The sequence below is a fragment of the Jaculus jaculus genome, chromosome 6 (assembly GCF_020740685.1).
Source record: "Jaculus jaculus isolate mJacJac1 chromosome 6, mJacJac1.mat.Y.cur, whole genome shotgun sequence".
In the NCBI taxonomy this organism is placed as follows: Eukaryota; Metazoa; Chordata; class Mammalia; order Rodentia; family Dipodidae; genus Jaculus; species Jaculus jaculus.
This window is the reverse complement of record NC_059107.1, coordinates 166,207,236-166,277,554: the sequence shown is the minus strand read 5'-3', so window position 1 is coordinate 166,277,554 and position 70,319 is coordinate 166,207,236. Positions and strand designations below refer to the sequence as shown.

General features: G+C 48.0%; 3 protein-coding genes and 1 non-coding gene across 5 annotated transcripts in view; 1 reads left to right on the top strand and 3 right to left on the bottom strand.

Annotated features, from left to right (window-relative positions):
- Positions 1-20,146: 20,146 nt before the first annotated feature.
- Positions 20,147-28,469, bottom strand: Creld2 (cysteine rich with EGF like domains 2). The gene is made up of 10 exons (XM_004650397.2): positions 28,298-28,469; positions 28,136-28,218; positions 27,640-27,750; positions 26,894-26,985; positions 25,643-25,819; positions 23,900-23,995; positions 22,863-22,946; positions 22,516-22,611; positions 21,885-22,025; positions 20,147-20,439 (listed from the first exon to the last, which is right to left on the bottom strand). The coding sequence occupies exons 1-10, from the start codon at positions 28,430-28,432 to the stop codon at positions 20,390-20,392; spliced, it is 1,065 nt and encodes a 354-aa protein (XP_004650454.1). The 5' UTR covers positions 28,433-28,469; the 3' UTR covers positions 20,147-20,389.
- A 252-nt stretch (positions 28,470-28,721) lies between these two features.
- Positions 28,722-58,389, top strand: Alg12 (ALG12 alpha-1,6-mannosyltransferase). 2 transcript variants are annotated; one of them, XM_004650644.2, is made up of 10 exons: positions 28,722-28,891; positions 31,596-31,783; positions 31,859-31,991; positions 39,445-39,618; positions 41,174-41,368; positions 42,720-42,823; positions 47,290-47,513; positions 56,776-56,945; positions 57,028-57,103; positions 57,244-58,389. In XM_004650644.2, the coding sequence occupies exons 2-10, from the start codon at positions 31,619-31,621 to the stop codon at positions 57,473-57,475; spliced, it is 1,473 nt and encodes a 490-aa protein (XP_004650701.2). In that variant the 5' UTR covers positions 28,722-28,891; positions 31,596-31,618; the 3' UTR covers positions 57,476-58,389. The 2 variants fall into 2 exon arrangements, with proteins under 2 accessions (XP_004650701.2, XP_045009289.1); XM_045153354.1 differs by lacking the exon at positions 57,028-57,103 and having other exon boundaries at positions 56,776-56,990; positions 57,244-57,384.
- LOC123461927 lies at positions 43,798-43,928 on the bottom strand. The gene has a single exon (XR_006637972.1). It is a non-coding gene; the product is annotated as a small nucleolar RNA SNORA65 (small nucleolar RNA).
- Positions 58,390-69,796: 11,407 nt separating the features above from the next.
- The window catches only part of Zbed4 (zinc finger BED-type containing 4), an 11,532-nt gene continuing 11,009 nt past the window's right edge, over positions 69,797-70,319 (bottom strand). Inside the window, exon 2 of the mRNA XM_045153069.1 lies at positions 69,797-70,319. This exon is cut by the window's right edge and continues 4,548 nt beyond it. The gene's annotated coding sequence lies outside the window, so the exon portion shown is untranslated.

Here is a 70,319-nt window from a genome sequence, read left to right as displayed (position 1 = left end):
TGGCCCCACCAGCGTCTTCACCTGTCAGAAACCTGTGCCTCACATAGGAATGGCCCTAGGCCCTCAGCCTTGGTGTCCTACACCCCCAACTGAAGATGACCACTGTGGCCCAGCTAGGCATATAGCCAGGGCCAAGCTTCACTGGTCCCTCAAGTCTCTCCTCTTCTGAAGATCTGTTAGGAGGACCTAGTACTGGTTCAGTTCAGGAAGAATTGGCATTCCAGCCCCAGTGACTTCACTGCCCAGCGCCTCAGTGTCACTGGTAGAGGGTTCTGCAGGACAGCAAGTGTCTGCTGACCAGGGCCAGCACTCTTGGCAGCAGTCCACCTGTTCTGTCCATGACACCCAGCAGCAGTCAGGGCCCAGCTCCATCTTAGGTATCCACAAGGCTGTGAGCAGAGACATGGGCTCTGAGCAAGCTCTTAGCTTCCACCCTCTGGGAGGTTAAGGAAGGGAAGGTGGGAGGGAGGGACAGGATGAACTGGGACCTGAGAAGATGCTGAGAATGAGTCATGTTCAGACTCAGGGGTTGGGGAGAATCTGCTTGCATGGGGGAAACTGGTGGGTGCCAATGCAGGTCAAGGTGAACCTGAGAAGTGTGGTAGCTGAGGCCTCAGAGGAGATGTTGACCCATGGCTACAACAGGAAAGATGACCAAGGACAATTCTGGAGTGTAGCTCAGTGGTAGAACTTGCTAACATGCTCAAGGACCTGAGTTCTAGCTCCAGCACCAAGAATCAAAAGCTATGTTTGTTTGGTTTTGGTTTTTCAAGGTAGGGTTTTACTCCAGCCCAGGCTGACTTGGAATTCACTTTGTAGTCTTAGGGTGGCCTTGAACTCACAGCAATCCTCCTACCTCTGCCACGCTGGGATTAAAGGTGTACGCCACCATGCCTGACCATTTTTTTTTTTAATTTATGTGTGAGAGGGAGAGAATGGGCACATCAGGGCTGCCAGCTGTTGCAAATGAACTCCAGATACGTGTGCCACCTTGTGCCTCTGGTTTACATGGGTCCTGGGGAATCAAACCTGGGTCCTTTGGCTTTGCAGGCAAGTGTCTTAACCATTAAGCCATCTCTCCAGCCCTCTTTTGCTGTTTTCACAAGCCCAGATGATTACCTGATCTCATGCCCTCCTGTGGGCCTGGGGTTGTCAGCCCAGCTGTTTAAATGGGATCTAGAGATTCAAACTTGGGCAATTTCAGGTCATCATGCTTGTACAGGAAGCACACTTAACTGCTGGGCCATCACTCGAGCCCCATATTTATTTACTTTTTTTGTTACATATGTATGCCAGTTAACTTCTGTTGTCAACTTGATCAAATTAGGAATTAAGTTGTAGACATACCTCCTGGGTGGGTCTGTGAAAGTGTTTCCAGGAAGGAGTGATAGAGGGGAAGACCTTTTTCCAGAGTGGGTAGCCCTTCCCGGTGGTGGCCTATACATAAAGACGCTGGGAGAACGCCTTGCCTTCTGCCTGGCTGGCTGTGTACCCACCCTGTTGTTTGCAGACTTTGTGGCCCAGCTGCATTGTTGGGAGCTGCAGGGGAGCTGCAGTTGCCCTTTGACTTCGGAGCTACAGGTGGTCTTTAATCCCTTATCTTACAGCCTGGGTGAGAAGGCAGCCCAGGTGAAGTAATGCCAGGCATCATTTAACATGAGGCATAGGCACCTGATAGAGGGGCGTTACCACATGGCCCTGGGCACGAGCGCATTGTCTTCTGTATATAAGCTTGTGTCTGCCTGAATAAACCTGAGCCTTGATCAGAACTTGTCTTGGCTCCATTCCTTGTGTTCTTGTCTCAGATTCATTCCCACTCCCTCCTTCGGGGGTCTGCTTCGATCTTCGTGCTGCAGGCCGGCACACTGCATCACTCTTGCAATGTGGACTGAGAGCAGTGGCTCTCCAGGAAGCCTGGCCTTCTATGTCGGATTGGCACTGCTGAGGCATCTAGCCTCGAGGATGGAGCAGCTGGCAGGTTCTCCAACTCTCCAGCCTGCAGACTGCAATTGTTGGACTGCCCAGTGGATATGCTACAAGCTAGTCTAACAAATCCCCTTTATAATATACATTTATTCATTTATTCTACTCGTTTTATTTTTCTTGAGAATCCTGAATAATACAGCATGCATGTATGCATGTTCACATGTATATGATCACACATATATGTGTGTATGGAGGCCAAAGGTAGGCATCAAGTGTCTTCCTCAATCACTCGCCATTTCTATTCTTTGAGAGTCTCTCATTGAATCCAGAATATATGGATTAAATTATAGACTGGCTGCCTAGAGAATTTCAGGGATTCTTTGTCTGTGTGCCAGCTACAGAGTTACAGGCACATGCTGCCATGCTCTGAATTGTTTTTTCTTTTTTTCTGAGGTAGGTTCTCACTCTGGCGAGTGCTGGGATTAAAGGCATGCACCACCACACCCGGCTCCATGCTCTGAATTTTATGTAGGTTTTGAGAATCCAAATTCAGGTAGTACTCATGTGTACATACCAAGCAGTTTACTAATTGAGCCATCTCTCTAGCCCTAGCAAGGTGAATTTTAAATGTCAGTGTCAGAGAACACAGATGGCTGAACATCATTCTGTTCTTTTTTTTTTTCTTTTTTAATTTGAGAAAGAGAAGAGAGGAGAGGGAGAATGGGCACACCAGGGCACCCTGCTGCTGCAAACAAACTCCGGATGCATGTGTTACTTTGTGCATCTACCTTTATATGGGTACTGGGGAATCGAACCCTGCCTGTTAGGCTTTGCAAGCAAGTGTCTTTAACTTCTGAGCCATCTCTCCAGCCTATGCATTCTGTTCTTGCCAGACTACTGGAGATAATTGTACCAAACTAACTCGGTTGTTTTGTTTTGACTGTGGTAAATATGAATGGCATAAAAGTTGTAATCTTACTGTTAGTTACTAAGTCTACAGTTCAGTGACATGAGGCACATTCTTTTTTTTTTTTTTTTTTTCTGAGGTAGGGTCTCACTCTAGCCCAGGCTGTCCTGGAATTCACTGTGGAGTCTCAGGATGGCCTTGAACTCACGGCAATCCTCCTACCTCTGCTTCCCGAGTGCTGGGATTAAAGGCATGCGCTCCCACACCCAGCATGAGGCACATTCATACTACAGACATTTGGTGACCTCAGATATGAACTCTGTTCCCATTAAACAACTCCTGGCCCCAATCCAAGTCTCTGCAATATCATTATATTTTATGTTTCTATGAATCAGGAACCTCACATGAGTAGAACCCCCATATTTCCCTCTTGTATTTGGCTTCTCTTACTGAGCACAATGCCTTTAGGGTCCCTTGTGGTATCTCCTATCCCAGTTCCCTTCCACTTTCAGTGGAATTGAATCATATTCTATTGTGTGTATGTACCATGCTTTGCTCACTCATCCATCTACCCTAGCCCATGGGGTTACTTCCATGTTGTGGTAATGTTAGATGACATGGTGTGAACATAGAGGGCAGGTAAGTTTGTGAGGGGATAGATCCAGGAGTGGCATTGCTGAGCCAAACGACATGTGAGAAACTTGGTCCTCGGTTGAATGTTGTTACTAGGTGGGACCTAAAGTGGGGCCTCAAGGATAAATTCAGTCCCTGTACTTGCTGGTTTCTGGCTGATCACTATATCTCTCATTTCCTCCCTACTCCTCTGTCTTCATTCCTGGTTCTGTCTCCCTTTCTCCTTCTTCTGTTAAAAATATTTATGCATTTATCTGAGAGAGAAGGAGAGAGAGAGAGAATGGGTGCAGGTCTACTACCACTGCAAACAAACACCGGATACATGTGGCACTCTGTGTATTTGACTTTATGTGGATACTGGGGAATTTAATTTGGGCCCTCAGGTTTTGCAAACAAGTGCTTTTAACTGCTGGGCAGTTAAAGGAGAGATGTCTCCAGCCTTCTTCCTTTCATTTGTCCTTCTTCCCTCATCAGATTTCAGCCTTCAAACTCCCCAGCCTTCAAAATTATGACCCAGCCGGGCGTGGTGGCGCACGCCTTTAATCCCAGCACTTGGGAGGCAGAGGTAAGGAGGATCGCCGTGAGTTCGAGGCCACCCTGAGACTCCATAGTGAATTCCAGGTCAGCCTGGGCTAGAGTGAGACCCTACCTCAAAAAAATTCAAAAAAAATCAAAAAAAAATTATGACCCAATAATTCTCTGCTTGTGAATTATCCAATCTAGAGTATTCTGTTACAGCCACACAAGCAGTCCCATGGGAGCTCATGGCTATCCCTCTGAGCAATTGTGGTGACCCTGCATCCCATGCCCACTAACAAAGGGCAAGGGTTCCAATGTAGGTCTGAGGCCTCTGGTGGGAAGCCATGGACCCTTGCATAGCCTACTCTGTTTTGGGTGCCTTGACACAGTGTTCATGTCCTCAGGATCCCAGGCAGCATGGCCTCGCTTACCTTTTGGGTAGCAGAATTCTGGGGTGCTTCCACGCACCTCAGCCTGTGCCAGCTGCCCTCATATCTGTACGGGGCCTTGTAGCAGAGAACAGCTGCAGCGTTGTGTCCTCAGAAGCAGGAGGCAGTGGCCTCCCAGACACCGAGCATGGCCTGTAGTGCTGAGTTACACGCTAGGCATGTTGGACCTTTTTGTGTCTCCCACATGGTCTCCGCTGCCTGGGAGGCTGCCTGTGGTCTCCACGTATGTGCTCTAGGGTCTGCGGTGAACAGCTGCGCATGGACACACGCACACTCACACCCACAGACTCGCACACTCACACACACCCACAGACTCGCACACTCACACACACCCATAGATTCGCACACTCACACCCCCCCCACAGACTCGCACACTCACACACACCCATAGATTCGCACACTCACATGCACACACAGACTCGCACACTCACACACACACACAGACTCGCACACACACACAGACTCGCTCATGTAGGTATCACTCACTCACACTGAACGTTCACTTTCTCATTCACTTGTTCTCATTCATACGCGTCACTCCCTTCTCCATGGATTCAGTTATTTGCTATTCATTCACCCCCTCAATCAAGGGATACTGTTCTCCTAGGTACTGATGCTGGCCAGCCCCCTTTCTTGCTGTCCTACCCCCAGTGACATGTCCAGTAAGAGCTCCAGGGTCTCTTTCTTCTGCTGTAAGTTTCTGACTCTCATGCCCTTTCCAGCAGGCAGGTCTTTGGGCTTCAGTAAGATCTGGAGGGGCTCACAGGGGTCATAGCACATAATACTTGTATACCTACTATATGCCTGACTTAGTGTGGCTAGTGGGTCCCCTTGGTGAGAAAAGGACACTGTCCTTAAGGGATGTGGGAGCAGGCTGAAAGACCTCTGAGAGCCAATGGACCGGACACAGGAACTTCAACACAAGGCTGGAACCACAAACGCTGCACCTGGGCCACGAATACTGGGTGACTTCTGACCGGAGGAGCAGCAGTTTGCTGCAGCATTCAGCTCTCCCAGCCCAGACAGGCCTGAAACCCAGGGCTCTCTGTCCAAGCTGGGCCCAGGCGCTCCATTGGCCTTCTGCCCCTCCTTGGATTATGGCTTCTCTCATAGCTCACCTGTCTCAGAAAATCCCACCAGCTCCCCCGTTTCATCTTGCATACAGTGCCAGCCCCAGTCCAGAGTCCACACTATTCATTTCTGCAGCTGCAGTAGGTGCTCAGCTTCAGTTCCAGCCCGAAGGCTGACCTACCATCTGCCTGAGGAGCTTGCAGAATTGGGGTGTGTGGGAGGGGCTCGGACATCCAGGCCTGGATATAGAACTCACCATGGAGCAACGTCTCACCACTCCACCAGAAGTTCAGCCCTCCAGGATAAGGTACACAGTGGGTGCTCAGCACTGACTGGGCTGGTATGCAGATGGAAAGGAGAGCCAGAGGAAAAGAGCAGCACCTGGGACCCCAGAAGCCACTTACGCTCCCATGGCAAGTTGGGGAGCTGTTCCCTTGGCAGTTGCCCCACACAGCACTACTAGCCTAGCCCCTTCAGTACCAGGCACCACATGGCACTTCATAGCTGTGTGGGTAGGATGACCCAGCTCTGGCCAGTGCTCCTGTTGGAGGCAGAGAGAGCCACCAGCCTCCTGCCTCTCTGGAGATATTGCTGGGGGAGGGGCAACTGCTTGTGAAACAAGTGGGGAGGGGTTACTGAGTGATGACAGGTGACTGCACTCGTGTATGTGTGCACAAACGAGTGTTGTGTGTGTGCCGAAGTGAGATGGTGAGCATGACTGGGTTCATGTGTGGTGTTGATACATACATGCATAACTTGCTCTTGCTGTGATAGTGTGATACTCAGTGAATGAGTAGCATGTGGACTGTGGGTTGCTGGTGGCCTGGGTGTTAAGGACATTGAGATCACTGACCCAGGATCAAGGAGGGCGGGCAGTGCATGGCCTCCCTAGGCCTTCGGCTGCTTCAGCCTCCTGGTTCCTATCTAGCTTGTACACCATCCCCCAACTCTTCTGTGTGATGCCCCATTCTGTGCTGGGGTCGGTCTTACTCCTTGGCTTAGCTGCCAGGCTGCACGCAGGGCCAACCACAGCTATGGAACCTAGCAGACCCCATCCACACTTATTTCCCAGGCTGTGGCTGGTCTCTCAGTGGGCTGGTATTCTGCGATGAAGTACTCAGAGGATGCTGTGCCTGCCAGGCTCACTACTGTGCCTGAAGCAGGAGCCATGAGCATGCTGTGCAGTGCCTGCCCTCCGATGATAGGGGAGCCTTTCCAATGGTCCCTGTCCCCACACAGGAGTTTTAACAGCTTGGCCTGAAAGCTGGAGTCCTGGCCCAGTCAGAGGATGAACAAGAGGACGGAAGCCAGGCGTGGTGGTAGATGCTTTGAATCCCAGCACCTGGGAGGCTGAAGTAGGAGGATCACTGTGAGTTCAAGGCCAGCCTAAGACTATTTGTAGGTCAGCCTGGGCTAAAATGAGATTCTACCTTGAAAAACCATAAACAAAGAAAGAAGAAAAAGAAAGAAGGAAGAAAGGAGAACGAACAAAAGAAAGAAAGAAACAAAGACGGACAGATAGGCAGCTGATAGCTGGCAGAGGCTACAAGAATCAGCGGAAGCTGGGGCAGGCGGCCTGCGGGTGGCCTGGCAAGTCCTGGAAATCCTTGCTTCCTGTTTTCCCAACAAAGGACCTCTGTCCCTCCAGGAAGGCCACTGGCCGGTGGTAGTGGACGCGCCTTTTCCGTAAACAGGGTTGTTTTCCTACTTTCCTCTATATACAATACCAATAGCAACAACCCCCAAGCCCTATCCTGATGATGCCTGCTACCACCAGTTACCAGGGCCCAGCAGGCAGGCTCTCCCGGGCCAGGTGGCCACCCTTCACCTGGTCATTGGAGCTCACAGCTTGCTTGTTGTGCTGTGGTCTGAAGGGAAACAAGGGACAGGAATTCAGAGGTATCCATTCTACGGGGTAGATGGTAGGCTAGGTCAGCTTTGGAGTTCCTCAGTTGGACAGCTGAGCCTGTTCCCTTTGGGACTTGGAGGGACTCTGTGACCTTCAAAGCCTGACCCAGCAGTACCAGAGCAGAAGGCTAGGGTTGGGTCTATGCAGTGGCTGGATCTGACAGGGGACAACAGGTCTTCATTCCAAGTGGTTTTCCTTTCCTTCAGGCTAACTGTGCTTCACGAATGTGGAGCTGGAGATGTATAGCAGCAGGATGAGGAGTGAAGGCAGGCCAGCTTTGGCATCAAAGAGGGCCAGCTACCAGACATAGGGTGTTATAGTGACTGACACAGAGATGGTGCATGTCCCCTGGTTATGGGTAGACTGTGAGGGATGTAGGGGAAGATAGAGACTGCTCTTTCTGCAGGCAGATAGAGTGGGTGTGCCCCCTCCATGTGCCTGGCCCTGGAGGGGGCAGGAGTGGGCAAGGCACCCAGGGGAAGACTCTGAGAAGCAGTGTGCAGTGTGTATGGGTAATTGTGTGCACCCGGGAGGCAGGCGCCTGAATGGGCCTGTGTGAGGGGCTGGGGGCTATTTATAGCAGCTCTTACAGGGAGAGTGTACTATTAATAACTAGGGCCAAGGGTGAGTGGACAATGTGCTTGCCCTGGCAGTGGGGGTGGGGCCGCTCTATGCTGGAGACACCAGCGGCTGGTACCAGCCCCCACTTAGGCAGCGACAAGGGCCACTGTTATCTAGTCAACAGCTGAGCCAGGGGTACAGGGCCCACCTGGGGCTTCGGGCTAAATCACCCAGCTCATTCTCCAGCCACACTTCACTGGGGTGAGGAACACTACGTGGGTTCAGGCAGCTGTGTTGATGACAGGACCACATACCTGGATCTCATGCATGGTTGGGACATGAGGGGGGTCCCTGACGCTTCATACTCTGATCCTCCAAATTCCTGGGCTCTTTGGGCAACAACTGCTTCTGTAATCGATTGATTTGATGGAGGATCATAGTTGATACAGGTTGCATCCTAGCCCTAAACAGGTGACCCTAGGAGGAAAGTCACCGGGATTCTGACCCCCAGGGTGATGAGCCAGAAATGGCAGCTGTCACTCCCTGACTGCTTTTTGAAAACTTGAAAGTGATACAGCTGGTAGAAAGATCAGACCATACCCTAAAGATAGTGCTGCCTGCATGGGGATGTGACCCCAATTTTGTTGCTTCACACGTTTGGGCCTCAAAAGTGGGAAAGTGTGCGCCCCTTTGTCCCTTGAGCCCAGTGAGGCTGCAGACACCCGGCAGACCTGAGCCCAGGAACCCACAGAAAGGCGCAGTGTCCAGGGCCGGGGTCAGAGTTGATGCGGCCTGGAGGAGGCCACGGGGCCATGCCAGTGTCCAGGCTGACCAGGCTGACAGCGCCCGCCCACGGTATTTGTCGCCAAGTGCTTTCCAAGAAGGTCGTGGCCTTCGCCCGAAAGCTAGGGCGTTGCCACCACCGTCACCGCCATCCTCCTGTTATTCGCGCCCGCGTCGCGAACCCCGCCTAGGTGGGGCGGGTCCCCACGGAGCGGAACGCGGCCGGCCCGGCTCGTCCCCGCCCGGGGAAACCCGCGACACTTCCTTCCCGGGAGCGCCGCTCCCCGCGCCGCCGATCCAACACGCCCGCTCGGCGGCGGGGGGAGCCGCCGGGGTCGCGGGGACGCGGAGGGGAGCGCCGAGGGGTCTGGGGCGCCCCGGGCGGGACCGGGTGGTCCGGCCCACGCGACACCTCTGGCGGGGCGCAGTAAGGACGGGCGGAGGGACAGGCCCGGCCTGGTCTTGTGGCCTGGGCACCTTTTCTCCACAGGAGCCGACCTGGCGGCAGAAGGATCCGCAACAATGACCGCTGTGAGAGGGAAACCCACCGTGCCCCGAGCAGAGGGCCCGGCTGACCCGCAGAGCAGGGCCCCAGCCTAGCTACCCCCAACCACCACCACCGAAAGGGACTGTACTTCTCTGGACCCTAGAACGATGTCCCGTCCTCCAGCCCTGAGGGTCAGTCCTGCCCCTGGGCCCCAGGAGGGGCATGGTCATGCCTGTGGATTTGACAACGGCAGTTGACTTAGCCTCGCAGTCACTCCACATTGACCACCCTGTCCCAGGTGGTGGGCTGGCTCTAAGGATCAAAGTCCCTCCTCCTCCCAGGAGCAAGGAGGAGGTCAGAGGGACGTCACTCTGGGGCAAGGGGAGCTGGGCCCTAGGTATCCCCAAGAGCTTCGGTCGAGTGTGGTGGCACGCACCTTTAGTCCCAGCACTTGAGAGGCCCAGGTAGCAGGACTACAATGAGTTTGAGGTCACCGTCAGCCTGGGCTGGAGTGAAACCCTACCTTGAAACAAACAAACAAACAAACAAACAAACAAACAAACAAACAAACAAGCCCGGAGATGTCTTAGTGGATAAGCACTTGCCTGTGAAGCCTAAAGACCCCAGTTCGAGGCTCGATTCCCCAGGACCCACGTTAGCCAGATGCACACATCTGGAGTTCGTTTGTAGTGGCTAGAGGCCCTGGTGCACCCATTCTCTTGTCTCTCTATCTGCCTCTTTCTCTCTCTGTCGCTCTCAAATAAATAGATAACAATAAACAAAAAAAAAATTTTTTTAAAGAGCAAACCTTGGCCTGGAGGCAGGTGAAATGTGAGATGTGAGGAGTGAGGGGTGGGTAGCCCTGCTGGGGTCTGAGGAGGCAGTGTGTGTGCAGGGGGCAGGGGGATGCTTGTCCGCCCTGCCCTGCTCAGTCTCTGAGGGCGGGGACTGTGTCCGAGGACTTCTGGGAACAGGCAGATTGGGTGGTGAGGTCCAATAGTGCAGGTTAAAGGGCTGTGCACTGGCACTGGTTGTAGGGCAGGATTGAGCTGGATTTGGTGAGAATAGGAGGGAGGAACAGCTAAATCCTTTGGTATAGAGATGGACAGGCAGAACTTTGTCAGCTGGCAGGACCAGTTGTGAGCCCCTGCAAAGATGGCCTCTGCTGAAGAGAGCCTCCTGCACCTTGTCCAACCTCTTCTCTTGAGCTGTCCATAGGGGTCAAAACTTTGCCACAGCTCAGGACACCTCTGAAGGACCACCTTGGTACCTTCTCCACCCACAGCCTTCTCAGAGCTGGCTGTCAAGGAGCAGATGGGTTAAAGGACTGTCCACGTGGCAGGACTAACCCTGGGTTGAGAGTTAACAGGAAGGGAACTGTTTTGCTGGACAAGTTAAGAAAGCATACAATGGGCTGGAGAAAAGACATTTTCCTGCAAAGCTAAAGCACCCAAGTTTGATTCCCCAGGACCCACGTAAGCCAGATGCACAGGTGGTGCATGCATCTGGAATTGTTTGCAGTGGCTGGAGGCCCTGGCACATCCATTCTATGTGTCTCTTGATTCTTGTTCAAATAAAGTGTTTACACACACACACACACACACACACATATACACACACACACACATACATATTTATAAATATATTTATATAGAAAAAGAAAGCAGCTGGATGTGGTGGCACATGCCTTTAATCCCAGCACTTGGGAGGCAGAGGTAGGAGGATCACCATGTGTTCAAGGCCACCCTGAGACTACATAGTGAATTCCAGGTCAGCCTGAGCTAGAGACCCTACCTCAGAAAACCAAAAAAAAAAAAAAAAAAAAAAAAAGCATATATCAGCCTTCTATCATGTCATTGCTTTGGAGGTTTTAGTCTGTGTTACTTTTTCATTTTTTTATTTTTCAAGGTAGGGTCTTGCTCTAGCCCAGGCTGACCTGGAATTCACTATGTAGTCTCAGGGTGGCCTCAAACTCAGGGCAATCCTCCCAAGGGCTGGAATTAAAGGTGTGTGCCACCATGCCTGGCTTCATCTGTGTTTCTTTTGGGCCTTTGAAGATAGAACATCCTAGTGGAAATGGGAGAAGGAAAGTGGTGCACCACTAGGTCAAGAAGCAAAACAGGAGGGGACAAGGTCCCACCGTCCCCCTTAAGGGCATATCTCCAGTAACCTGAAACTTCTCCCAAGGCCCCAGTTTATTTTGATTATTTTTTATTTTTATTTTTTTTTTTAATTTTTTTGTTTGTTTGAGAGCAACAAACACAGAGAGAAAGACGGTTGGGGGGGGGTATTGGCGGGCCTCCAGCTACTGCAAACGAACTCCAGACGTGTGCGCCCCCTTGTGCCTCTGGGTAACGTGGGTCCTGGGGAATTGAGCTTGGAATGGGGTCCTTAGGCTTCACAGGCAAGTGCCTAACTGCTAAGCCATCTCTCCAGCCGTATTTTTTTTTTTTTTAGTCTGTAGCCCAGGCTGACCAGGAATTCATTCTGTAGTCTCAGGTTGTCCTCAAACTCACAGCGAGATCCTCCTACCTCAGCCTCCTGAGTGCTTGCTGGGATTAAAGGTAGGCCCCATTTCTTAAAGGCTCCTACACTTCCCAGTAGTACTAAGCTAGGGACCAAGCTCTCAGCACATGCACTTTTGGGGTGTGGGGAGCACTTCAGATGCAAAATATAGCAAAGAATTAAGTGTGGAGGTATAATCTTGGGAACAAGGTCATTGTCCCTGTGGCTCCACAAAAGATAATAAAAACAGTGGGCAGAGAATAAGGTCTTAGTGGCTTCTAAAAGATAATAATTTAAAAATAAATAAATAAAAGATAAAAACTCAGTGTATGTTATGCTCAGGTGAGGGGGTGCACAGTGGGGTTTCCAAGTCTTGGGTGCTTTGAATCCACATAGAAGGCCACCCTCATGTGACTTCTGCCTCAGCTGAGAGGCTGCTAAGGACCTGTCCACCACCCCCTGGATACTAGACCTACAACTAGCATTAAATGACCGTATAACCTGGGAGGGACAAAAGAATTGTACCTCACAGGAGCCTGAGAACCCACCATGTGCTTCTGGAAAAAGCTGCATTGTGGGCTAGAGAGATGGTTCAGTGGTTAAAGGCACTTCCTTGCAAAACCTGACAACCACAGGTTCGGTTCCCTTGTACCCATGTAAAGACAGATGCACAAAGCAGTGCATGCTTCTGAAGTTCATTTGCAGTGACAAGAGGCCCTGGTGCACCCGTTCTCTCTTTCAAATAAATTATTTTTGGGGGGGATTTTCAAGGTAGAGTCTTGCTCTAGCCCAGGTTGACCTGGAATTCACTATGTAGTCTCAGAGTGGCCACAAAGTCATGGTGATTCTCCTACTTCTGCCTCCAAAGTGCTGGAATTAAAGGTGTACTTTAATTTAAAGTACTTTAATTTAAAGGTGGCTTTAAATTAATTTTTTTAAAAAGCTAGGGCTGGAGAGATGACAGCATTTAAAGCTACGTGCTTGCAAAGCCTGAGAGCCTGGTTTTGATTCTCCAGTTCCTACAAAAAGCCAGATGCACAAAGTGGTTTTTGCATCCATTTGGAGTTTGTTTGCAGTAGCAGGAGGCACTAGAACACACATATTCTCTGCGCTGCCTTTCTCAAATAAAACATTAAAAAAATGGCGGCAGTGTGTGCATGTGGGAAACTTGGTCATGGAGTCCTCTCCTGCAGTCATGGTGTGGACGTTCCCAGCAGCACAGAAAACACACAAAGAAGTAAACATGAGGACACTCAAGAGGACAGACTGCAAGGCCTACAGGGTGGGTGGTCCTGACAGTGAGTTATCTCACTCCTCTGGAGGGCCAGAGAACACACCATAGACCCATGTCCTAGAGAATACTAAGAAAGGCCACAGCAGGAGGACCCTTGGGAGAAGCTGTCACAGACTTAACCCTGATAGTGACGTGTATAGTGGCACAGGTGGCAGTTCCTGGCTGCCAGAGGCCACAGAGTGTAGCTCTTTGAGCAGCCAGTTGGCATGGGACCAAGGACATGAGCCACACATGGACTGTGGAGAAGGTGAACAGAACACTGTGTTCCTATGAGCAGACAGGCAACCAACCATCCAGGGAGCTCAGCATGCAAGGTGGAAGAGGTCATGGATGTGTGATGAGGAGGCCAGGGCAGTCACTAGTACAGACATGACCCTATGGCATTTCCAAACCTGAGCCAGTTTTCACACTCAAAACCCCTGATGAAGCCGGGTATGGTGGTACATGCCTTTAATCACAGCACTTGGGAGGCAGGGTAGAAGGATTGCTGTGAGTTTGAGGCCAGCCTGTGATTACAGAGTGAATTCCAGGTCAACCTGGGCTAGAGAGAAGCCTTACCTTGAACAATTAAAAAAAAAAATGAGCCTTTTTTCCTTCCTTCCTTCCACTTGGCTGCCGGAGCTGCTCCCTACCTTCTAGCGTGGATTGAAGACCAGTACGGAATAAAGACCAACATCAACTGAAGACCCACGTGGATCGAAACCCAGCGGCTCCTCAGGAAGCCTCCAGGCTTTCCGGCACCATCTGCAGTGCCGGGTCGGGACTGCTGAGGCATCTGGCCACGTGGACTGAGCAGCTACCAGGTTCAGTGATTCTCGGGCCTGCAACTGCTATTGGACTACTGCATGGGCAGTGTGAAGCAGGTTTGCTGGATGCGTGCATGGAGACTGGATGGAGCCATGAGGATGAACCGTGGGTTGCAGTGGAGACCCAGTGGAGATGCTGGGACCATGAGATGGCTGTAAGGAAAGCTGCGGGCCCCAATGAAGTTTTCCAGGACTGTGAGTAGCCTAGCTGGAGGGGCAGAATTGGAACTCCAGAGACTTGGTGCTGGTTAAAATTATCGGACTTGGAGATTTGTCACTGGCTAGAGTTGGACTTGGAGCTACAGAGTTTGATGTTTGCCCTGGTTGTATTAAGTCTTGTATTAGTTGAATATTTCTTTGCTATGCCCAATGTCATCTTTTGCAGTGTGAATGTTTATTCTGTGCCATTATGGGTTTTTTGAGGTTGTTTTTTGGTATTATGGCTCAGTTAAAAGACCTTGGATTGCCAGGCATGGTGGTGCATGCTTTAATCCCAGCACTCAGGAGGTACAGGTAGGAGGATTGCCATGAGTTCGAGGCCACCCTCAGACTAAAGAGTGATTTCCAGGTCACCCTGAGCTAGAGTGAGACCCTACCTCAGAAAAGAAGAAAAAAATCCTTGGACTATGGGGATGTATGAACATCGTTGGAATTGATTTAAAAAAATATGGGGACTTGTAAAATTCAATGCATTCAATCCAACTTTAAGTCATGGATGGTTATCAGTTTATGGGGACCAGGGGCAGAATGTGGGGGTTTGATTCAGGCGTCCCCCATAAACTCAGGTGTTCTGAATGCTAGGTTCCCAGCTGATGGAGATTTGGGAATTAGCGCCCCCTGGAGGCGGTGTATCCTTGGGGGCCTGTTTATGGGTGTTATAGCCAGTGTCCCCTTGCCAGTGTTTGGCACACTCCCCTGTTGCTGTTGTCCATCTTATGTTGGCCAGGGGGTGATGTCCACTCTCTGCTCATGCCATCATTTTCCCCTGACACCGTGGAGCTTCCCCTCAAACCTGTAAGCGAAAATAAACCTCTTTTTTCCAGAAAAAAAAAATGAAAGGGAAGACTGGGTCCCTAAAAAGTGGTACACCAGGCAAAGATTCAACAATGGGGCCTAGTCTACTGACTCAGGCTGTAAAGAGAAGTGCTGGGCACAGAGCTCCAGCTGACACTCATGTCCTGAGGTGTCACATGGCTCTCCTGTTGCGGGGCTTTCACGTGACAGATCGATGTTTCTACTCCAACCCCCCAACTGAGAGCATCCATTAGCCAGGCAGCACTCTCCAGACTCATAGCAGTAAGGCATCTGAATGCACACACTCTGCCCTTGGTCACTGTCACAAGGAATTCCAGGGCAGGCTTCCTGTTAGAATAGGAAATCACAAGTATGACACCCTGAAAATCATCAGGGCCTGAATCAAACCCCCACATTCTGCCCCTGGTCCCCATAAACTGATAACCATCCATGACTTAAAGTTGGATTGAATGCATTGAATTTTACAAGTCCCCATATTTTTTTTAAATCAATTCCAACGATGTTCATACATCCCCATAGTCCAAGGATTTCCAAAGGTGGAAATCAACAGTAACTGTTCATCCTGCCAGGCTGACCACTACAGAAGGTAAGTGGATGGGTACAGAGAGAAGAAAGGTGCTGCAAAAAGAACCTGAGCAGGAGCCAGAGGTGGCCCTTTTGCCAGAGCAAGGCTCCCCATCTCCAGGCCTGTGATGTGCTCCTTGCACAAGTTCTTCTCCATCCCATCCAGCAGAGGCTCATACACGCATCATGGACTCGTATGAGGCCCTTCCCAGGGCTGCAGTAACTTGTCCTCTCAGTAGTCTAAGGACTTGCCCTGATCAAGGAGTGGTGAGGCCTCAGGGCTCTTGAGTACAAGTGTTTAAGTGAGAGTACCCTCTGAAGTTACACAGCTGCACCTTGCACCCTCTACTGTGGTGGACATGGCATAAGGAGGATAAGGAGGGTCGTGGGTGCTGGAGTGGCATGTTTCACATCTGGGAAGTCTTCAGTCACATTCCAGGGACCCAGAAGGGAACTCTAGCCAGGCGTGGTGGCACATACCTTTAATCCCAGCACTTGGAAGGCAGAGGTAGGTGCATCACCACAAGTTTGAGGGTACCCTGAGACTGCATAATGAATTCCAGATAAGCCTGGACTAGGGTGATACCAACCCCCGCCCCCACCACCAATTAAAGAAGGGCTGCTCTGAATAGAATAGGACAGAACTGCAGTGGGCCATATACAAGTACCTGACTGGTGTGGGTAGGAAACATGGTGATCATAGTTGAGTGACCCTCCACACAAACCCAGGGTGCAGAGTGAAGACATCTGTCCTCAGTGGAGGACTGTGTGCCTGCTAGATGATGATAAAGTGGCTGGATATGGGCCACCCCATGGCCATACGCCTGGACTGGCCTCTGACCTGGTTCTTTCACTTTTCCTGTCATCAAGTCCAGGGACTGTCATCAGCAGGTGATGAGCATCTGGGATGGCGGAACATAGTTTGCCACATGTACAGGTGGTCTGTACTTTTTGGGCTTTGTCACATAGTACCTTTGCCTGACTCTGGGACTCACACCATGGCCTGATGGGCTCCTATGACTATCTGACATGGTTCATGGATATCTCCAGTGTGTAGGCACAAGTAGACAGTGGTCAGTGGTATGCCAGGTGAAGAAAGCACCAGTGCTTCTGTGGTGCCCATCCACTTGATCAGAAAGACAAATGAACTCATGGGCAAGGGCCTGGAATTTCAGGAAGAGCTGAATACAGAGCTCCAGCTCCAGAAAAGACGAAGGCATTAGGGAGAAAGGTTCTTGAGAGACACAAGGTCTGGGAAGCAGGTGCTGAGGTCCCACCTTAAGCCCCAGGGGATATGCCCACATGGGAGTGCTCCCACAATGGAAATGCACCCACCTGGGGAGTACATCCACTATTGAAACAGTTCACCCTCTATAGAAGTGTGCACCCTATGAAAGTAGTGAACCCATCATGGGTGTAGAATGCTGTCCTCTGGCAGAGCATGGGTGTTATCATCTTGAAATCAGAGCAGCTGATTTCACAAGACCCTCACATGATCAGGCTATCAACATTTCCTTATGGAAGGAGGGGAAGGCCATCACGCCCTCACCTGTGGTTCCAGCCACTCTCCACTGTAATTCTGCTCATGCAGTCTTGGGTGGTGCTGGACTATATATATGAGGCTGAAGGTGCCCACCTAAGCTGGGTAAACTTCTTTTTGAGGTAGAGTATCATTGTAGCTCAGGCTGACCTGGAATTCACTATGTAGTCTCAGGGTGGCCTTGAAATCATGGTGATCCTACCTCAGCTTTCTGAGTGCTGGGATTAAAGGCGTATACCACCATGACCAGCTGGATGGGACTTTTTGGTGACACAGCTGTTCTGTGAGACACTTACAGGAGTGTAAGTACCTTAATAAACTCAGTGGTTCTCTAAACTGGGATTGGATGGTGTGGTGTTTTGATTCAGGTGTCCGCTGAATTTGGGAAATACCTCCTGGAGGCAGTGATTGTTGGGGGTGGGCTTATGAGAATTATAGCCAGTGTCCCCTTGACAGTGTTGGGCATACTCTCCTGTTGCTGTTGTCCACCTTATGTTGGTGATATCCACCCTCCGCTCATGCCATCATTTTCTCCTGCCATTGTGGAGCGTCCCCTCAAGTCTGTAAGCCAAAATAAACCCTTTTGCCCAGAAGCTGCTCTTGATCAGGTGATTTCTGCCAGCAATGAAACCTGACTGCGACAGAATAGGTACTTTCGTCTGTCACAGATGCCCTGTCTAGTGTGAATATAAGTTCATGTTTTCCCAGAAGCCAAGCAGCATGTACCAACCATGGAAGAGGCTTTGCACAGCCAGGTATAGAATGTCTTGGCCAGGTAAGTTCAGGCCCAGAATACCCTGTTGGGTCTGAGAACTAATAATAGTAGAAGCCTTTTGGTCCAATAGACCACAGTTGGGCTCCTCACCAGTATGGCGAAGAGCCCCTGGTTGGTCCAGGTCAGCAGAGGCCTTTGGTTCATGCTCCTGGAAATGGTGGGCCAAGCAGGGTCTACAAGAAGAGTGGGCACCGAGGGAGGGTCAGCTGTAGGCAGAAGCCCCAGGTCAGGTAAAGGAACATTAGACATCAGCCCACAGTAGCCCCATGTCAGAGCTGCAACTAGACAGCTCTGTTTCCATCCCTTATGCAATTTCAAAACCAGAAGTTCCCGGACAAAGGCTGGTGGGAGGGAAGACAGGATCCCAAGGCCCACGGGTAGGGTTCTGGGGCAGAGTCACTGTAGTGTGGAGGTACAGAGGCCCCGCCCCCCATAGTCATTCACTAGGCTTAGGCACCCCTTAGAACTCTGGACAGGTCTGCAGTGCCACCTGCTGGCCACTCATTCCCGCAGCCCAAGCCTGCAGGCCCTCTACAATGGTTCGTTCCTGTTAGCCATCCTACATGGACAGGAGTGCAGGGAGAAGGTACTCTTGGATGTGTGGTTAGCGGGGTCCATGCAGCAGAGAACTGGGCCAAGTAGCCCCTCGTCTCCTCCAGGAGGCTGGTATTGGTACAGGAGCACCTATGCTCAAGACCCTGGGTCCACATCTTTTGATTTTGTATGTAGTTGTGGACACCAGACCACTGTGGTCAGGCACCCTCTCCCTACTTGCTGAGGGCCATCCACCATTCCTGCTGACCTCCCCCCATACACACCCCGTCAAGCCCCCTGCCCTGTATAGGGGCATGGACCCTTGCTTTGTGAGGTCTCAGGTCCCTCCACTGGAAACACCCTCCCCTCCTTACCTGTGAGGTAGTAATCAGCCCAAATGAGAGTGGAGGTACTGGGCCTGTGGGGTCATCAGTGGGCAAAGTTGTTACTTTGACAGGCACATCTAGCCTAAGGTCCTGGTACCAACATGCACCACATGGCCAGTGTCCTAACAGCATTACCTACCACCACCCAGGTCCTCCAGGATGGCTGCAGTACCACCTGAGAGCTGGCTCTTCCGTGAGTGCAGAGAGCCTCTGGTCATCTTTCTGGGGTATCAGCAGGCAGCTGGCTGGCTGGCCTGCACCCACATGTGCATATAGGAGGCTGCAGTGTGTCCTGCATGCCTTTAATTCCAGCACTCAGGAGGCAGAGGTAGGAGCATTGCTGTAAATTTAAGGCCACCCTGAGACTACACAGTGAATTCCACATCAGTCTGGGCTACAATGAAACACCAACTCAAAAAGAAATAACAAAAAACATTGTCAGCTTGTTGACCACCTGGGTACCTCAAACTTCTGACCACAGCTGAAAAAGAGCTCCTAGGAACCAGGAGGGTAGCCAGTTTCCTTGTTCCCTTCAGGGAACATCAGTCTGCTGGAGGGACTGGTGCCTACCTGGCTATATGTGCTGTGGACACCCCGTCCACCAAGACCTACTTGGCATAGTGCCAGTTATTGTCAGGGTATTGCAGCAGCTCACCACTCCCTTCACATGCATGCTACAGGGGCACCATGGCCAGCCTGGGACAGCATGGCAAGGGAGAAGACTCAGCACAGGGAACCAAGAGCCCTGGAGGGCTGAAGCAGAAAGGCCACGAGCTACTTCCATGCTGCCAAGCAGGTGCAAGAGCCCAGGGTTGGGGCTGCAGAGGTCACAGCCACTTGATCCACAGCTAGGTTCCCAGGAGTTCTTCCTGGCTAGTTGAACTGTCCCTGTAGTTTGGACTGTGCTATTCTTCATGCTGCTGACAATACTGGCTGTAGCAGGCCCACAAGTTGAGTCCCTCAGTGAGCCAGCTTTCTGTTACTGATACTGAGGTAATCAACTTAGAGGAAGGTTATCCTGGCTCAGAGTTTGAGGTTCCAGTCCATGTGTGACTGGCCCCATTGCTTTGAGTTGTTTTAGGAGGCACACCTACAATAGGATGGAAAACTTGCACTTGGCCCAAGTCTTAAAGGCTCCATCACCTCCCAGCAGCAAGGCAACAGAGACCAGGTCTTTACCATAATGGTCTTCAGAGAACCCATCCCAACTCCAGCAGCCTCTGAAGCTGCCCATTACAACTTGCTTGTCTGAGGCAATGAGGGTTCAGGTGGGACTGGGACCCTCCTGTCTCCTACCATAGCCAGTCCTGCTCAAGGAAAACTCTCTGGGTGTCCATAGAGTAGGAAGCTCTGCCTGGGTCCTCTGAAGACATAGGGGTTCTGTCTCCTGCCTCCAGGAGGACAGACAATGCAAACTGCACAGCATTAAAGGTCCATGTTCTCAATGAGTCAAACCAGTGTGTTCTACTCCTACCTTCAACAACCAGGTTTATTATAAAGAACAGTATCAAAATATACGAATCTGTTAAGAACAGCCAAGAATGCAGCTTTTTCAGGGCCAGGTGAGTATCAACTGTTTCAAAGCAGGCAGCTTCTCCCTCCAGGGTCCTCCTGGAGAAACAGGCTGATGTCCATGGGCCACTTCCTGCAGGATGTCCTCTCAATAACTTAAAGGGTGAGTCTGTCTTGTGATTCTGGACACCTGTCACAAATCCTCATGAGAAGGTGGCTGTGTGGTGGTTTCCTCTTCAACTTCTGCCGGGAGACACACAGGTCACTAATCCCACTGCTAATGCCTTGAGGATGGGTTTAGCTGAAATGTCAGCCATGTGTATGCAGGCACTTGTCCCAATGCCCACTGGCTGGCTCATGACCTGGAGTTGGCACCTTGGCTCCCTCCTACTCAGCAACCTTCTAAGGGGAGCTCAGGATAAGTCCCAGCTGGGGTGCCTAGGCAAGTACATCAGAGCCTTAACCAGAGACTGGGCAGTGAAAGTAAGATACATTCACGAGGCAGAAGACAGGGCAGTGACAGGAGACAATCCTGTTCTCAGCCACTAAGCTCTCTTGCTTTGGTGGCTCTAGTGACCACAGTCCTCTTAGGTATAAATATCCTTTCATTTTACCCTGCTTAGGATGGGGCTTTTTTTTTTTTTTTTTTTTTGTCTTTTGAGGTAGGATCTCACTCTAGCCCAGGCTGACCTGGAATTCACTATGTAGTAGTCTCAAGGTGGCCTTGAACTCATGGCAGTCCTCCTACTTCAGCCTCCCAGGTGGTGGGATTAAAGGTATGCACCACCATGCCTGGCTAGGATGGGGCTTTTGAGAAGTTCTCACCATTTGCCTCTCTGAATACTGTCCACTCCCACTTTGATATCCCAGAGCTTCCTGAAGTCTGTTACAGGCTGAACTGTCTCCCAGGGAGAGGGCCTACAGTTCTGTCTGGTGCTGGTGAACATGCCTGGCTTGGAATAGAGTCTTTGCAGGTGTCTGATAATATCAGATCACAGGGTGGGCACTGATTCAATGACTGCTGGTGGCATTATGAAAATAGACAAATGAAGGTGGACGTGGTGGTATACACCTTTAATCCCAGCATTCAGGAGGCAGAGGTAGAAGGACTGCTGTGAGTTTGAGGCCATCCTGAGATTATATAGTGAATTCCAGGTCAGCCTGGGTCACAGTGAAACCCTACCTCGAACCTCACCCCCTCCACCACCAAAAAAAAAAAAAAAAAAGACTGCCATGCAAAGATTCAGTAAAAGGTTATCCAAAGGCAAGCACAGGGTGATGCACAGACCGCACCCCCCCAGTCTCAGAGGTAGCACCCAGGCACTGATATTCAGAGCACACTGCTGAGAAAGCCCAGAGAACAGATGGCCCTCAGCCTCAGGACAGTCACTCTGTTCTACACCCCCACCCCCCGCCTCTTCTTTCCTTGCAGTGACCCAAAGACCCATCTAAGCACACTGACTCCATCTACCCCTGCCCTGATCCACTCCCTGCTCCGTTCTCTACCACTTTCCTCAAGTGTGCACTGCACGAGGTTTTACACACCTGACTTTTGTGCAATTACCATCCCACAGCCATGGCCTGTATTAATTTCTTACTTGACCATTCCTAAATCAAACAGCCAGTATCAGGGAAGCCCCACCCCTGAGGAGGGCAGGCCTTAATGCTCACAGCCTTCTCCCACTCACCGCCCTCAACTGTCTGCACACAAGCCTCTTCTGTCTCCTCAAAGCCATCAGGACACACGCAGACAAAGCTTCCTGGAGTATTGTAGCAGTTTTCGTTTTTCCTCCTACAGGCTTTTTCTGCTAGTGAGCATTCATCTATATCTGAAATAAAAATACTCCATTTCAGTAAATGCCTGCAAACACACAGAATGGATTATGAAACTCATTCATTTACAATCCATTCACTTGAGAAAGGAGTAAGATTATCAATGTCCAACAAAAGAAGGAGTGGAGGAAAAGGAGGCTATGAGAGCTTGGGCCTTAGTGGCCAGCCCCCAACTAGAAGAGCAGAAACACTGGGATGATGGGATGCCCAGCATTCTGGGTGGTACCCAGAACAGAAGAAGTGACCTCTAGCCACAAGGGCCAAATTCCCTGGGAGACAATGGGGATGTAGGGGCTCAGACAGCTGTGGCTATGGCTGGCACAGTAATACTGTCTTTTCAAGATAAGATGCTACACTCCCAGGGAAGCTCGAGAAGCAGTGTCTTTTGAAGAGGTTGAGGGTTGCCCACCTACAAGTGCTTCTCAGACAACCAGTGTGACTCCTCTATAAAGTTCCTTTTTTTTTGGCAGTAGACATCTTACTGACCTGCACACTGTCCACTCTCCTTTGTATAGCCAGAGATACACTCTTTACAATTTGCTGGGCCTTCCCCTGTGCAGCCCACACAGGTGGAATCACATTCTAGAAACAAAGCAGTAAGGATGATATCAGACCTCCTTCCACCTGAGCAAGCCAGGGTGGGAAAAGCATACCACAAAGGAGTCTCAGTTTTTCAGCAAGACCACCTACCATATTGCCACACTGTTCCTAAAGCAGCTACACAGACCAGACTAAGTCACATATGCTAGAGGAAGAGATGGGTCCCAACAGGACTCCTACTATATGGACCTTTATCTGGCCCACAGAGGACGCTGCCCCAAGACCCATGTCACCTTCACAAGTGTATGAGCCGTTGACATTCTCACAGTACTGTGTATCACTGCAGGGGGGTGTCTCTGCTGCACACTCATCCACATCTGGAACAAAAGGGCCAAGCTGTGAGAGGAGCCCAGGATGACTGAGCTGAAACAACAGCTACATGACAGCCCACTGCCCAACATACCCACAGCCAGGGAAGGAAGTGGGCTTCATGTGAACGACACATCTTAGCCAAAAGTGGGGACAGGTGATGTAACTGGATTGAAAAGCTACTGGGAGGACAACGACAAATGGTCGGCATGTGAGCGCCTGTTCCCTCACAAGCTCATGCCATTCCCAGGCCTCCTACCTTCCCTCCTCAAGGACTAAAACTAGCTTGGGAATGAGCCCCTAATTTACCCAAGACCAAGCAGCTGCAGAGAGGCAGAGAGGGCAAGTGGAAGGCCAGCCCGATGCCAACTCCACCAAGGGGCCACAGGACAGGCTGTGCAGCACCACAGGGCATGGTGGCAGGAAGAGATGCGACAGATTAGGCTAGCAGTCACAGGTAGAGGTTGCGTACTCCTCACTGTGATGTAGTCCAGTGGGTCTACCTCAGGCACAATGCCTGCTCCTTGGCCAGCAGCCCAATGGCAGAAGCTAGTCCACTTCTCCTGAGCCTCTGAGAATTAGGGTTGTCAACCCTGCTAGTTGGCAGCAGTTGCTTGCTGACTCAGAGCTCCTCAGAGGGGGCTTGTACTGCACACCAGCAGGATGGAGGCTTTTCCTTGTGCAGCCAGACAAGAAGCACTGCTGGACATGCTCCCAAGGTTTCTCTCAGTGAGCTTCTAGTCAGTCCAGTCACCACCCACCTCCAGCTATGTGGCGAGAACACCTGCCTATTTTAGATTTAAATCCTTCCCCAAGCCCACATATGGAAGGGTTACATGCAGGCTGTAAGAACACCAGTGGCCTTCCACAGCCCCATGTGGGAAAGAGATGGAGGGGCACAGAGCAGGCACCAATCTATAGAGTACTCCCACCTCCTGCAGGACCCAGTGCCACTCCTCACCCACACAGGCGTCCTTTACCAGCACCCAGCCCATTTCACATTCGTCACAGTGTCTGTTGGTCGGGCCCGAGCATGTCTTGCAGGACTCATCACAGGCTGGAAGGCAAAGGCTACTTTAGGAAGGAAATGGGACCTGTCCTCCCCCCACACAAAAGAAAGCTTACTTCAGAAATGGGGATTAAATTTAACAGAAAAATAACAAAACAGGAAAGTTACACAAAAAAAAAAGCCAACCGAAAAAATCAATTTGGATGTCTCAATGGTTAAGGCACTTGCTTGCAAAGCCAAACAGCCTGGGTTTGATTCTCCAGTGCCCATGTAAAGCCAGATGCATAAAGTAGTGCATGCATTTTGAGGTAGGAGGATCACTGTGAGTTTGAGGCCAGCCCGAGACTAATTCCAGGTCAGCCTGGGCTACAGCAAGACCCTACCCTGAGAAACCAACCACCAGTTACATCACCTGTCCCCACTTTTGGTATGCTCAGAGCATGTCCCAGGGTGGCCAATGGATTTATTACACCCCTCAGCAAGTTCACAACCAACCAACCAAAAGTCAGCATAGAGTTGGAGAGATGGCTCAGCAGTTAAAAGTGCTCGTTTTGAGCCAGACATGGTAGCACATGCCTTTAATCCCAGCACTCAGGAGACAGAGGTAGGAGGATCACCATACGTTCGAGGACATCCTGATACTACATAGTATATTCCAGGTCAGCCTGAGCTAGAGCAAGATCCTACCTTGAAAAACCAAAAAAAAAAAAAAAAAAGGGCGGGGGGGGGGGACTTGTTTGTAAAGCCTGATGGTCCTGGTTCAATACCCAAGTAAAGCCAGATGGACAAAGTGGCACAAGTAAGTGGAGAGGCCCTGGTGTGCCCATTCTCTTTCATTCTGTTGCAAATAAATAAAAAAATATTTTCTAAGACAACACAGTGAATTCCAGGTCAGCCTGGACCAGAGCAAGACCCTATCTTAAAAAAAAAAAAAAAGCCGGGTGTGGTGGTGCATGCCTTTAATCCCAGCACTTGGGAGGCAGAGGTAGGAGGATTGCCATGAGTTCAAGGCCACCCTGAGATGACAGAGTTAATTCCAGGTCAGCCTGGACCAGAGTGAGACTCTACCTCGAAAAACAAAAACAACAACAACAACAAAAAAAAAAAGAAATCAGCACACAGCATGCTGTGTGTCAGTCCCTTGTGGACTTATAAAATTCCTGTCCTCCTAATGACTGTGAAGCCCCAGGAGGTTGGTAGGGTCCATGCTACCCGTGTAGAGTCAAATTAAGTCAAAAGAAGAGCCTGGAAGAGCAGGGCTCAGAGATCCTTATTCCCTCTAATATGCTCTGTGAGCACATCCTAGCCCCTGCACCTCAACCCCAAGGACACCTGGCAGGAAAGAGACAGCAGGAGCAAGTTCTTCCCAGAACATTTCAGGTGATCAGACAGAATATAACTCACCACTAGGTGTCAGGTACAAAACCAAGGTTATCTATCTAGTTCATGACTGACAGACTATTTATTATACACATATCAGACCTTTAAGCCATCCCCAGCAGGGGCTCAGGGGACAAGATTTTCCTTCTGGGGTGGTTTAAGGATAGGGCCACATCTCTAGACCAGAACTGCCCTGGAAACCTGGGCTGAGAGGTCAAAGGGCAGCTTGTTCCCAGTTACACAGCTCTAGCAAAGGGCTGCTACCAAAGCCTCACCATCCAGCAGGATGACTGCATACTGGGCATCGCCTCCTACCTGTGCAGATGCTGTGGGTCTCGTTCCTCAGTGAGCTGAAGTAGCCGTCCATGCAATCAACACACAGCTGCCCCTTGTACCCTGCATGGCATTGGCAGGACCCGTCCCCTTGTCTGCTGCCATCTCCGCTGCAGTGGCCGTTCCCGCTACAGGGCCTCTTAGAACCACCCTGACATGCTTGGAGGACAAAGGTATGCTCAGAGCATGTCCCAGGGTGGCCAATGGATTTATTACACCCCTCAGCAAGTTCACAGCCTAAAAGCTATTGGGAATCTCTCACAAAACTCAAACCTGGCACTATTTCTGCTGAGGAAGGGTGGCTGGAGACACTGAATACCTAGGACCTGCAGGGGCCAACAAAGCATTGCCTACATGGAACCAGCCATGGCTCCTGACTTAACTCTGAAGGGACAAGGATGCTTATACATGATGTGGGTGCAGGTACACAGGAGAGAATGTTCTGTGTTCAGCACACAAACAAAGAACAAGACAGGCAAAAGGGAGCTACAGATACTGGGTCTGTGTGTGTATATACACCTGAAATTGAAGCTTCTGACACCTGATCCAGGCCTGAGCAACATGACTGGCTTCTGTAACCCCAAACAGCAAGATGTAGCTCAGTCTCATGTGAGGTGACATGGAAGGACCAGCCCGATGTACTCAGAACCCTCAACCCCTATAAGCAGACCAGGTAGGTGCCTCAGTCTGTGATTCCTACATTAAAAACATACTGGGAGGCCAGGCGTGGTGGTGCATACCTTTAACCCCAGCATTTGAGAGGCTGAGGTAGGTGGACTGCTGAGTTTGAGACCACCCTGAGACTACACAGTGAATTCCAGGTCAACCTGGGCTAGACCAAGGCCCTACCTGGGGGAGGGGGGTTGCAGAATTCTGGGAGCCAGGCATGGTAGTATATGCCGTTAGTCCTAGCATTCCCGAGACTCCTGGGACTATATTGAGTTCCAGGTCAGCCTAGACTAGAGTGAAAACCCTTCTTGAAAAAAAAAAAAAGTTAAACAATAAGAACTAAAGAAATATGCTGGGACTAGATGCCCAGAGCTCTATAGCACAAAGGAGAATTTCCCTAAAGCCTGAATTTAGTGGTGGTGCTGCAGCCTAAGGTCCAGGTCTATAGCACAAAGAAGGAAGGCAGTTATCCCTGTCTGAAGAAGAGGCAAGATCCTCAGTCACTATGGGAACTCAAAGAAGTCTAACAGAATGAGGACCTGAGATTGCCCAAGAAAAACATACCTCGGCAGTCTGGCCCATAGGTGCCCGGAGGACAGCACACTTTCAATGTGTGGACACAGAACCAACTGAATAGGTCAGGATGTTCCTTCTTCCTGTGGATTTAGAAATGGCCATTAAATCTCAAGGATAGCTATCTTTAAAACAAAAATGACAGGTTGGGGGTGTGGCTCAGTGGTCAAGCACATGCCTAGCACACACAGGAACCTAAGTTCAATTTCCAGCACCAAAACACCAAACAAGAATGCATCATAATGCATACAGTCATTCCTTCTTACCCATAGGGAAACTGGTGTGCCAAGAAACCCAGTGGATACCTGAAGCCTTGGACAACACCAAACCCTACATATATGACAAGCATATCCATGGGAAAGTTTAACTTATACATTAGGTCCAACAAGAGACCAATGACAGACACAAACAGCAAAGCAGAATATGATATATTGCAACAAGGCTTGCTTATCTCTAGAATTTTCTACATTAGTATCTTCAGATCCAGGTTCACCACAGGCACTAAAGTGCAGAAGGTGATCTGGGGGTAGTGGGTACTGTCTGGTCGGGAAATAAGAGTCAGGTATGCTAGGACCTTTAGCTTCTTGACTATAAGCACAGAGCTCTGGTTATAAAAGATGCCAGCGCATGGTAAAATGGGACAGGGAGTGGCCACCATTTCTGCAGCTTCTTAAATGGCAAGTAACTACAGAGCTACAGATCAGAAGGCAAAGTAGCCATGGGTCCTGGGCACTCACAGCCGCAGCCACCAGACCTCCAGCTGCTCCTCCTGCTGCTCCACCATCTGATTACATTCGAAGTCGTTACTGTCACACAGGCTCTCCATGATCTCCAGGAACCGAATCTCACTGCAACACAAACTGTCAGCACCCCGAGGTACAGCCCCCAAGGCCCCCCTGAGGTCACGCAGGGAATATAGCCCATGGAGTGCCTAACCTGGGGTGAGCAGGGAACTCAGGGATGGCAGGTGTCTCCACCAACCCTGGATTCTGGACAGAGTTGGGGAGAGGGCTTACCCACCTACCAAAGAAAGCCAGGGGACCCCATGAGGGCAGGAACCTGCCTGTGTGTGGAATGGCCATCGGGACTGTGGAAGCCTTAGGCCAGTGAGAAGGTCAGGAGGAGCGGACCAGGGGAAAAATGAGCATCGTCTAACACCCCCTCCCGCGCGTCGGTGGCGGACTAGCGGCTTCTCCGACAGGGTCACCAAGCCGGTGTGCTCGAGGCGCTCACCTGAACTCGTACTTGGACAGCGTCTTCTCTTCCCACGCCGTGTTGCCGCCGCCGAAGTTCTTCTTGGCTGTGTTAGCCATCCCCTGCGGAGAAGGGAGTGCCAGCTCGGCGGCCCGCTGCGACCCCCGCCGACCCGGGCCGCGGCCCCGGCGGCTCACCCACCTGGTTGAACTTGTCCACCAGCGTCTGGCACTTCTGACAGGTCGTCGGCTTTCCGGCGGCGACGGGCGCGGGCGGAGGGAGCAGCAGCAGCAGCAGCAGCAGCAGCCCGATCGCGGAGCGGGGCGGCGGGCGCATGGCGGGCCGGACACCGGCTGCGAACTACACCGGAGCCCCCCTCGGCCTCCGCCCACCCGGCCCGCGCCCCGGCAGTTCCCGGGGCTACTTGACGGCGTCGCCGAGGCCCCGCCCATCCCGCAGCACGCATGCCGCTATTGGCCTGTGGGGTCCGCCCCGGTCTGATGTGGCCCAATCCGGGATCGCCACGAGCAGCGACCAATGGCAAGCACCCGGGTCAGCATCCCGCGAGAGCAGGGAGGGACTGTAGGCTGCGAGCCCAGCCCGCGCCGCGCCCCTCGCGCAGGCCCACGGCGGCCATCTTTACTTCGGGCGGATGGGGCACTGCACCTTCGACCGTGGCGGTTCGGTCAAGTTCGGGCAGTGACTTTGCTTCTGTGGTCCGGTTCTGTCGCCCTCTTTCTGCTGAGGGCAGTTCTGGCGGCGGAGTTCCGCGGGGCCTATGCGAGCGCAGAGGAGGTCAGCGCGTGCCCCCATCCTGGGGCGGGCACACTCGGGCGGGTGGCGAGGCTGGGGCTCCTCGGGATGGTCCTGAGCCAGCGCTGGCCGCAGCGTCCTCCGGTCGTGGCGCGCGTGGTTGGCTTTTGGGCTCCTCGCCTAGGAGCTGGACCTCCACCATGGATGGACCCTGGTCTCTGTATCTTGGACCGGCCTAGTTTGGCTGATGTGGGCGGTGGGCTGAGCCCTAGTCGACTTTTCCACGCAAGCCTGAGGCGCTCACTGACTGAAAGTGGTTTAAATGGCGTTAGTAAAAGGACATGCATGTGCCTTATTGGATCTGTGTGTGAGGTAGGGAAGAAATACTTCATCTAATAGTTTTCATTTGCACCAGAGCAAATTTGCAGTCAAGAGACATTTTATTTTTTTTTATTGACAACTTCCATAGTTGTAAACAATAATCCATGGTAATTCCCTCCCTCCCCTCACTTCCCTTTGAAACTCCACTCTGCATCATACTCCTCACTCTCTCAATCAGTCTCTCTTTTATTTTGATGTCATGATCTTTTTTCTCCTATTATGACGGTCTTGGATAGGTAGTGTCAGGCACTGTGAGGTCATGGATATCCGGGCCATTTTGTATCTGGAGGAGCTCTTTGTAAGGAGTCCAACCCTTCCTTTGGCTTTTACATTCTTTCCGCCACCTCTTCCTCAATGGACCCTGAGCCTAGGAAGGTATGATAGAGATATTTCAGTATTGAGCACTCCTTTGTCACTTCTGAATCATCCCATGGTCACTGCCATCTGAAAAGAGAAGGCTCAATAACCAGAAGTGAGAGTAACATTAATATAAGGGTATGAACATTAAGAGAAGGGCTTACTGGGCAGTTTGGTGAGTATATATACATTTAGCCAGACAGCAGCAGATGTTACACTCTTAGGGCTCATTAGTACCCCTGTTGTAGGTTTTCAGTATCAGGGATGTAGTCCCTTCCATGAAGCATACCTCTAGTCAAATCAGAGGGCGACTGGTTCCCCCCATAACAGATATGCCACTATTACACCCATTGGCTCATTTGGCCTAGCTGGCCAAATACAAGGCTTGCAGTGTCCACTGTTGAGTATCTTCACTGGTGAATTTTCTCTCTCCCACTGAACTGCATGCTTTGTGGCTTTTTCCAGCCTTCTGTCAGCTGCTACATGGAGGAGGTTTTTAGCTCAGCTCCAGCAGGAGTTTTCAGTGACATTGCAGCCCAAGTATGTGGAGTCTTCAGCAATAGGGTCTTACCATCTATTCCTGGTGGGAAATCAAGGGCCTCGGCAATGGCCTGTAATGCTTTGGGAGGGCATCAGGGATCTCCCTGGCCAACAACTCACTAGAAGTTATCCCATCCCTGGCACTGACAATTTTCTAGTAACAGTCTTTGTCTCCTGAGTGTTCCATTGTCCAAAAAAGGTTTCTGTATGACTGATTTATATCCTCTTAGATTTTGATTAGCCTTCCCTCCACCTTTCTTTTACTCAATCTCTTCCCCTGACCTCACTTAGGCCTTTTCACCCCCATTAATCTGTTGTTCTACTTACATATATACATTACCATCCTATTAAGTCCTCCCTCCTTCCCTTTCTATGCCCTAGGTCAGGTAAAGAATCAGGTGACTTCTATAGGCACCCAGAAAGCAAAATGTCACATGTTCTCTCATATGTGGATTCTAGCTACCAATGATTGGACTTCTGTGTGAGTAGGAAGAAAACTCAGTAGCAGAGACCAGTAAGCTAGAAAGGATCTATAAAGAGAGACACAGTTTTAGCCGGGTGTGGTGGCGCACGCCTTTAATCCCAGCACTCGGGAGGCAGAGGTAGGAGGATTGCTATGAGTTCAAGGCCACCCTGAGACTCCATAGTGAATTCCAGGTCAGCCTGGGCTAGAGTGAGACCCTACCTCGAAAAACCAAAAAAAAAGACACAGTTTGAACAAATGATTTGGCCCATTGCAGTAGAGGCCTCAACTGACAGGGGCAACAGGACCTTTGAGGGCTGTTTCCTAATCCAAGGTGCTTTCTCTGGGAGCCACATGTATTATCTGGTCTGGGTCTGTTTGATCGCTGAAATGACCCCCCCCCCCCCGGCCAAATAGCTTTTCACATTAACCAGTTGTCCTCCCAGGAGCTGCCCAAAAGGGTCATTCCCCATCCCTGTAGCTTATGTATCCTCCCTACTCCATCATACTGGCTATGACCCCTTTGTAGCTTCTTGCTTCTGGTTGAGTGTCCCAGCTCACCCTGGTCTACTGTTGCATTGGCAAACAGCTGCAGTTAGTGCTCAGCAGGACCCACAGCCCTTTCTGGGTGTGAGGAAATGCCCTAGGTCTGGCAAAGAATCAGGTGACTTATAGGCACTACTGCTGCAGCTTGGACTTCTCGGGAAGGGGTGCAGAGTGCAGAGTCCATGGCTGGGACAGCCAAATGAGAGTCCCCTGGGGCAGCATATCCCTCATTACTGTCTCAATGACATGACTTGAGTCATACTTCCTTTCCTTTTGTCTTCCTTTCTTCCCTCCCTAAATATGAATTTTCTTCTGAACTCTTATTTTGATACATGTTTAGATTTTGAGGAGTTAAGAAAGCAGTTCAAAGGATTCTGCTTGTTCTCCCCCCAGATCTCACCAAATGAACTGGGTGGCAAGCGTTAATGTCTGGTGCTTCTCATTTTTGGTTTTGCAAAGGTACATGAAGTTTAAAGCTCCACATGGCTGGTAAAAGGTCATCAGGTGGGTGGCCGCAGCTGCTTCTGGGGCTGCTTGTCACAGTAGCTACCATCCACCTCATCGCCTGTCCATATACCAAGGTGGAGGAGAGCTTCAACCTGCAGGCTGCACATGACCTGCTGTACCACCAGCTGGACATGGACAAGGTGAGGCTGTTGCTGATTTGGCCAAGAATCTCCCCCTCCGCCCTTGCCTCTGCTGACCATTCCTTCTCTTTACAGTATGATCACCATGAGTTCCCTGGAGTTGTCCCCAGGACGTTCCTTGGACCAATGTTGATTGCAGTGATCTCCAGCCCCATGATTTATGTGCTTTCGCTGCTGGAAGTGTCCAAATTTTATTCTCAGCTGACAGGTGAGGGGCCTCACATGGGCCAAGAAGTGTGACGGCATTGTATCATCTCAGGTCAAGCTGATGGAGATCTTGTTCACTCTTTTTTTTTTTTTGATTTTTCAAGGTAGGGTCTCACTTTGGCTCAGGCTGACCTGGAATTCACTATGTAGTCTCAGGGTGGCCTCGAACTCACGGCGATCCTCCTACCTCTGCCTCCCTAGTGCTGGGATTAAAGGCGTGCGCCACCACGCCTGGCTTTTTTTTTTTTTTTTTTTTTTTGAGGTAGGGTCTCACTCTGGTCCAGGCTGGCCTGGAATTAACTATGTAGTCTCAGGATGGCCTCGAACTCTCAGCGATCCTCCTACCTCTTCCTCCCGAGTGCTGGGATTAAAGGCATGCGCCACCACGCCCAACTAAGATGTTGTTCACTCTTACCTGCAATTGGTCACTGTAGCCTTGAAGCCAGACCTGGGACATGTGAGATGTGTCTCAGGCTCACTGAAGTCTAGTGACATGTGTTTTTGCAGGGCTACTGGGAAAGGAGGTGGGAGCATGCCTTCCTGCAGGGCCACCAGGAAAACCTGCTTTTGTCTCAGCTAGGGGCTCCCTCCAGTGCACAGAAACAGCACACCCACTGTGGGGGAGCTCAGGGTAGCCTCAATCTCAAGATGATCCTCCTACCTCTGCCTCCAAGTGCTGGGATTAAAGGTATTCACCACCTTGGTAGATTTTTTTTACTGTGTCTAAGATAGAAGACTGGATTCCCACTGGTTTGTCCAGCCTGTTTAGAAAGCTCTGAGAATCCTATTCTGGGGAGAACACAGCACATGTCTTGGTAGGGCTGACTGGAATGGGGAGCTCTGCCACCACACAGGGCAGTTAGCAAGCTTTTCCCCCATGCTTGGGGTCATCAGAAAGCCCAGAAGGAAACCTGCAGTGGTCCTATATTTGGGAGCCACGTGGGCCAGCTCTGCGCAGTGATGGTCCTCTTGCTTGGCTGCACTAAGCCTGGAATTTCTGGCCCCTGTCAGAGGCCAAAATAACTCAAAATATTGATAACTATCTTGAAGTGGAGGTTGTGTCATAAACTGTTCTTGTTCAGAATTCACTCAGACAATGGGGAAGGTGGGAAAGCAGGAGGAACCCCAGGACTCAGGAGAAGGACTCATCTGATGGGGCCTTGAAGGAATTGGTACCATAAACAGATGCCAATGGGCTCTCTAGTGTCAGGAGTGTAGCAATTGAACCTGGGCTCTTCAGACACACATTAAAGATGTCCAAAGCGAGACACTTGCAGTCTGGATTTAGCAGCATGCAAAGAGGAAAGCCTGCTGTCTGGGCAGGTCTGCTTTGTGAATACCCACCATGGCTGGCCTCAAGTCTTCAGCTTCCATCCCAGGATGTCTCCTATGGCTGTCAGTTCCTTATCATGTCACTAGGACATTCCCATCCTCTGGCCTTCATGGAGATCTGTGAGATCAGCCTAGGAACTCATTCTCCATTTTTCATGTGTGACCAGTAGCCAGTAAGGCTCATATACTCTGAGGGTATGTGATCTGGTCTTGTCCTGAGTCAGTCCCACCTCACCTGTTTCCACAAGACCACCAGCCCCTAGGGATGGTTGTTATGCAACTTCCTGCTCCTGGGGCTGGTAGTCTGCTATTTCTATCACATTCTGACCTGCTCAAGGCTGCCCAGAGCAAGGTCTCAGTTGGGTTCTCTCCGGCACTGTCTTCCAGAGAAGGTCCCTGGTCACCCTACCATTTCAATACCATCTTCCAGCCCTGTCCAGTATTCAAGCAGCCAGACAGGCCTATGGGACTGATAAGAAGCCACAAGTTTGAGTGATGTGGTTCCCAGTGCAAATGCAGGTCCCAGACCCAGGCTGGTCACTTCTAGTACCAAAGGCAAGTCCTAAGGTGGTCTCCCACCATCTGACATTGAAAGAACCACTTGCTTCACCATCCTTATACATAGCTGTTTTTGTACACAGTAATCACCATCCTTGTGCACTGCTGGGCCACATGTCACCATCACCATTTGTTGTAGTCAGCTTCACGCTGCAGGTATGAATTATAAAGCATAACAAGGAGAGACTGGACCAGTGCAGACTCAGCAACTATCAAGCAAACATCAAACATCTGTAGTTCAAGTCTGATATAACCAGTGACTAACAGTCTCCAGATTTTCCAATTCCACCCCTCCAGCTGGGATGAGTAGCCAGGGGACACTTTCATCCCGAGCCGACAGTGCTCCGTGGTAGCCCTGGCACAGTCCTGATATATCCAAAACATCTTCAGGTCTCCACTGCAAGCCACAGCCCATCTTCCAACGGATTCACTAGGCTGTCAGGGTCATCACGCCCGCCTTACTTGCTGTGTATCAGTAGTGGCTCCTGGAACCATGTGTACTTGATGACCCACTCCATACAGTTTTCATACTTCTGAAACCATTATCAGGTGTGCAGGATACAGCCATAGTCTTAGTTAAGGGATGAAATATTTGTGACCTTGAAGAGCAGGTTCTTTTCTTTCAGTCAACTCCTTTCAAGAGTTTGCAGCCACTAGTGGTGGCACACACCTTTAATCCTAGCACTCAGGAAGCAGAGATAGAAGATCTCTGTGAGTTCGAGGCCACCCTGAGACTACATAGTGAATTCCAGGTCAGTCTGGGCTAGAGTGAAACCTTACCTCAAAAAACCAGAACAAAAAACATGTTTCCATTCAGTCTTTCCTCAGGTGTTCATTGTTTAAATGTACAGCAATTGGGCCTTCCTTAATCATGGTAAGAGCTCCTTAACAATAGCAGCTTCACCATCCAGTCTTGGTGCCAGTAATTTTACTTTTTTTTTGTTGTTGTTGTTTTTCAAGGTAGGGTCTGGCTCTGGCTCAGGCTGACCTGGAATTCGCTATGTAGTCTCAGGATGGCCTCGAACTCATGGCGACCCTCCTACCTCTGCCTCCCGAGTGCTAGGATTAAAGGTGTATGCCACCACACCCAGCAGTGTGAGTAATTTTAATCTTATTTGAGTTTTTCCAACTTTAAATCATAAACTCTTCAGATCTGTCTACCTATCTATATATTTAAATATTTTATTTAGCCAGGTATGGTTTAATCTCAGCACTCGAGAGGCAGAGGTAGGAGAGTTGCTGTGAGTTCGAGGCCACCCTGAGACTACATAGTGATTTCAGGTCAGCCTGAGCCAGACCCTACCTTGAAAAACCAAAAAAAAATTATTTAGGGCTGGAGAGATGGCTCAGCAGTTAAGCCACTAGTCTGCAAAGCCTGAGGACCCAGGTTTGATTCCCTAGTGTCCACATAAAGCCAGATGCACAAGGTGGTGTGTGTATCTGGAGTTCCTTTGCAGTAGCTAGAGGCGCTGCACACACCTTTAATACCAGCATTTGGAAGGCAGAAGTAGGAAGATCGCTGTGAGTTTGAGGACAGCCTGAGACTACATAGTGAATTCCAGGCTAGGCTGGTATAGTGTGAGACTACCTCAAAAAAAATTTATTTATTAGAGGGCTGGAGAGATGGCTTAGTGGTTAAGGTGCTTGCCTGTGAAAGCTAAGGACCCAGGTTCTATTCCCCAGTACCCTCATAAGCCAGACGCACAAGGTGGTACATGCATCTGGAATTTGTTTGAAGTGGCTGGATGCCCAGTGCACCCATTCTCATTCTCTTTCTGTCAAATAAATAAAAATAAAATATTAAAAAGTTACTTATTAGAGAGAGAGGCAGAGGGAGAGAGAATGGGCACACTTGGCCTTCCTAGCCACTGAAAATGAACTCCAGGCACATGTGCCACCAGCTTTATATGGGTACTGGGGAATTGAACTTGGATCCTTTGGCTTGTCTGGCAAGCGCCTTAACGGCTAAGTTGTCTCTCCAGCTCTCAGTTCTATATCTTTAGCCAAGCACATCAGTCCATTAAAAATTGAACCTTGTTGTGCGTAGTGGTGCCCGTCGGGAGGCAGAGGTAGGATCATGGTGAGTTCAAGGCCACCCTGAGACTACATAGTGAATTCCAGGTCAGCCTGGGCTAGAATGAAATCCTACCTTGAAAAACCAAAAAAAAAAAAAAAAAAAAAATCAGCCTTGATGAAACTTTTTAAGCATGGGCAGCAGAATATGGCCAGCCCTCATGCCAGTAGCCTAGTTTCAACAAAGTTCTCTGCAGTCATTCCTTCCTCTTAGAAAGTTCGTAAGTAAAGCTTCCAATACAATTCTCTCTGTAGTTAGCATTTTCAAATTCTCATTAGAATAGTCCATAAAACTTGGCTTACCACTTTGGAAGGCATCTTCGGTTGTAAGTACCAAGTCTATGCCCATTCCTCCAAAACAAAAGTTCTAAAAGAACAAAATTCACATAGTCAGATTTACTGCACATAAACAACCTACTCTCAAGTACCAATTCTGTCTGGATTGAGCCTCCAAACCAGACAGAGTTTAAGGGAGGAAGGGATTTCTGGCTTGCAGGTCTAGAGCAGTTCTATAATGATGGAAGAAGCTGGCCCCCTTTCACAGGTCCATGCAGAGAAGTGCCACCACCAGCACCACTAACACACATACCCCAGGAACCCCAGGCACAGCTCAAGCACTCTGCATATCTTAGGTTAGAATTTAGATCCATTCACATTGACCCCTCTTCCAGCCAGGTGTCTTACAAGATTTAATAAACTCTGAATCTATTGGAGGACATATACTTAAACTATCACACCATTTCTTATGCACTGCTGAGTCACCTGTCACCATTACCATCTATGATAGTTTGAATGGATGTTCCTCAATAGATTCAGGAGTTTATTAAAGCTTATAACTTACTAGGTTTCTATCTGCTTGGTTGGAGGAGGTGCCCTTGTGGGCAGATCTAGGGTCCAGCCTTAAGGTACATTTGGTGGGGTGGAGTGGAGGCAGATCTGAATTCCAGCCTAAGGTATGCGGAGTACTTCAGCTCTGCCAGGGATTCCTGTAGTGTGCTTGCTTATGGTGCTGGTGGTTGTATTTCTTTCAGTGAGGGCCTGTGAAAGGGGGCCAGCTTCTGTCATTGTGGAACGTCCTCTGGATCTGTAAGCTTCACATAAACCCTTCTTTCTATGAACTGTCTGTTTTGGAAGTTCACCCCAGTAACAGGGAGCAGTCTACAATAGAATTGGCACCAGGAATGGAGTGTTGATGGATAACAAAAATGATATGTGAATTTTGTTCTTTTGGAACTTTTGTTTTGGAGGAATGGGCATAGACTTGGTACTTGTATCTGAAGATGCCTTCCAAAGTGGTAAGCCAAGTTTTATGGACTATTCTGATGAGAATTTGAAAATGCTAAGTACAGAAAGAATTGTATTAGAGGCTTTGCTTATGAACTTTCTAAAGGGAAGGAAAGATAACAGAGAACTTTATTGAAACTGGGCTACTAGCATAAGGGATGGCTGTGTTCTTTTACCTATGCCCAAGAAGTTTGATTAAGGTTAAATTTGTAATGTACTGATGTTCTTGGATAAAGATATAGAACTGAGAAATTTAAGATTTAAAGTTGGAAAAACTCTAGTGGGTTAAAATTACTGGGACTGGTTGCTGAAGCTGTTATTGTTAAGGTGATATTAACACAATTAAGGAAGGCCCAACAGCTTTACATTTACAGTGAAAAGGGTGCCTGAGGAAAGATTGAATGGTAGAAATGCAAACTTTTGTTTGTTTGTTTTTTCAAGGTAGGGTCTCACTCTAGCTCAGGCTGACCTGAAATTCACTCTGTAGTCTCAGAGTAGCCTTGAACTCTTGGCGATCCTCCTACCTCTGCTTCCTGAGTGCTGGGACTCAAGTTATGCACCACCATGCCTGGCAAATTGCAAACTTTTTTTGAAACTGCTCTTCAAGGTCATAATTTATTTCATCCCTGAATTAAGAATATGGCTATGGGCTGGGCATGGTGGCACATGCCTTTGATCTCAGCACTTGGGAGGCTGGGGTAGGATTGATGTGAGTTCAAGGCCACCCTGAGACTAATTCCATGTGAGCCTGGGCTACAGTGAAACCCTACCTCAAAAAAAAACAAGAAAAAGCCAGGCGTGGTGGCACAAGCCTTTAATCCTAGCACTCGGGAGGCAGAGCTTAAGATGATCGCTGTAAGTTCAAGGCCACCCTGAGACTATATAGTGAATTTTAGGTCAGCCTTGACAAGAGTGAAACCCTACCTCAAAAAACAAAAACAAACAAACAAAAAAAAACATGGCTGTGGTTGGGTGTGGTGGCACACATGTCTTTAATCTCAATACTCAGGAGGCAGAAATAGGATTGCCATGAGCTCAAGGCCACCCTGAGACTACATAGTGAATTCCAGGTCAGCTTGGACTATAGCGAAACCCTATCTTGAAAAAAACAAAAATTAAATTAAAAAATAATATGGCTGTGTCCTGCACACCTGATAATGGTTTCAGAAGTATGAAAGCTGTATGGAGTGGGTCATGAAGTGTACATGGTTCCAGGAGCCACTACTGATACACAGCAAGTAAGGCAGGCGTGATGACCCTGACAGGCTAGTGAATCCGTTGGAAGATGGGCTGTGGCTTGCAGTGGAGACCTGAAGATGTTTTGGATATATCAGGACTGTGCCAGGGCTACCACGGAGCACTGTCGGCTCGGGATGAAAGTGTCCCCTGGCTACTCATCCCAGCTGGAGGGGTGGAATTGGAAAATCTGGAGACTGTTAGTCACTGGTTATATCAGACTTGAACTACAGATGTTTGATGTTTGCTTGATAGTTACTGAGTCTGCACTGGTCCAGTCTCTCCTTGTTATGCCTTATAGCAGTTGGAAATGTTTACTCTGTGCCTTTATATGTTGAAAGTATATAACTTGTTTTGATTTTACAGGACTCACAATTAGAGGCAGTCTTAAATCTCAGATGAGACCTAGGACTTTGGCACTATTTTAAGTTGGTAATGACTATGGGACCTTTGAATTTGGACTGAAAACAATATACAGTTTACAATGTGAGATGGTTATGAATCTTTGGGGGCTAGGGGCAGAAAGTGGTAGTTTGAATGGATGTTCCCCAGTAGAGTCAGGAATTTATTAAAGCCCGTAACTTAGTAGATTTCAAGCTCCCTTGCTAGAGAAGGTGTCACTGTAGGCAGATCCTAGAGTCCAGCCCTAAGGTGTGTTGGTTGGGAGAGCTGACTTGAATTCCAGCCTAAGGTATGCAGAGTGCTTGAGCTCTGCCTGGGCCTTTTGGAGTGTGCTTGCTTATGGTGCTGCTGATGGTATTTCTCTCTGTGTGGGTGAAAGAGGGCCAGCTTATAGTGCCATTATGGAACTTCCCCTGGATTTGTAAGCTTCAAATAAACCCTCCTATAAAATGTCTGGTTTGGAAGTTCAATGTAGCAATGTGAAGCTGTCTACTACACTATCCTTCTGCACTGCTGGTCACATGTTACATCTCCATCCTTTTGCCCATCATTTTTATTTATTTGTTTAGTCAGAGGAATCCTTGGACTTGGTGTGATTTTCGGACTCTGGACATTACAAAAAGAAGTAAGACGACAGTTTGGAGCCACAGTGGCTGCCATGTTCTGTTGGATAACAGCCACACAATTCCACGTCATGTTCTACTGTACGCGGATGCTTCCTAATGTGCTGGCCCTGGCCATGGGTACGTAGCTCCATGTTGTCCCTGCTTACCCCCACTTTAGCTAGGCAAGCATGCATCTTACACCCATGATAGTTTTCCCCATTGACATGTGTACCTGTGGGTCTGATCAGTTGCTACTTGTGGAGTGATTTCCTGTGGTTTTTGTAATAGGCAATCCTAATGGTCCTAATGTGCTATGAACTGATCTTACCTGAGCATTCTTAAGAACATACTTTGTATGCATACATCATTTGTTGGTACCATCTTTTCCCTTCTTCCTGTCCCCATTCCACAGGGGGCCCTCCTTTGTGGGGTTGCAGGTATTCTCCATGGGGCTGTGGATTATGCATTGTGGGAGCAGCAGTCAGTTATTGGGGGGAGGCAGTGCCTCTGGGCATAACATCCCAACCTGTGACTCTTAAAATCTTTCTGTCCCTCTTCCACAAAATTTCCTAAGCCTTGGTGGGTGTTTTTTGAGTCTACTTCAGCGATGAGCTCTTAGGAGCCTCTGGATTTCTGCTTCAGTAGGTGTTGAGTGGCCTTAGCGTCTGTCTCCTTCACCCTGGTGCTGCTTGTCAGGCTCCCCATGGAAGCAGCACTTTGTGTCTCCTCACTTCCTCTGTAGTTTTGCCTCGGCCTTGACAGAGATGCAAGGGGTGGTTTATCTCAGGTCTCACTACCTTCTGAAAAAGAAAAACAGGTTCTCCAGTGGAGAGTGAAGTCAGCATGGGTTAAACTAGATAAGCATTATTAATTTGGGGACAATTAGACGGATATAGCCCCTCTTTTAGCCAAAGACTAGTGGGAGCTTAATGTTGGAGGGCATAATCTTTGTCTCCATAGGATTCAGACCTGGTTCTCAGTTCCAGATACAGGTTCCTTTCCACTGAGTGGATCTTAGCCAATCAAAAGCCATTGTTTATCCTCCAAGGCTGTGTTCCACCATTGCACTGTGGTATACTTCTTGTTAGGTTGGTTGTTTCTGAGTAACTTAACCCCTGCTTGCTCACACTGTTGTTGGCCGCTTTCCCCCAGTAGCTCATGTAGCACTTTCCAGCACTAGGCGAGCTGGTTGGGGACTGACTTTCTTCTGGATTCCAGCCAGGTCTCTCCATGTTCTGTGTTGGCACCATATGGTGTCTTCAGCAATAGGGTCTTACCTTCTATCTTAGGCAGGTAATCAAGTGTTTTGACAGAAGGTTGTCATGTTTTGGGGATCTCATGGGTCTCTCCAATCAACAGTTCAGTGTGGTTAGCACCTGTTTCTAGTACTGTGAGTTACAGGTGAGAGCCAAACTTTTTAAGGTTAGGTTTCACCCCACCCTCTACAGAGCCCTTCTTTCCAGGCTGTTGAGGGTTATATGTTTTAGTTTACCATTAAGGAGAAAGGTTTCTGTGGTACCAGTTTATTTTGTGTTTAGTTTGTGTTTAACCCCCCCACCCCGCAAACTCTTCCATCCCTATTGTCTGGGTCTCAAGTTGCCTATCAGGTATATCAGCAACTCAAGCTCATGTATCACTTGAGCATTCTTAAGGTTCCCACCATGTGTTCTTACACATCCTCCCTGTCTTGCAGTACTGCCGACCTTCACAGCCTGGCTGCAGCACAGATGGGCCCGCTTCATCTGGCTCTCAGCCTTCACCATCATCGTCTTTAGGGCTGAGCTGTGCCTGCTACTGGGCCTCATGCTGCTGCTGACTTTGTGCCAACGAAGGGTGTCTGTGGCCAGACTGTTCCAGCACGCCATCCCAGCAGGGATTCTCTGTCTAGGCAAGTCAGCTGCACTGGGGTTTATCTATGTGGGATTTTTTTGTTTATTTCTGGTGTTTGAATTTTTTTAAAAATTTATTTACAAGAGAAAGCAAGAGGGAGACCATGTGTATGGGTGTGTCAGGGGCCTCTTGCTGCTACAAATGAACTCCAGACACATGCCCCACTTTGTGCATCTGGCTTTACATGGGTACTAGGGAATTGAACCCCAGACTGGCAGGCAAGCACCTTTAACCACTGAACCATCTCCCCACCCAGTTTCTGGTGTTTTATTGATACAAGATCTCTAGGCAGCCTAGGCTGGTCTCGAACTCATGATACTCCTACCTTGACCTCCACAGTGCTGAGAGTACAAGTATGTGCTACCACACGAGATTAAAATTGTTTTGTTCTGTTTTTTTAATTTCTATTTATTTATTTGACAGAGAGGGAGAGAGAGAACGGGCGCGCAAGGGCCTCCAGCCACTGCAAATGGACTCCAGACACTTGCGCCCCCTTGTGCATTTGGCTAACATGGGTCCTGGGGAAGCAAACATGGGTCCTTTGGCTTTGCAGGCAAATGCCTTAACCACTAAGCAATTCCTCCAGCTATTTTTAATTAACAATTTTTTTTGAGAGAGAGGCAGAGAGAGAGTGGGTGCACCAGGGGCTTTCAGCTGCTGTGAACTGTAGATGTGTGCGCCCCCTTGTGGGCGTGTATGGCATTGCACACTTACATCACTTGGGTCTAGCTATATGTGGGATCTGGAGGATTCGAAAAGGAATTCTTAGGCTTCACAGGCAAGCTCCTAACCACTGAGCAATCTCTCCAGCCACTTAGCAGTTAACGTGCTTGCCTGAGAAGCCAAAGGACCTAGGTTTTATTCCCCAGTATCCACATAAAGCCGGATGCACAAGTGGCACACGCGACTGGAGTTTGTTTGCAATGGCTGAGAGGACCCGGGTGTGCCCGTTCTTTTTCTCTCTCTCTACCTGCCTTTGCCTCTCTTTCTCTCTCAAGTGGATAAATAAAATATTTTAAATTGTTTTTTAAGAAGTAAATAAGGTGCCCACAACTTCTGGCTTTTGTAAGATATGGTGGCTTCCACCTGTGGACCTCCAGCCTGCTGCTTTCCTTTGAGCTCTTGGCCAGGCAGAAGGGGGTTGCAGTGTGTTCTGCATCAAGGAAGATGCTTGCTAGTAAGCGGTGTCATGCATTGCCAGTTCCTTTTATGGGAAGCTGCTGGCAGTTTTTGTAGCCATGTGGCCACTTCATGAGGACCATTTACCTTCAGGCCAGAACACAGGTCAAGGCCTGAGCTTGTCTGGCAGCCATTGTTTGTAACCGAGGAACTTTTTGTTCTGTTGTTAGGACTGACGGTTGCTGTGGACTCCTATTTCTGGCGATACCTTGTATGGCCAGAGGGAGAGGTGCTTTGGTACAACACCATCCTGAACAAAAGTTCCGATTGGGGTGTATCCTTTCATTGCGGGTCAGCTCCACACTCCTGGCTCCCCTCCTATTTTCCTTCCAACCCAGTGGCCCTGGCACAAGTGGAGTAGCTTTCCAGAGGGACAGGACTGGACCTGGGACTTGTTAGCTCTGCACATCAGCCATCCCTGCTGCCTTTTTTTTTTCTTCTTTCAAGGTAGGATCTTGGTGTAGCCCAGGCTATCCTGGAATTCACTATGTAGTAGTCTCAGGGTGGCCTCAAGCGCATGGCAATCCTTCTACCTCTGCCTTTCAAATGCTGGGATAGAGGCATGAGCCACCATGCCTGGCTCCTACTGCCTTCTTTCCACCCTGTGGAAACATTTTTCATCTCCCAACCTCCCTTTAGTCTTCGTGATCTGATTTTTAAAACTTTTTTCGAGGCATTAGTTTTTTTTTTTTAATTAGTTATGTACACAGTGTGTATACAGCCATTTTGGTACCATCATTAGCCTCCTCCCTGTCCTCCCCCCTCCACAGGGACCCTCCTCATTGGGGAATGTGAGTGGTGCTTTGTGGGGTTAGCCATCAGTTATGGGTAAGAGGCAATGTCTCTGTGCACAATGTCCCAACATGTGGCTCTAACAATCTTTCCGCCCCCTCTTCTGCAAATTTCCCTGAGCCATGTTGAGTTCTTTTTTTTTTCTCTCTTGATCTTTTATTGAAATATATTCTTTCTTATGCTTCTTAGCTAGGTGGGCATTCCACTGCACCACTGTTGATGTTGTCTATGATATTGTGTGGGTGGCGGCCATCCACATTGCATCCCATAGACTGTGCAGTGCCCAGGATCTCTTTGATGGTTCCAGAAAGTTCTCTGGCCAAAGAACGGGGGCGCATCTGTCGGGCAATGTTGACAATCTCATCAAAAGAAATATTGCCACTGTGTTTAACTATAAGAGAAACTGCTTTAGTAGTCTGCGACCAGATCATAGAACATCTGCCTCTAACTATGTCAATCTGTTCCCATGCTTTTGGCACAGAGTCATCCACATGAAGAACAACCCTGTTTCCTAAAAGCTGGGGCTTACTGTCATTTCACCACTGGATTGCACCAGCCAACAGGAACTAGTCAGATGCAGTGGCGGGTGGCTACATGTTGAGTTCTTTTTAGGTCTACCTCAGTGATGAGGTCTTAGGAGCCTCTGTGTCTCTGGATATCTGGTTTGGTAGGAGTTGAGTATTCTCTGTGTCTATCTCCTTCACCACTGTGCTGGGACCAGGTTCACCAAGAAAGCAGCACTCTTTCTCATTTCCCCAATTACTCTCAATTTCAGCTGGGGCCCTGGAGAGTGTGATGAGCTGATTCTCTCCTCAGGTCCTGCATCCATCTGAAAAAGAGAAGCAAACTCTCCAAAGGACAGTGAAGTCAGCACCAGATAAATGGGATAACTATTATTATTTTAGAGAGAATTTAGTAGGCATAGGCCCTTTTGTAGCCCATGATTGGTGGGAACTTGATAATGGAGAGCCGGCTTGTTATTTGGATATGACTCTGACCTGTTTCCCAGCTCCAGCTATGGGGGTTCTGTTCCACTGAGCAGCTCAGTTAGCCAAATCAAGAGCAGTTGGTTACCCACCATGGCTGTGTGCTACTACTGCACTTGTGTGAGCATCATGTCAGGTTGTTTGCTGCTGAGTAGCTTAGACCATGAGTTGCTTAGACAGATGTTGGCCATTTTCCCAGAGTTGCTCATGTAGCACCTTCTGGCACTAGACAAGCTAACTGTCTGGGGACTGGCTCTCTTCCAGATTCTAGCCAGGCCACTCCATGTTCCGAACCAACAGCATGTGGTGTCTTCAGCAATAGGGTCTTACCACTAACCTTTGGTGAGTCATCAAGTATTCTGACAGAAATCTGTCTTCTTTTGGGAAACCTTATAGGTCTCTGATCAACAGCTCATTGTGGATGTTAACCACATGCTGGTACTGGGAGTTACAGGCCAGTGCCAAGGAAAAGAAGGAAGAAAGAGCCGGGCATGGTGGCGCACACTTTTAATCCCAGCACTTGGGAGGCAGAGGTAGGAGGATCGCTGTTTGTTTGAGGCCACCCTGAGACTAATTCTATGTTAGCCTGGGCCAGAGTGAGACCCTACCTTGAAAAACCACACACAAAAAAATAAAAAATAAAAAAAAATGAAAGAGATAGGTAATATAAAAGAGATAGAAGAGGGAGAGGGAGAGAGAAACAGAAGATTAAGGTTAGTCTTCATCATACCCTCTCCAGGGCCCTGTAATTCAGGTGGTCCCTCTAAGGACCTGAGGAAGGTTCAACCATTTAGTCTGTCTTTTAGGATATAGAATTTTATGGTACTATTGCCATTTGGGTCCAGTTTTGTGTCCCCTACACCACCCTTACCCTCCCCTCCCACCCCACCCTCCCTATTGTCCAGTCCTCAAGATGCTTATTAGGTATGTCAGCACCTTAGCAGATTCGGGTTAGGAGCCACAGATGAGTGAGACCGTGTGATGATTACCTTTCTGTGACTGGGTGAGTTCGCTGAGAATGATGTGTTCCAGGTTCGACCATTTTTCTTCAGATTTCATTGTGTCATTTTTCCTTACTGCTGTGTAGAATTCCATCGTGTAGATATACCACATCTTGGTTATCCATTTGTCTTATGATGGACATCTGGGTTGATTCCAGCTCTTAGCTATTATGAGTTGAGCAGCTATAAACATGGTTGAGCAAATTTCTAGAGTTTTGGGCTTGTTGGATATGGTTTGTATTTTCTACTGCTTTTTTTTTTTTTTAATGTAGTTTCCATCCCTCTGTCAAGTTCCCTTTCATTGTCATTTTCTGATTTTCTTAATGTTTCCTGGAATTCATCCTTGCATTTCTTTTTTTTTATTAAAATATTTTCTTTTTATTTATTTATTTGAGATAGAGATACAGAAATAGGGAGAGAGAGAGAGAGAGAGAGAGAGAGAGAGAGAGGGAGAGAAAGAGGCAGCCAGGGCCTTGAGCCACTGAAAACGAACTCCAGATGTGTGCGCCCCTTGTGCATCTGGTTTATGTGGGTCCTGGGGAGTTGAACCTGGGTCCTTTGGCTTTGCAGGCAAGTGCCTTAACCGCTAAGCCATCTCTCCAGCCCATCATCCTTGCATTTCTTTATGTCTTCATTGAACTTAGCCAGCTGGTTATTGAGGTCCTTTTCTTTTCTTTTTTTTTTTTCTCTCCTGCAGATCATTTAACTCTCCTTTGATACATTCCACTTTCTTTTCTATTAGGTCTAATCTAGCAAGGGCAGCATCAACAAGATTATTCACCCTTTGTTGGTTTTCTGCAAGTTCTGCTATTTGCTTGGCTAGGGTTACATTGCTGGTCTCTTCATTTTGGGGTTCTGATCCTATTGTCTTTTCTATGTTTTGTTTAGAGACATCCATTGTGGAACTGGGCAATCTTGTTGGATTTGCTTGTATTTGAGTTTTCATGTTATGCCTTTTGTGCTGTTGTCTGCCCATCACAGCATACAGGTGTAGTTTAATTTAGGAGAAAGCTGTAGTCTACTCTTGATGTGTCTTCAGTGGTTATTCCCTTTTATATTTACTTCCGCTAGGCTTCTTATGGCAACGGCGCTTGCCTTTCTTTCCCGGGAGGTGCAGCGTGGTTAGGCGGAGACCATCTTGACTGGAAGTCAAAACTTTTTTTTTTTTCGAGGTAGAGTCTCACTCTAGCACAGGCTGACCTGGAATTCACTATATAATCTCAGGGTGACTTCAAACTCACGACAATCCTCCTACCTCTGCCTCCTGAGTGCTGAGATTAAAGGCGTGTGCCACCACGCCCAACATTTTAAAACATTTTCTATGGAGTATTTCAAATGTATACATGATTAGGAAGGACAGAATAACTGTGACTCCCAGGCATGCCAATTGTCATCTTTGTTTTGAGTCAGGATCTTACTGTAGTCCACGCTGACCTGGAACTCACTGACTCTATAGCCCAGGCTGGCCTCAAACTCATGGCATGTGCCACCCTGCCCAACTTCATTGTCATAACTTTTACTGTGAAGAAAGGATGGAAAGACAAAGAAGTTCCCATAGCCCTCCATGGCGCCTCAGCTGTCTTCAGTACGGAGAACGTATGTCACAGCATGGCCTCTCCTGCCTGTGGCCTGAGCATCAGTCAGCTCTTGAGAAGCTCCATATTGTGTGTCTTTTGACACAGCTGTTTTTTTTTTTTTCCGGTTTTTGAGGTAGGGTCTTACTTTGGCCCAGGCTGATCTGGGATTTACTGTGTGGTCTTAGGCTGGCCTCGAACTCACAGCCATACTCCTACCTCTGCCTCCCAAGTGCTGCGATTAAAGGCGTATGCCACCATGCCTGGCGACACAGCTGTGTTTGGGTACACTTCGGCCTTGATCCTGTCACCACCATGGTTCCATTAAGTGGACAGTGTTTGGATCTGTGATACGTATGTGTGGCTTTCTTAACCTCTGATCTGAAGACCTCCCCACTCCTGTGGTATTTCTACTCGGCTCTGCCCCGGGGCCTGGGCTGCAGCCTTCTCTTCATACCCCTGGGTGCAGTGGACAGAAGGATGCGTGCACTAACCCTGCCATGCCTGGGCTTCATAGCTCTGTACTCACTGCTTCCACACAAGGAGCTGCGCTTCATCATCTACACCTTCCCCGTGCTCAACATTGTGGCCGCCAGAGGCTGTGCCTTTGTGTGAGTACTTGTCCTTAAGATATCTGTCTGCTTTAAAAAAAAAAAAAAAAAAAAATCAAAGCTGGGCATGGTGGCGCATGCCTTTAATCCCAGCACTCGGAAGACAGAGGTAGGAGGATTGCTGTGAGTTCAAGGCCACCCTGAGACTCCATAGTGAGTTCCAGGTCAGCCTGGGCTACAGTGAGACCCTACCTCGAAAAACCTGGGGAAAAAAAAAAGCATGAGATTTTTTTGGGGAAAAGATAATGCTTGCTTCAATTTAATCACTAGCATTGAGAGAGTGACTCTAAATCAAGGACAGTAATATCGTCCTGGGGTGGATACGTGTCTCTTAATTAGAGTCTCCTGGGCAGATGGGATGTGTGTAGTCCTTAGTGCACCACGAGGCCTTGCTCCCTTCTGCACCCAGCACCTCACTGATTTCCCCAGAGCTGGTCATAGGGAAAGAGATGCTTCATGGTGACCAAGGCAGGTCGGTGAGGCTCTGAAGTGCTTGGTTAGGAAGAGAGAGTGCTTTTGGCTCCTGCCTAACCCTATCCCCTCCTCCACTCTGGACAAACACCCTCCACTTGGAGTCCCCACCTCATTAGTCATCAAGACAGATGCCAAGCCTGTCCCAGCAATCCCCACATCACCCAAACCGCAGCCTCGATGGCGGACAGCTGGCAAGCAGGTGATGGAGGGGGCAGCAGGTGATTGGGGTATAGAGAGAAACAGAGGTCAGCTGGCTGTGGAGGAAAAAAGGAGACAGTTGGTGAAGCAGGTGATGGGGAGCAGCAGGTGATGGAGAGCTTAGCGAGGTAGGAGGAGGGTTGTCTGGGCCAAGGGCAAGTTGGTTTGAATCGCTCACAGTGCTACAGCTCTGCAGACCCAGGGAGATTGCACTTTTCTTTCTTTCTTTAAATATGTTTTATTTATTTATTTGAGAGAGAGAAAGAGGGAGAGTGGGGGAGAGAGAATGGGCTTGCCAGGGACTCCAGCCACTGCAAACAAACTCTAGATCCATGTGCCCCCTTGTGCATCTGGCTCATGTGGGTCCTGGAGAATGGAACCTGGGTCCTTTGGTTTTGTAGGCTAAAGCCTTAACTGCTAAGCCATCTCTCCAGCTCCACATTCAGGATTTACCACTTTGGTGGGATCAGAGGACCAATGGATTAGAATACTGAGGAGCAGAGCCAGGGTCTCAGGAGAGCTGGGTGCGCCCAGGAAAGCCAGGATAAAGAGAAGCTCAGAGACAGTGTGGAGAAGCTTTGCCATGTCACCCTCTGTGGGGGGATTTGAGCCCTCCATTGGGGACCCATCAGTCTAGGCAAAAGTGTCCTTTCTGCCACCTCTTCCTCCTTTTTCCTTATTCTTCTTCCTCCTCCTTTCCTTTTCCTTTCCCCTTTCCTCTTTCTCCTCCTTCCTTCACCATTAGGTGAGCGGCCAGTCCACGGTGTTACCTGTAGACCAGCTTTCAGCTCGTGGCTTAGCCTCTCAAGTGCTCACATGTGTGTCCCAAGTTAAGCAGATTTCAACAAGACCAATAGCAGACTTTTATAGTTATGACCAGACACCTGAGAGAAGCACCGTGCAGGGAGGCGCTCCTCGTCTCAGTCCAGGGAACTGGCTCTGGCGCGGCAGAAAACTGCGGCAGTGCAGAAGCTGCTCAACTCTCGGTAATCCAGAAACAGTGGGACCAAGCACAGCTGTTAGAAGCACCTTTCTCCCAGGTGGCTAGTTAAGCTTCACCCCTCACTTTTCAGAGCCTCTCAAAATGGACATGTGAGCCCGTGGTGACACTTCCCACTTAGCTAACAATATGTCTGTGGCTCCCCCCCCCCCCCCAACCTTTTGGCTTCTTTTTTGTCTAGGGTCTGCTCAGAGCTCGAAGGAAGTTGTAAACCTAGGCCAGAGTCCTGACAAAAACCCAGGGCTGGGAAAGCACAGGTCAGACTGGATGCTAGTTAGTATGGCAGGAACAGAATTTGTGGACTTTTTTTTATTTTGAAATTTAATTTAGTTTGTTTGAGAGAGAGAGAGAGAGAAAGAAAGAATGGGCACACCAGGGCCTTCAGATGCTGCAAATGAACTCTAGATGTGTGTGCCCCCTTGTGCATCTGGCTTACATGGGCCCTGGGAAATTGAACATGGGTCCTTTGGCTTTGCTGGCAAGTGTCTTCACCACTAAGCTATCTCTCCAGCCCCTGGACTTTTCTTTTTGACATGGGGTCTTGCTGTGCAGTCTGGCTTTTTTATTTGTTTTAATTTTTAAGTTTTGTTTATTTATTTGAGAGAAAGAGGCAGATAGAATGGGCCTGCAAGGGCATCCAGCCTTAACTGCTAAGCCATCTCTCCAGCCCTATTATTATTGTTTACCATTTAAGTAATCCTTTTTAAAAAATATTTTTTATTTATTGATTTCAGAGGGAGAAAGAGGCAGAGAGAGAGAAAGAGAGAATGGGCACACCAGGGCCTCCAGCCAGTGCCAACGCACTCCAGATGCATGTGCCCCCTTGTGCATGTGGCTTACATGGGTCCTGGAGAGTCGAATTGGAGTCCTTTGGCTTTAGGCAAACGCCTTCATTGCTAAGCCATCTTAAGTAATCTTAAAGACAGGGCAGCAGCTAGGAGAAGTTGGAAGTGACATATTTTTGTTTGTCTTTGGGAAGACTGACATTGAGGGAACATTGTAACTCTGGTGAAGGCTTTGTGATATTCACTTTCCCTATCCATCAGGGAGTTGTCAATATCAACTTCTGGTGAGAGTCTTGTGACCCTCCTTTTCTCTATCTGCTAGGGAATTGTCAATAGTTCTATTGCCATTACCTTGTATCATTGTATCATTTGTTTCAAAGTTGTTGTTACCTGGCCAGGTAATTTTTGTTTTGTTTTGTTTTTCAAGGTAGGGTCTAGCTGTGGCCCAGGCTGGAATTTACTATGTAGTCTGAGGGTGGCCTTGAACTCATGGAGATCCTCCTACCTTTGCCTCTTGAGTGCTGGGATTAAAGGCATACGCCGCCATTCCCAGCGTAATTTATTTATTTATTTTTTAATTTCAAGATGGCTTTATGATATGCCCAAAGGAAAAAGATATCACACAGTCCCCCCAGGTGAGGGCATTTGTCTATGAGGGAGAGAATAAAGTCTTTGAAACAGGAACCATCATATTCTGAGGGCCAGTCTAAGCAGTAAAGACTTTTTGTAAAACTAGAATTGAGATAGTAACTTTAAAAGTATGACCTAATAGAAATAAAATTTAGATCTTAAGCAAACTGTTTTGAGGGAGGAAAGCATGGATAAACAGGCAATAATTTTTATGGTTTAAAAATTTTTTTATTCATTTATTTGCAACGAGAGAGAGAGAACAGGCATACCAAGGCCTCCAGCTCTGCATACAAACTCTAGATGCATGTGCCACTTAGTGCATCCGGCTTTACATGGGCACTGGGGAATTGAACCCAGGGTCATTAGGTTTTGCAGACAAGTTCTTTAACTGCTTAGCCATCTCCAGCCCAATTTTTATATCTTAATATTACTCCATAAATTAAATTTGATCTAAAAATATAAGACATTAGTCTGATACATACAACAAGGCCATCTTTAAAAAAAAAAATTATTTGAGAGAGAGAGAGAGAGAGAGAGAGAGAAAGAGGCAGGTACAGGATGGGCGTGCCAGGGCGTTCAGCCACTGCAGATGAACTCCAGATGTGTGTGCCCCCTTGTGCATTTGGCTTACATGGGTCCTGGGGAATTGAGCCTGGAACCAGGGTCCTTAGATTTCACAGGCAAGCGCTTAATTGCTAAGCCATCTCTCCAGCCCAAGGTCATCTTTTTATATACCAATAGGCCAACCCAGATTTTTTTTTTTTTTTTTTTTTTTTTTTTTGGTTTTTCGAGGTAGGGTCTCACTCTGGCTCAGGCTGACCTGGAATTCACTATGTAGTCTCAGGATGGCCTTGAACTCACGGCAATCCTCCTACCTCTGCCTCCTGAGTGCTGGGATTAAAGGCGTGCACCACCACGCCTGGCAATCCAACCCAGATTTTGAATGTCATTGCTTTTTGGGGTGGCAACTTTAGTAACCTCCACTGTGGAAAGGAAATTTAACATAAAAATCCCCAATAAGCACATAAAACTTTACATGTTATTTGAATGTCATCCTGAAAAATAAATCCCCTGTGATCAGTCTAATTAAAGGACCCTTAGTATACAGTTAGAGGCATTTAGATGTTTTATTTTTATTATCTATGACCACTGAAAAATGGAATAGAATTGTTGTGAAACCTGTTTTGAAAAGAAATCATTATCAAAATTTATGCATTACTGTTAACCTCAGTAGCCTAATGCAACTTGTCTTATTCCAATGACTATAACATCACCCAAACAAGTAGCATTTATGGTTTCATGAATCTTTTAGTAAATCAAAAAATAACATTTTCTGGGCATGATGGTACATGCCTTTAATCCCAGCACTTGGGATGCTTAGGTAGGAGAATTGTGAGTTCAAGGCTAGCCTGGGACTTCATAGTGAATTCCAAGTCAGCATAGGCTAAAGCAAGACCCTACCTCAAGTCCCCCCCCCCGCCTACAAAAAATATTTTTATAGGTTTTAAGAAGTTAAGATTATATATACACTTAAAAGACCTTTTATCACCAAAACATTCAAATTCATACACATTCACACTTTAAGTTGGTATATCAAATATATATTAAAAACAAAACTAAGAATAATGAAAAATTGGGGCTGGAGAAATGGTTTAGTGGTTAAGGCCTTTGCCTGCAAAGCCAAAGGATCCCAATTTGACTCTTCAGGACCCGCATAAGCCAGATGTACAAGGGGATACATGCCTCTGGAGTTTGTTTCCAGTGGCTGGAGGCCCTGGCACACCCATCCTCTCTCCCCCTCTCTCTCAAATAAATAAAGTTTAAAAAAAAGTTTTAAAAAATAAAAAATAATGGGCCCTAGTGTGTCCATTCTCTCTTTAAAAAACAAAAGAATAATGAAAAATTGAGGTGGCCACAAGTTTTATATATTTTGAATTTTATGTTGGTATTCTCTCTCTCTCTTTGGCAAGACAACCTACAAAAACAAACATGAGGGCTGGAGAGATGGCTTAGTAGTTAAGGTACTTGCCTGTGAAGCCTAAGGACCTACGCTTAATTTCCTAGTACCCATGTAAGCCAGATGCACTAAGTGGCACATGACGCTGCAGTTTATTTGCAGTGCCTAGAGGCTATAGTATGCCCATTCTCTCTCTCTCTCTCTCTCTCTCTCTCTCTCTCTCTCCCTCCCTTCCTCCCTCCCTCTTCCTCTCTTTTTCTGCCTCTTTCTTAAATAAATAAAATAGAAAAATAGGGCAAATGTCCCTTAAAAAAAAGCACACATGAAATCATCATGGACACACATGACATAAATACATGAATCCTAGGTATACCTTATAAAATGAAATTTACCAGGCCATGGTGTGCACACCTTTAATCCCAGCATTTGGAAGGCAAAAGTAGGAGGACTGCCGTGAGTTCAAGGCTACCCTGAGCCTACATAGTGAATTCCAGGTCAGCCTGAGCTAGAGTGAGACCCTACCTCGAAAAATCAAAAAAAGGAAATTAAGTTTAAACTCTCTTTCTTGCCATATATACATATACACACATGGTTTTTCAAGGTAGGGTCTCACTCTGTAGTCTCAGGGTGGCCTCATACTCACATAGATTCTCCTACCACTGCCTCCTGAGTGCTAGGATTAAAGGCATGTGCCACTATACCCAGCAACAGCAAACTGTTTTTTGTGGTTTTTTTTGAGATTAAAACTCAGTAACATAAAAGATCATTAGTGAAGTTACTTATGTAGATCTATAGCAGATAATTTTCTATATATTTTTGAGAGCTAAACAGAGGGAGAAGTCCTTACAGATGAAAATATCTTTGTTTTATATATTTATTTGACAGAAAAAGAAGGGGGGAGAGAGAGAGAGAATGGGTGTGGCAGGGCCCCCAGCCACTGCAAACGAACCCTAGACGCCTGTGCCCCTTTGTGCATCTGGCTAATGTGAGCCCTGGGGAATCGAACCTGGGTCCTTTGGTTTTGCAGGCAAACTCCTTAACTGTTAAGCCATCCCGAGAGCCCAAAAATATAATTTTAAACACTTTAGGTCAAAGCTTTATAATTCTTTTATTCAGTCCATATATTTTGTCCTTGAAGCTAGGGAAACTCAGACACCTAGTGAGAATCCAGATTTAAAAATTTATCAGACCCATAACTGGCAGAGAAAGGTTAGAAGAGGGGCAATTTTTTATATTTTGAATCCAGAATGTACTGCTTTATGAGTAGCTTTCTCAGAGTGTTTCCAGTTGCTCTCCAGAGGGTGAGGAGAGTGGTTAGAATATCTTGGGAATCAGCCTATATATGATGTCCCATCAGAAAAGCCATGCAGTATAGAAAGAGTTAAGCAAAATTATCCAACACATGTTTGAAAGAGGGAGAGATTGATATTTGCTGTGGCACAGTAAAAGAGGGCAAGGTCACCTCCTTGGGCCCAGGCAAGGTGGGTGGTCCTGGCTACTAGTAACTGTTGAATGGGAAGAAGAGAAGGTTGTTCTCCCAGGATGAGGACCTGGGCCTGAGAGCAGAACTGACAGAGGAGGTTGCCCTCCTCATGAGCCCATTTCATACTGCCTGTACTTGATCCCACGATACCATTGTCAGGAAAGCAAGGATTAGTATCAATTCCTATCTGCTACGGCTTCAAAAGTTGTTCCTCTAAGAATTGAACACCTAAGGATTTTCAAAAATGTCAAAAAAAAAAAAACCCACCTTAATATGTTCTTTCTTTTCTGTGGAAGATTATTCCTTTGTGTTACCCTGACTAAATCAGTCCCTAGGACAAGCAGAAATTCCCTGTTACTTATGGTTCCACTGTGGAGTATCGCTTTTTCTTTTCCTAGTCTCCTAGGCTTCTCCTGCAGGTATAATGTCCCTGTTCGAGTGCCACTTGTATACACTGTCCAGTAATGATTGGATGAATGCAAAACGAACATACAGGGCTGGAGAGATGGCTCAGCAGTTAAGGCACTTGCCTACAAGCCTAAGAACCCATGTTTGATCGCTCCAGATCCCACATAAACCAGACACACAAAAGGTCAGGCAAGCGCAAGTTCACACATGTCCACTAGGTGGCGCAAATGACTGGCATTTGATTTCAGTAGCTAAGGCCCTAGCATGCTAGTTCTCTCTCTCTCTCTCTCTCTCATCTCTAGCTCGCTTTCTCTTAATTTAAAAAAAAAAAAACACGCAAAATATGATTTAGTGGAGGGTCAGGGAGATGCACCTTGAATGCTCCTAGAACTGACTGCACTTGCACTTCCAGCTTTTACTCGGTTTCAGGCATGCAAAGCTATGGAGAGTCTGACCATCATGCAGATCAAGAGTTTGTATCATGTCAGATCAAATCATGAGTTATTACATCAAGAAGTCCTTGGAGAAGCTGAGAGTTTCTGCCTTCAAGAAGCTCCACCCAAGTGGCACAGCCTTCCATGTCCTCAGGCTTAGCTTATGTAAAGATTACCCTGTTACGAATTCACTTGATAGCCACATCACCCCAATTCAGCTTGATAGCCACATTTCCCACCCTGTGGCTCTTACATTCTATCCATCCCCTTTCCACAATGCTCCCTGAGCCTTGGAGAGTCAGATGGAAATGTCTTCAATGTTCAGCTCTCAGTAGCCTTTTATTTTGAGCTTTGTTGAGACTTGAGTCTCCGCAGTGTCTACCACCATCTCCATAGAGAAACTTCTCTGGGAAGCCCTGAGAACAGCACTTATGTTCTTCCCCACTTCCTTCTTTGAGGGAGAACAGCACTCGTGTTCTTCCCCACTTCCTCTGAGTGAGAACAGCATTCATCTTTCCACCACCTCCCTTGCAGAGCTTAATGTTTTATTGGAGGAAGACTCGGGAAAGGTGAGAGGCTTGCATGGTTAAGCTTCTTGGTCATAGTTTATCTGTTCCATTATCATCTCCGTTCTAGTTCTGCAAGGTTTGAAGATGTAATTATTAGTGGGTCATGGAATCTATCTGTAAGGCTCAGATATTTGTGGATTCAGGGTGACTAGGTTTAGATTAATGACAGGACTTTCAGGCACCTTTGGGAGTATTATGGAGCAGGACACTAAAAGGTGACAGTAAGATACCTTAGTTACTCCTCCTATCTTTGTATCTTTAGCTTTGAAATTGGGGTGTGTTGGGTTAGGTTTGCCAGTTTTAGATAGTACTTTATGAGTGACTGACATACCTATGTGCAGAATTAAGCAGGTGAGTAATACAGAGGGACATGCAAGATGGACCCAGGGATGCTAGGCTTCTGTCCTGTGTTTAGTTACTGTCATAGTCAGCTTCATGTTCTCCGAACCAGACACAATTTATGGGAGGAATGGGATTGGTTGAAGCTTACAGATCCAGAGAAAGTTCCATAATGGCAGAAGGTGGCCCCCTTTCACAGGTCCACATGAAGGGAAATACCACCACCAGCACCATAAGCAAGCACACTCTAGGAACCCCAGCCAGAGCTCAAGCACTCTGTACCTTTAGGCTGGAATTTCAGATCTGCCTCCCCACTTTAGCCACCCTAGGATCTGCCCATAGTGACACCTCTTCCAGTCAGGTAGCTGGAAATCCAAGAAGCTTTAATAAAATTGAATATATTGGGTGGGGGGCATTTACTCGAACTACCACAGTTCCTTTATGTACCCAGCTGAGGGGTTGATGCTTTTAATATCAGTTTCAAAATAACTTATCTGCTGGCTAGAGACAAGATATCTACTACCCATCCATCTGTCATTTAGCTGTCTAGCTTGCTTTTCTGCTGATAATGATTTGGTGAAATTTCAAGCAGGCAGATGTTCGTGACATGGTTCCTAGATCTGGTGGGTGGTTGTGCACACGTGCTTGCATGTGGAGGCTAGAGATTGACACCAGGTCACTTCCTTGGTCACTTCCTACCTCTTTTACTGAGGAGGGACTCACTTGAACCCAGGGCTCACTGAATCAGCTGGTCTAATGAGCCACATTTCTCTGAGAATCGTGTCTCTACCTCTGATGTGCTGAGATTACAGCCAGCCACCATGCCTGCCTAGCATTTATGTAGGTGGCGGGTATCTGAACTCTGGTTCATTTGTGAGACAAGTGCATTACCACCCATGCCATCTCCCCAGTCTAGTACCTTAGTTTTCTTGCTGCCGTGTGTGTGTGTGTGTGTTTTCATGGGATATTGTCATTCTTCTTTCAGGCTGAATAATTATAAAAAGTCTTGGCTTTACAAGGCGGGCACTCTGCTGGTAATAGGACACCTCATGATAAATGCGGCATACTCGGCTGTGTCCCTCTGTGTGTCCCATTTCAACTATCCTGGTGGTGTTGCAATGCAGCGGCTCCATGAGCTGGTGCCCCCCTGGACAGGTTGGTGCCGTGGATGCTGCTGGGACCAGCTTGGCCCTCACTGAGGTATGTGCTGGCTTTAACTGAGATGTACTTTTCCTAGATGTCCTTCTGCACATTGATGTGGCTGCTGCCCAGACGGGTGTATCGCGGTTTCTACAGGTCAACAGCAACTGGAGGTCTGTGTGTGGGATGCTGTAGCTACAGGTGGAGCTGCTCCCCCATGAGTCTCCTCAGTGGCACCCAGGTGGTGGGGACAGGTGGCATAAGACACAGGCAAGGACGAGTGTGGTGGGGACCAGTGGCTCTTCTCTTCCAGGTATGACAAGAAGGAAGACATACAGCCTGGGTCAGCAGGCATGCTGGACTACACACACATCCTCATGGAGGCGGTCCCCCAACACCTGGCCCTCTACAAAGACACACACCGAGTCCTGGCCAGCATCATGGGCACCACAGGTGTGAGTGTAAACATGAACAAACTGCCTCCCTTTGACATCACCCTGCAGACGAAGTTAGTGCTTCTAGAGAGACTGCACAGGTCAGCCTGAGGGGATCAGGGCCGTCTTGCTGTACTAGTGTCCTGCAGCACTGAGCACAGCCCGTTCTTCAGCACCATGGGGTTGATACAGGAAAACAGACCAAAGGGCCAACATGCTACCAACATTCACCCCTGTAACAGTCAGGGCCTTGTCATATCCACCCCCAGGACACATGGCTAAAAGAATGAGGATGTTGGGGCTGCAGAGATGGCTTAGCGGTTAAGGCACATGCTTGTGAAGCCTGAGGACTCAAATTCGATTCTCCAGGTCCCAAGTAAGCCAGATGCACATAGTGGCACATGTGTCTGGAGTTCATTTGCAGTGGCTAGAGGCCCTGGTATGTCCATGCTCTCTATCTCCCTCTGTCTCTAACAAATAATCATAGATAAATCTTATTGTAAAAAATAAGGACTTGAGCTGGGCATGGTGGCGCACACCTTTAAATCCCAGCACTTGGGAGGCAGAAGTAGGAGGTTCACCATGAGTCAAGGCCACCCTGAGACTACATAGTGAATTCCAGGAGAGCCTGAGCTACAGTGAAACCCTACCTCAAAAAAACAACAACAATAAAAAAAAAAACCTGAGGACTTGGGTCTTGCTGGCATCCCAGGAGCCAACATGCAGGGTGACAGTGGCCCACCTAGACCTGTCTGGCATGGCTGGGTGGCCAGCAGGATCACTTATGATCCAGGCTGAGCAGTGGCCCCTACCATGTGCTCCCCACCCACGAGCCAAGCTTCTTGGCCATGGCCTGAGGGAGACCACAGTGCATGCCAGGGCCTCAGCACTGTGGACAGTGCCTGCTGCTTCTGATTGCTGTAGCCTCTGTTCAAAGGCACATCATCTCCATTTTATAAAACATTTAGGAGATAAACATGTTCATAAAGGGACAAGAATAAAAGCTGTAAATGTTTTCTTATGCAGTGTCTTGTGATTTGTGGTTACTTCTGGAGACAGCCTCTGCCCAGGTGTCACATTAGGCATTGCCAGACACTTATGAAATGTTACAAGAGGCAATGCAGATGACAAGTGCTGTACACATGTGGATTACTACTTGACTTCTGTGGTCTGAGTCATTCCTAGCTCTTAAGTTCCCATTGTGGGGTCCCGTTAAGCTCCTGACCTTGTACCATGTTCCTTTTGAGTACTTCCTAACTTCCAGCATACCCAGGTGTCCTGCCCTCTAGGATAAGCCATGTCTCAGGGGCTGTGGCTCTTTTTGGTAGAGGATGGTTGTAGATCAAGACCAGGAGCTGGGAATCCTTGTTCTTGTGTGTCTGCTTTTAGGCTCCTCCCAGGGCAGACTAGGAAGCACAGATGTGCCTCCATGTGTTTACATGCACACACACATACACATGCATGTGTGTGAGATGTCATGGGCTATACCTAGATCTCTAATGCATCACATCTCTGTCCATGCTACCACCATATCCCTCTTCCACAGCAAGAATCCTGGCTCCTGGTAGCACCCATGCCTTTGCTATTTTGCTCAACAATAAATATGCACCAAGTAGCTTCAGACTGGCAGTGTCCTGTACACAGGACCACCATCACAAAGAGGTCAGGTCTGTCTGCAGTTCACTGCCCTGGGCATGACTGGGTGTGCAGTCATACACAGTGGACAAGTCCCTCACGGGGGCTCTGGCTCAACCTCAGCCTGGCTACTTTCCCTTCAAAATATGTAAGTGTGTGCATCTGCTTTCATGCTGAGGGCCCTCTACCAGCTGTCATCCTTTCCATCCTTCTGTGGAGCGTGAGCGTTCTAGAGATCACGCTGCTCCTGACAGTGAGTGGGAGCTCAGGGAGGGCCTTCCTTCTGCACTGACCCCCCCTCTTTTGCAACTAGATCACTTTTTGTGATTATTTTGTGAAGACCCACAGATACATCTTACTTCCTTTTTTAAAGAAGTTTTTAAATTTTTGTTTATTATTTATTTGAGAGTGACAGAGAGAGGGGAGAGAGAATGGGCGCGCCAGGGCTTCTGGCCACTGCAAACGAACTCAAGACACGTGTGCCCCCTTGTGCATCTGGCTAATGTGGGTCCTGGGGAATCAAGCCTCAAACCGGGGTCCTTAGGCTTCACAGGCAAGTGCTTAACCACTAAGCCATCTCTCCAGCCCCTTACTTCCTTTTTTAAGCATCATACACACACACACACTATTCACTTTGCTTCTTTTTTTACAACATTTTTTAAATTAGAGACAAAGGGGGAGAGATGGGAGGAGACAATGGGCACGCCAGGGCCTCTAGCCATTGCAAATGAACTCCAGACGCATGTGCCACCATGTCATCTGGCTTATGTGGGACCTAGAGAATTGCACCTAGGTGTTTAGGCTTCAACCAGTAAGCTATCTTTCCAGCCCCACTTTGCTTTTTGTCACTTGCCAACTTCTGGATATCCTGTGTCTGAGCAGAGACCTTGCACCAAACTCTGTTATGTGGACATGCCATGTGTGGTAGTTTGAATGTATGTCCTCCCATAGACTTAGTTGTTTAATTATTTACTAAAGATTGTAACTTGGATTTCCAGCCCTAAGGTGTGTTTGGAGCAGTCTGAATTCTAGCCTAAGGGTATGCAGAGTAGTCTGAGCTCTGCCTGGTTCCCTGCTATTTACTTCCCTGTTGTGGGCTTGCTTTTGGTGTGTGCTGGCTGCTGGTGGTTGCTTTCTGCTTGGATCTGTGGAAGGGGCCAGCCTCTTCCACCAGCCTGGAACTTCCCCTGTATCTCTAAGCTGAAACAATCCCTTCTTCCTATAAACGGTACCTGGTTTGGATGTCTATCCCAGCAATATGAAGCTGACTACACACCATGGCTTACATAGATTCTCCTCTGGGTACTTAGCTTATTTCCATTATTTCTTGAATTCAAACAATGCCTTAAAGAATAACATTGCAGGCCAGGAAGTAAGGAAGGCCCTCCCCTATGTAACCAGAACAGGAAGACCCTCTGCTGCTTCCTGGCACACTATCTTGATTCTAAGATGACATATGGAGGACAGAGGTCCTCACCATCGAGATGTGTGCCTTCAAAGATGGATTCATGAATGACAAAAGACTGAGAGGGGGAGGGGATATGATGGAGAATGGAGTTTCAAAGAGGAAAGGGGGGGAGGGAGAGCATTACCATGGGATATTGTTTACAATCGTGGAAGTTGTTAATAAAAGAATTTTTAAAGATGGATTCACGAATTGTACAGGGGGAATACTTGTCTGTTGGGCTGATTTTGCATGTCTCTTGAACTAGATCTCATGGAAATGAGCAGCAGCGGGGCCCAGAACTCATCAGTGAGACTCTTCCCACTTAACTCATTGACACAGTGCTGGTTGGCAGATGGCTCCACTTTTTTCATTCCTGCTTCATGCACTGAGGACGTTTCCCCTGCACCTTTCCTTCCCTCCGTGCACACTTCCTTTGCTCCTGTGTACAATTATGAACTTGTTTACCCCTCCTCGAAAATCTGAATCCTAAACCTCCCCACTGCTCAGTCACCTGAACACATAGCAGAACCCTGCTAACTGGCTAGAGGGGACAGGTGGCACATTGAGTGGGTCTTTAAACTACTACCATCCAAGAAGAAAATATACAACCTTGGATGTACAACCTTGTCCTCTGATCTTACTACCCGCAGGGCAGAATTGTGCCTGTCATCGGTGTCTGTTCTGTGAGGTTCTTTGCTCACGAAAATGACTCCCATGTTACTCAGCTGCATCCGGAGCATGAGGTCACTGAACATGGATTAGCTCTTTAGGGGGCGGTAGAGAGCAACTGTCATAGGCTTTCTGAAAGGGAGGACAGGGCGTTGTATGCTGGAACTTGCTCAGTTTGCTTCTGAGCAAACTCAGAATAGGGTTTCGAATTATGAATTTCAGGACTCTGAAGTTATATTGGAGACTGAGACCTAATAAAAATATCACATACATGGATACCTAATTTTTAGCACTTAAAATAGCAGGGGGCTGGAGAGAGTGTCTGGCAGTTAAGGTGCTTGTCTGCGAAGCCACAGGAACCAAGTTCAATTCCCCAGGACCCATGTAAGCCAGATGCACAAGGTGGCATGTGTCTGGAGTTCATTTGCAGCAGCTGAAAGCTCTGGTGCACACATTCTCTATCTGCCCCCCCCCCCCCGAACAATTAAAACAACAACAACAACAAAATAGCAGGTAAGGGCTGGAGAAGTGGTTCAGCAGTTAAAGCACTTGCCTGCAAAGCCCAAGAACCTGAGTCTGATTCTCTACTACCCACGTAATGCCAGATGTATGATGTGGCACATGCACTGGAGTTCATTTTCTAGAGGCCCTGGCGCACCCATTCTCTCCTCCGATCCTCCTCCTCTGCTTCCTAAGTGCTGGGATCAAAGGTATGAACCACTGCACCCAGCTAAAATTGAGAGAGGTAAACAGAGAAGACATGCTAGAGCCACTGCAAACTCCAGAGGCATGCCCCAGCTACCTTTTGCAATTGGATTCACGTGGTCCTGGGGATTCAAACCTGGGTCCTTAGGCTTCCCAGGCAAGCGCCTTAACTGCTAAGCCATCTCTTCAGCCCCCCAAATTTTTTAAAAATATTTTTTGAGAGAAAGAATGGATGCACCAGAGCCTCTAGCCACTGCAGATGAACTCCAGACACATGCACCACCTTGTGCATCTGGCTTACGTGTGTCCTGGGGAATTGAACCTGGGTCTTTATTGCAGTCAAGTGCCTTAATTGCTAAGTCATCTCTGTAGCCTTTTTTTTTTTTTTTTTTGTAAGCTTGGCCTGGTGGTGCATGCCTTTAAGCCCAGCACTTGGGAGGCAGAGAAAGGAGATGCCTGTTCAATTTGAGGCCAGCCTAAGAAACTACATAGGAAATTCCAGGTCAGCCTAGGCTAGCGCAAGACCCAACCTCGAAAAAACGAAAGAAAAAAAAAATTCTTTTGTATGTGTATGTCATGGTGCATACGTGGAGATCAGAGGACATCTTCTTTGAGACAGGGTATCTTACCACTGCAAATGAATTGCCACACTGCCAAGGAATGTGCTTACCTAGACCCCACACTTCATTCTGGATCCATCTTTTCATTGTAAGCACACTGGGATCACAGATGCATGCATCACTTTGAATATGGCCTTATGCGGGTGTTGGGAAATTGAACCTGGGCCATCAGGCTTTACAAGCATGTGTCTTTAACTGCTGAGTTCTCTCCCCAGTCCCTGGAGAATTTCTGATTACTGATTTGATCACTTCAGTAGTTATCTATTTCTTCATGGTTTAGTCTTGGGAAGTTTTATTTCTAGGAATCTGTTCACTTAGATTATATCATTTGTGGGTGTACAATTTCTCACAGCACAGCTTATAACTCTTTTTGTTTCTTAGAATTGATAGTAAGATCCCAATTATTTATTTTTGGTTTTTTGAGGTAGGGACACACAGTAGCCCAGGCTGACCCATAATTCACTATGTAGTCTCAGGATGGCCTTGAACTCACGGTGATCCTAATACCTCTGCCTCCCAAGTGCTGGGATTAAAGGCATTCACCACCACACCCAGCCTCCCAATTTATTATTTTTTAATTATTTATTTGCAAGCAGAGAAGACAGAATGGGCACACCAGGACCTCTAGCTGTCCAGCACTGCCAGGCACAGCTAAGGACCCCTGGGCAACAGGAGACCACTCCTTCTCCAAGCCTGACATACCTGAACTTATGCTTTGCCCTGTGACCTTTGGCCAGTTGCCTAGGAATCTCATCAGCCAACAGCCTTCACACAGCCCACCCCCCTGTGACCCTCTTCCCACCACTGTGTAGGTCACCTGACTCCCTACATGCTGGAATGAACATCCCTAGGCATCAGCTAGCAACCTTTGAATCCACCAATCCCCTTAGGACCCTCTTCCCACTCTCAACTGCTTATAAACCCATATCCCTGACAAATAAAACGAGCTGTTCACAGACAATGCCTCCCGAAAGTGGTTCTTTCATCATGCTCACAGCCACTCAAGACCCTGCTCTCTACGGGTGCCTGGACGCCTTCAGGGACCCACAGCTAACCACCGCAAACTCCAGATGCATGTACCACTTCATGCATCTGGGTTTATGCGAGTACTGGGAAATCAAACCCTGGTCATTAGGTTTTGGAGGTAAGAGCCTTAATCCTTGAGATATCGCGCCAGCAGCCCCTCCCCAGTTTCATCCCCCCCCCCTTTTTTTCCCCCTTCCTTTTCAAGGTAAGGTTTCACTCTAGCCCAGGCTGACCTGGAATTCACTATGTAGTCTCAGGGTGCCCTCAAACTCACAGCAAACCTAACCTCTGCCTCCCAAGTGCTGGGATTAAAGGTGCGCACCATCACACCTGGCATCAATTTTGATCTTTTAAAAAAATGCATTTTGGGCACTGGAGAGATGGCTTAGCAGGTTAAAGTGTTTGCTTGCAAAGTCAAAAGACCCTGGTTCAACTCTCCAGGACCCACATAAGCCAGATGCACAAGGAGCCACATGCATCTGGAGTTCATGTGCAGTGGCTGGAGGCCTTGGCACACCCATTCTCTCTCTCAAATAAATAAAATATATTAAAAAATACTTTTTGGTACTGGAAGATGGCTCAGTGAGTAAAGTACTTGTCATATAAGCATGAAAAATGACCTGAATTTGAGTTTCCAGCACCTACAGGAATACTGGGTGTGGTGACTCATAACTAATTCCATCACTGGAAAGGTAGAGACAAAATCCCTTGGGTTTGAAGCCTAGCTAAGTTAAACCTGTAGGCTCCAGGATCAGTGAGGCTCTAAGGAAAGTTGGAGAGTAACTGAGAAAGACACCTAATGTTGATCTCCAGCCTCCCTATGTGCACATACATGTATACCCATACTCATGTTTACTCAAGTACACACACACAAAATACAAAGTTTTTAAAAATCTTTTTTAAAAAATTTATTTTATTAGAAAGGAGAGAGAATGAGCATGCCAGGACCTCTAGCCACTGCAAACGATGCATGTATCCCCATGTGCAGCTGGCTTACGCGGATCCTGGAGAATTGAACTGGGATCCTTTGGCTTTATAGGCAAATGCCTTAACTGCTAAGCCATCTCTCCAGCCCCAAATATAAACTTTTAAGTTTTGTAATTTTTCTTTATTTTTTTCAACTCTGTCATATTACTACCTTTCATTAGCTTGAGATTTGGTTCTTTTTGTGAGTACACATGTGTGAGAATGAGTATGCACCTTTGCACATGCTGGTGGAGGCCAGAGGTTAAATTTGGGCATCTTTAATTGCCCTCTCCTATTGAGATAAGGTCTCACTTGAACCCAAAGCTTGCCAATTAAGCTTGTCCTGGGGATCCCACCTCTACCTCCTGAGCCCTGGAATTACAAAGCCACCATGCCCATTAATGAGAATTCTAGTGACCCAAATTCAGGTTCTCACACTTGTGCACGTGCTTTACCCACTGAACCATATTGCTAGCCTAAATTCCTTAAAAATTTTTTCAAGGGGCTGGAGAGATGGCTTAGCGGTTAAGCGCTTGCCTGTGAAGCCTAAGGACCCCGGTTTGAGGCTCCGTTCCCCAGGACCCACATAAGCCAGATGCACAAGGGGCGCATGTGTCTGGAGTTCATCTGCAGTGGCTTTAGGCCCTGGTGCACCCATTCTCCCTCTATCTGCCTCTTTCTCTCTGTCACTCTCAAATGAATAAATAAAAATAAAAACATTAAAAAAATTTTTTTCAAGGTAGGTCTCACTGTGTAGTTCCAGGCTGGCCTTGAACTCAGTGATCCTATTTCTGCCTCCTGAATGCTGGGATTAAAGACGTGCACCACTGTGCCCTTTTTTTTTGCCCCCCCCCCCAAGAAGGGTGTCACTGTAGCCCAGGCTGGCCTTGAACTCACTGCTATCTTTCTACCTCTGCCTCCTGAGTGCTAGAGCTAAAGGCATGTGCCACTACGCTAAGTTTGTGCTGGTCTCTTTGAAGGTAAGAGGAATAAAGCATATAAGTTTTTATACTAAAAATATAAGCCAAGCCGGGCATGGTGGCACACACTTTTAATCCCAGCACTCAGGAGGCAGAGGTAGGAGAATCGTCGTGAGTTCAAGGTCACCCTGAAACTACATAATGAATTCCAGGTCAGCCTGGGATAGAGTAAACCCTACCTTGAAAAACAAACTATATATACCTATATGTGTATCACAGGTGTGGTGGCATACACCCTTCATCCCAGCAGTTGGGAGGCAGAAGTAGGAGGATAGCCATGAGTTTAAGGCAACCTGGGACTACACAGTAAACTCTGGGTCAGCCTGGGCTAGAGTGAGACCCTACCTTGAACCCGGCCCCCCACCCAATTTTTTTTTCTCTTGAATAAAGGTAAGAACTAGAAGGGTTTTTCCTGGGTGCTCCAGGTAGAATGGGAATTGAGCTATAAATGAAGTCTCATCTTTACTACCACTCATTCTAGACCTGGGGGTCAGCTGAAGGCCTGACAAAGGTCAGTTATCAATAAATTTGTGTTCACTTAGGTGTTTCCTTTTGTGTGTCAGAAGCCACTGTTACCCACATTTAGCGTCATGGCCTGTGGACCAAGCAGATTCTCATTTGCACCAGATTCCCATTTTGCCCTAGAGATGGCTGAGGGCATCCTCCATGTGTCAGAGTGGGGAAGAGCAAATTGCACTAGAATGCTGGGGGATAATTGCCCCTCAGTGTCTGCAGGAACTGCCAAGCTGTGAACCACAATACAGAAGGGAGAGGGTGTGCAGATGGACTCATCCACTTGACTTGCATTCAGTTTTTAGTCCTGCTGACAGCAAACCTTATGTGGCAAGGAGACAGCTCCAGACAGCAGACTTTCTCCAGCTTTCTAGGTTCTCATTGCCTATCTGCCCTGAATAGGAACTCAGGAGGCATCGGCTCAAGAGGAATCAGGGGAAGGTATCCACAGGGTGTGTGGTCCACACCAAGACATCCTCTTCTCCAAGACCTTGGCTTCTAGAGTCTTGGATATGACAGCTCTTGGATCTCAGTACCCTACCACAAGCTCTATCACAACACCTGCTAGGTCTCACAAGGATATCAGCAAATGTCTCAACAGGAAGAAGCAAAATACAAGATTTGCTTTCATGCCTGTTTCTGGGCTCTAAACTTAAGTGTTTCTGTGGTGGTCTGAATCAGGTGTACCCCATAAACTCATGTGCTTTAAATGCTTGGTCCCCAGCTGATGGCATCTTTGGAGGTACAGACTTGCTGGAGGTGGGCCTTGTGGTTATTGGCCCCTAGCTTGCCAGTGTTAGTTTCATTCACACTCCTGCTGTGCCAAGGAGGTGATGTCCAGCCTTCACTATACCATCTTCTTGCCATCATGAAGCTTCCCCTCAAGACAGTAAGCCAAAATAAAATCTTCCTTCTATCATCTCCTTGTAGTTCAGTGCTTTGTCCCAACAATAAGACAGCTACAAGTTTGTCTTGCCTTTACCTCTGGAGTGCTGGGATTATAGGCACATGCCATCACCCCCAGTTCAGAAAGCTCTTTTTTAATTATCTGAGAGCAAAAAGAGCAGATAAAAATGGGTGTGCTAGGGCCTCTAACCACTGCCAACAAACTCCAGATACATGTACCACCTTGTGCATCTGGCTTTACATGGGTATTGGGGAAAATGAACCTGGGTCCTTTGGCTTTGCCAGCAAACACCTTAACTGCTAAGCGATCTCTCCAGCCCCAAAAGCTCTTTGTAAAAGTAAGTCTGGGCTGGAGAGATGCCTTAGCGGTTAAGGCACTTGCCAGTAAAGCCAAAGGACCCAGGTTTGATTTCCACAGTAGCCACATGAAGCCAGAAGCACAAGGTGGCACATGTGTCTGGAGTTTGTTTACAGAGCTGGAGACCCTGGTGTGCCCATTCTATCAAATAAAGTATTTCTTGGGCTGGAGAAATGGCTTAGCGGTTAAGCGCTTGCCTGTGAAGCCTAAAGACCCCGGTTCGAGGCTCGGTTCCCCAGGTCCCACGTTAGCCAGATGCACAAGGGGGCACACACGTCTGGAGTTCGTTTGCAGAGGCTGGAAGCCCTGGCGCGCCTATTCTCTCTCTCTCCCTCTATCTGTCTTTCTCTCTGTGTCTGTCGCTCTCAAATAAATAAAATTAAAAAAAAATAAAGTATTTCTTTAAAAATATAAACTAGGGCCGGGTGTGGTGGCACATGCCTTTAATCTGAAGTAGGAGGACCACCTTGAGTTCAAGGCCACCCTGAGACTACATAGTGAATTTCAGGTCAGCCTGAGCTAGAGCAAGACCTTACCTTGAAAAACCAAAAAACAAAACAAAAAACCCTGTAAAGTTTACAGGGGCTGAGAGACAGCTCAGGTTAAAGACGCTTGCTTGCAAAACCTGCCACCTGGGTTCACTTCTCCAATACCCACATAAAGCCAGATGCATCTGGAATCTGTTTCGCAAGAGAACTTGATATGCCTATACATACTCTCTCAAATACATTTTAAAAAGCTAGGCATGGTGGTACACGCCTTTAATCCCAGCACTTGGGAGGCAGTGGTAGGAGGATCGCCAAGAGTTCGAGACCACCCTGAGAATTCCAGGTAAGCATGAGCTGCAGTGGAACCCTACCTCGAAAAACAAAAATACTGCATGAGAAGGAAAATACTTAGTAGCAGAGGCCAGTAAGTTAAAAAGGAGATATAAAGGGAACAGAAAGGGAGGGAGGAGTGTACTTAATAGGTTGGTATCGTATATATGTAAGTACAATGATTGAGATGGGGAGGTAATATGATGGAGAATGGAATTTCAAAGGGGAAAGTGCAGGGGAGGGAGGTTATTACCATGGGATATTTTTTATAATCATGGAAAATGTTAATAAAAATTGTGAAAAGATAAAAAAAAACAAAAATATAAATATTTTAAAGTTTGTGACTGACAGTTTTGTGGGGAGCAGGTGGCATGAACTAGCTGCTGCCTTATGTTCAAAGGGGGTTTAGCTTCAAGTGAAGTTGTGCTTTATTTTAGAGCCATTGGTGGTTTTATTCCCTATAACAAGGGTTCTGAGGCTTACACACAGGGCTTTTTACTACCAAGGGAGTAAAGAGGAGATCTACAAAAACCAGAAGCCTTCCTTGAATGTCAACTGCAAGCAGGAACAAAGAACACAAGGGAATAAACCCAAGTTCTAGGGAGACCCATAATCCCTACTGGAGTACTTGTCTATGCAAGTGGCAAGCTGTGAGAGCCACTTGCCAATGTTGAGGCTACAAGGCTATCAGGAACAGAGGATAAGGGTAGCTCAACTCTGGACCGGTATAATGATCAAGGTAAAGGTGCTTTCACTGTTGCTTGAGAGGCTGTATTTCTGCTGAGACAGCTAGTCTTTTCCTTAAATTCTTTCATACTCTGACTCCAAGTAGAAAACAGTAGCATGAGGTTGAAAATTTGACACAATGACAGAAGAGCAGCTACACCAGGACATTTGTCACCTGCCTCTCTGGAGAGGATACCAGAACAGGTGCTTTAAAGGGCTCACTGGGGCATCTCCAGCCTGTGGGCCTATGTCACCATCACCACTGTTCCATTGCCTCTTAAGTCTGAAGACGGCCTTTGGACAATATGCAAACATACGGATTGTGCCTGAGCTCCAAGACAGCCTGACCTGGAAAAGCACACAGGACACCAGGGGACTACAGTCTTTGGAGAAGGGTGTGTCAGGTGAACTGGTGCTGTCACCCAGGAGCTGGCCCAGGACCTGGTGAAAGGAGGGCACTGACACACTGCTGAGCCAGGAAACTGAATGCCAATCTGTCAGTTACTTAAGCTAAACTTGGTTTTTGTTTTGAGACAGGATCTCACTCTGTAGCCCAGGCTGGCTTCAAACTTGGGATCCTCCGGCCTCTGCTTCTAAGTGATCAAACACACCTGACAGGAATGACTTATTTTAGAGGGAATATCCAGGAAGCTACATCACCAAATCTAAGAGCACTATCATTCAAAATACAATTCTAAGAAAAACAGGAAGGCATTGCCAAACTGTCCCTCCTCTGTTTCTGCTCATAGCCCCTTCCACACCAGAAGAGTGTGTCGGATTATGGAACCATGTCCCAGACCAAAAGCCCATGACCCTCTGAAAGCAAGGCTGGTGTCCAGGTGTGAGTGTGGGGACATCAGGTGAGATGGCAAAGCGAGGTACAAACCAAGGCTTCAGCCAAGTTCCAACACTGTCATCTGAATTACACCTCCTCTCCTTAGTGTCCTAGCAGTAACTAAGACATCATTTCAAACACTGTCCAAATGTAGTAGCTAAACGTTGGCCTACAAAAGCCATGTCTGTCTGATTATCCTACAAATAAAAAGCCAGTATCCGCCAGCAATAGAAAACTGCAAATAAAGTTTAATTTCAGAATCCAAGTTCACCATTTATAAATACACTATAGTCCACTCAAATTTAGACTAGATTAAGTCTAGATACAGTATCTCAACAAAAGGACAGCTTTTCTAAAAGTCCATATGCAAATAAGTGAGTTGTCTCACTCAGAATGTTTAAATTGATTTGAAAGGAGAAAATGAAGACCTTTTCTTAGATGTTAAAACAAAAACTTTGGAGGCATATTGTGAAAGGAATCTGACAACTGTTATTTCATTCTGATGTCTTTGGGATTCTATAGTACCCCAGTGATGGCTGAATCTTCCCTGTCATAGAAAAACATCTAAACGCCTAAGGCTTTTCTCATGGCTGCAATAACACAAGCTATTTCCTCAAAGAATCTTGGTCTTATCAAATTGGGGGTCAGTGCACATATCTTAAGAGATAGCTTCATAGCGCAAAGACGCTAAATCAGAGGCATGGAGATTTGATCCACAGGCCATCTGCTGTAAACGTGTTGTATTATGCAA

Coding starts and splice junctions, on each gene's coding strand:
- Creld2 (XM_004650397.2), bottom strand. CDS start 28,432: ATGCGCCCGCCGCCCCGCTCCGCGATCGGGCTGCTGCTGCTGCTGCTG. Junction 28,219..28,297: donor TGGTGGACAAGTTCAACCAG/GTGGGTGAGCCG, acceptor CCTTCTCCGCAG/GGGATGGCTAACACAGCCAA. Junction 22,947..23,899: donor GGTAAAGGACGCCTGTGTGG/GTGAGGAGTGGC, acceptor CTTTTGTTCCAG/ATGTGGATGAGTGTGCAGCA.
- Alg12 (XM_004650644.2), top strand. CDS start 31,619: ATGGCTGGTAAAAGGTCATCAGGTGGGTGGCCGCAGCTGCTTCTGGGG. Junction 31,784..31,858: donor ACCAGCTGGACATGGACAAG/GTGAGGCTGTTG, acceptor TTCTCTTTACAG/TATGATCACCATGAGTTCCC. Junction 56,946..57,027: donor GCTGGTGCCCCCCTGGACAG/GTTGGTGCCGTG, acceptor TACTTTTCCTAG/ATGTCCTTCTGCACATTGAT.